Source organism: Crotalus tigris, unplaced genomic scaffold (genome assembly GCF_016545835.1).
Source record: "Crotalus tigris isolate CLP2741 ecotype Arizona unplaced genomic scaffold, ASM1654583v1 scf7180000023829.5930981, whole genome shotgun sequence".
In the NCBI taxonomy this organism is placed as follows: domain Eukaryota; kingdom Metazoa; phylum Chordata; class Lepidosauria; order Squamata; family Viperidae; genus Crotalus; species Crotalus tigris.
The window spans coordinates 3,930,608-4,002,696 of NW_024100213.1; positions in this window are offsets into that span (position 1 = coordinate 3,930,608).

Below are 72,089 nucleotides of genomic sequence, written 5' to 3' on the forward strand. Positions count from 1 at the left end.
ATAAGGATCTGAAGCAGGACAATAGGCTTTGACTCAAGCCTTGTAAGACTGAGTGTCTGGGAGTTTTAGGGGCTTCCAAATTCCAGAGATTTTCCATCTCTATCTATCCCTGGGGCTATCTTTCTCCAATTAGAATCAGTGTGCAACTTGGGGGTCTTCCTGGAAATCATGGCTCCCATTTGAAGAGCAAGTGGGAGCCATGGGGTGGAATGCTTTGCACAGGTTTAGCTTGTCCTCCAATTGTGTCTGTTTCTGGAGTGATAGGCTTTACTTATGCTGACTCATGTCTTAGTCACCTCCTGTTTGTGTGACTGAAAATCAGTCTACATGGGGCTGCCCTTGAAGATCATTCAGAAGCTGCAATTGGTCCTGACATAGGTAGATTTTAGCATCTCTTGCTACACCTATACAATACACTACTGCTCTGTGAGCTGAACTGGTTCCAGTAGTCTTCTGGGTGCAATTCAAGGTGCTGTTTGTAACTACAAAGCTCTGCATGGCATAGGGATAGCAATAGCAATAGCAATAGCACTTAGACTTATATACCACTTCAGAGTGCTTTACAGCCCTCTCTAAGAGGTTTACAGAATCAACATATTGCCCCCAACAATCTGGGTCCTCACTTTACTGACCTCGGAAGGATGGAAGGCTGAGTCAACTTTGAGCCAGTCAGGATCGAACTCCTGACAGTGAGCTGAATTAGCCTGCAATACTGCATTCTAACCACTGTCCCACCACAACCTGGTTATTTCTGTGTTTACTATGCTTTTCTCCAATTGTTTCTGATCAACCCACAGATCTAGCACAGAGGTAGACTTCAGAACTCCTCTACTAGACCATGTTTTCTTCTTGAATCCAGGAGCTTTGCCTTCTCTGTGTCAGCACTGTTCTTGTGGAACAGTATCCCTGCAGAAATCCAGAGAACCTCAATCTTATTGGTCTTTGGGCTAAGCGGTTAGGCTTACCCTTTTGTTGATGTGGTTTTTATGACTGGTAAGTGTAATTTACCTGGGGCACCGTGAGTTCTTGTTTTTAATTGTTGGATTTAAATCTTTGTATGCTGCCCAGAATCACTATTGTGATATGGATGAGCTCATAAGTAAACAAACAAATAAAGGAGCCCTGGTGGCACAGTGGTTAAAATGCAGTATTGCAGGCAAACTCTGTCCACAGCCTGGAATTCAGTCCTGATGGGGCTCAAGATTGACTTAATCTTCCATCTTCCAAGGCTGGTAAAATGAGATCCCAGATTGTTGGGGGAAATATCCAGATAATGCTTCTACCTTATAAGGTGCTATGAGGTGATATACAAGTCTAAATGCTATTGCTATTGCTAAAGCAAGCTGAATAGCTTTTCCCTTTAACATTCTTGAAAAAACAGGTTTATAGTCTGGCATGTGCCCCATTGCAAAGGACTATTTCAGATGTTAATGCAGACATGGGCATTTTAATGCTCATAGGCCACATCCAGCCTGCAGGCTGTCCCTGTCCAGCCTGAAAAATTGGAGAGGATAGGATGTCAGACATGTTTGGGGCAGGACATCGGCAACAGGTGGCAGGGTGTCAGTTCGATGTCACAGGTGGGAGCAGACCAATAGCAGTTCACTACAACAATCCCAGTTTCTCATATGGCTCCTTGGGAAAGTTAATTGCCCTGTATTAATGGGTAGAGACAGTTTCCAGGAAAGGCATTTCTCTACAGCAAGCCTGATTTTCATATCCATCCAATATGGGGTTGTAAAAACAATGTGCTAAACCTCACAATAAGTTAATAATGATTAAATATGTAACATAATATGGAAATTACAATCAAAATTGACTGTAACTTTGAGGTTTTGATGGTCTATCTCCCTCCCTCTGATATCAATAACATTTATAAAATTTTTCATATCTATAGTGACTGGTAACCCTGATGGTAAATAGGAGAATGATCTCAGACAGATCAGTAAACAGGAGTTACTTGAATTCTTCTAATAGATTTTCTATAATGAAATGCATGTAATGTGTAAATGTGTTCAGGTAAACATGCTTTGGTTACTGTTTTATAAATGGCTGCAAGGAATGAGGATGGTCCTTAAAATACCTTAAGAAAGGAGGACATGGAAAAAAAAAGGCAGTGATGAAGAGACTAATGTTATATTTAGGTCAGAATCCCTGGATTTTTCTGATGGAAATTATTCACTATGACCCAGTCTTCGAGAGGATTCATGATGTTCACCTCACAGATATCTGAAGCTTTTATTTCAGCTTTGAAGATTCTGGATTGTCCTGCGGTTCTGAGGCTCAATATAGTAAAATTAACCACATCAGTGTCCTCTAATGTTAGCAAGGCCTGAGTTCAAGCAAATGTTCTTCCACTGACAAAATTCCATTACCCCCAAATGCAGAACAAAGGAGGAATCCAGGTATATGACCTCGTTTATATAGTAAGGCCCAGATGGAGCAACACGTTAAGTCTTCTGCCTTGTTGCTGCTGTTGCTGTTGAAACTAAGGACGGCTGTCTTGCCATGTACAATGCAGATTTCTGTGAGAGGGCTTGTTTTCAGCAAAAGACATAGAAGCCTGGGGAATCTGTGAGGCCAATTTAAGGGGGCTGTTAAGTGGTACTAAATCCTGTGAGTCAACACATTAGCACTACCTCAATTTCATTGACTATTTTTATATGTTTTGTTTCAGACGATTTTCCCCCCATCAACAAGACATCATAAAGAAAGTTGAATCTCACAATAACATGAAGATAACTGAGAAAAGGAATGGGGAGACAGAAAGAAAGAGAGAGAGAGAGAGAGAGAGAGAGAGAGAGAGAGAGAGAGAGAGAGAGAGAGAGAGAAGATATTTTTTGTTTCAAAATAATTTCCAGTTCACTTATCTAACATTGTATATCTTAGCTACTCTGATCCATTGGTATGTCATTTATCACTATTTTAACTCACCTACCTATAGCATACATGACAAATGCCAGGAAATTAGGCTGCAATATACAAATTCCATGGCATAATCATTTAATCATTTATAGGATTTCCATGGCCATTTCTACCAATGCTAGCAGATTGTCAACTGATTCATTTTGGCAAGTGTGATGCCATTTTCATTGTTCAAATGCTATTATTTCATTCTAATGATGATGATGTACCTGTGATGGGAGTTAGTTAGACATACAATATTGTAATAACAGCTGATAAGGCATGACGGGAAAGAACTCTACAGAAAGCCAGCATTTTAAACTAATTAGAGAATGTGATTTATGACTGTTAATTAGAGGAGGGAATTGTGCTTTGATCTATGTGTTAAAGGGAGGGGAATTCAGATTTTGGCTTCAACTATGTACGTTTGGAAGCTATGCTGCTCAAATAAAGGTTCTTTAAGGTAAACAATGCCTCAAACGTCTTTGAAGAGTTTCATCTTTCGGAACCATGACAGTACCCTTTGTTTGCCGTCACTTTGGTTTGTTAAATAAAATAACTTGTTGTTGTTGTTAATTGCAAAGTCATGTCTGACCCATCGCGACCCCATGGACAATGTTCCTCCAGGTCTTCCTGTCCTCTACCATCTTCTGGAGTCCATTTAAGTTCACACCTACTGCTTCAGTGACTCCATCCAGCCATCTCATTCTCTGTCGTCCCCTTCTTCTATTGCTCTCAATCTTTCCCAGCATTAGGCTCTTCTCCAGTGAGTCCTTCCTTCTAATTAGGTGGCCAAAGTATTTGAGTTTCAACTTCAGGATCTGGCCTTCTAAAGAGCAGTCGGGGTTGATCTCTTCTAGTGTTGTGGAAAAACCACGATACTTACATCAGAAGACAAGACCACCAAGGGTTTATTTGTGCACAATGGTTTAGAGCATTAGCATGACAGATTCTGAACCCTGAGTTACTCCCAGGGTGTCATTTTTATACAGCTTGCCGCCCACGCTTAACCTAATGGATGACTTCTTATCTACCTTTAACACACTAAAAGAGAGAAGTTCATATCTTGAGACCACACACATAGGAAAAAGGGAAGTTTATACAATGTGCAGAGAACCACACTCCCCTACACATGTAATATCTTATACCATTTGTGACTTTTGGTTGGCACTTCTTGTAAAAATGTTTCTTCATAGAATTGCACACAGGTCATCACACTCAGCCAGTTTATAGTATTAGTTAATGCTTTCAAAACATCACCTCTGTTAATTAAAATATAATTCAAAAGTACTTTATCATTTCTCTTAATGGCAATTTTTCATCTACCTCACTAGGACTGACCGGTTTGAACATCTTGCAGTCCAAGGGACTCGCAGGAATCTTCTCCAGCACCATAGTTCAAAGGCCTCAATTCTTTGGCGCTCAGCCTTTCTTATGGTCCAACTTTCATAGCCATACATTGCAACTGGGAAAACCATGGCCTGGACTATACGCACTTTTGTTGGCAGGGTGATATCTCTGCTTTTTAGTATGCTGTCTAGATTTGCCATAGCTTTCCTCCCCAGGAGCAAGCGTCTTTTAATTTCTTGGCTGCAGTCCCCATCTGAGGTGATCTTGGAGCCCAGAAAAATAAAATCTGTCACTACCTCCATTTCTTCCCCATCTATTTGCCAGGAATTGAGAGGGCCGGATGCCATGATTTTGGTTTTCTTAATGTTGAGTTTCAAGCCAACCTTTGCACTCTCCTTCTTCACCCGCATCAAGAGGCTCTTTAGTTCCTCTTCACTTTCAATTAAGTAACTAATAATGATTATAAAGCTGTGTAAGTGATAGAAAATGCCATATAGACGCTCTACTTATAAAGCCTACCCCACTGACAGTGAACACAAAGACTCTAAATAATATCTACAAAAAACTAAGGCAATTAAATGAGAGACTAAAGTTGCCATCAAATGAACATTTTTTCAGTAGAGAATTCCACAGCAAGGGAACCACTAAGGCAAAGATAATCCTCAGAAAAAGTTTACAAAAGTTGGGTTATTTTATTCAGCAGCTGACAGAGCACTGATTGCAAAGGAGAGAAATGTGGAATTTTTGACCCATGGACTAGCTTGATGGCAGATTTTAGATTTTCCCAAATCACAGCTTATTTTCCATTCTTTCCCCTGAGCATTCTGAATGCAACTAACTTCCAATTGGCTTGTTTGAAAGTAAGATCATTCCAAGCTGTTTCTTAGAATCCTTGTTAGCTGTCAGAATTTCTGACTGCAAGTCTGCTCAAAAGTCTTCTATTTGCTTTTGAAGCCAAATGTGCCAATGCACTGGAGACTCAGCTGTCTGGCTTCTACTCATTGGATTGTCTGTCTATTGGGGTCATTGCTTTGCCCTCTCTCCATTCATCACTTCTAATCTGTTTCTGACTTGACAGGCAAAAGCATGGGAAGTGAAATTAAAACCGTAAGCATGAATGAATATCTTAGCAGCAAAGAACCAGCCACCTTGTTTTTTTTGTGCAAAGATTGAGAAATGAGCAATCACCTCCTTGTGAGCATCTCAAAGACAGTCACCAACATTACGCTGATTCAAAATTTAAAACAAAAATAATTCTGATTTTAGTTATGCAGAAGAAAAGCTTGATACGGTAGATTCTTATCAGCTGTTTTATTCTCAAAAAAGTTCTTTTGATTGTGTATTTAATTGCCATCTGATTATAGCAAGTGTATAATTGTACAAGAGTATCTGAGGTACTTTACAGAGCTATGCACATACAGTACTTCCTTGAGCATTTGGAGAAAAGTCATAATGTAAATTCAACAAATACTTAAATAAAGCTATGAATGAAAGCGCAGAAAAAGCATTAGTCCATTTTTGGCAAAAGCAGATAAAGGAGCCACTTTTTAACACTCCATCAAAAGAATACTGCCAAACGATCACATTGTACATTCATATTGCCATTTTATATGTTATATAGTTCCATTGTAATGATGATGTAATTTATTGCTTTCAATTGGGTGCAACATTTTTTAAATATGCCTTTATTCCCTGGGAATTTATTTATTTATTTATTTATTTATGAGACTTATATACTGCGAGCACTCTCTAAGCGGTGTACACCAGTAAGCAATGTATATATATATTTACATTGCCCCCAACAATCTGGGTCCTCATTTTACCTACCTCGGAAGGATGGAAGGCTGAGTCAACCTTGAGCCGGTGAGATTTGAACCGCTGACCTGCTGAACACAGTGAGCTAAAGTGGCCTGCTTGCAAGTAATACAAAGAAAGCCTCAAATGGCATAGTTTTATGTTAGATAGAAACAAAATGAACAGTAACTTAAACTCTATTTTTTGACATAGATGATGTAGCAAAACACTTTATAAATGCTTTCACTTTCCATGACATGGGAGACCATATAAATGTGATTAATAAATGATAAGAATACAAATCCTGCCACTATTCCACCTCAATGTTTCTCCATCTTATCAGCCACCATCTCTATTTTACTAAAACTCTGTATATGTTAGTCTGTTTGTACTTTCAAATTAGCTCAAACAGTGCATTATACCACAACAGTTTTTGAATTAAGATATCTAAAATCCAATCATTTAATGCATAAAAAACCGGGATCTATTACTCCTGTGAAACTGAAATTTCCATGATGTTTAGACCACTTTTATTCACAAAGTCATGGCTGTTGCAACATCCCAGTGATAACTTGGTCGCAATTTTTGATGCTCCGTGTCAGATTCCCATAAGTGAAGGCAATGGGGAAGCCAGCAGGAAGTTAGAAGTCGCTTCTGCTATCACTGCTTTTTGCACACCCATAGTCATCCATTCTGTTTATTTGTTTGGGTAAGTAAATATTGATTTATTTTTTTGTAGTTCATTTGCCACTATATTATTTTTCTATTTGTAATGATGTATACACATTGGAGATGATCACAGGACTATCCAGCAATGGGCTAAAAAAAAAAAAAATATGGTCAGCTTACAATGTATTGTTAATTCTGGCCACACCAAACTCAGTGGGGTCACAGAATTGCCTAATATACTAAAAAAAAGTCTTACAATGTAATTACTTGAAGATGAGGTTCTTTGAATGAAAAGTATAGCAAAGAGGATGGAAGAAAATGAGAAGTTGGGAGAAGGAAATCATTATCAGATTTGGATGGCTTGCATCCCATTTAGGTTGCTAGAACATTAAGTTTTGAATTAAAATTAGCCTTTGGTAAGGCAAGACTAACATCTTCTGCATATTCAGTTCTTTAGTCTAACCACTTAATTAACCTTCCCTTGCTCTGGCAGTCAATTTTCAAACACTTATGTTTGGCTTTAACATTAAAATAAATTCCTTTGATTTGAGGAATAATTTATATCTTAAAGCAGCGTTTTTGTGCTTCAGTTTCTGCTCTTCTTTTCAGTGGCTGGGTTTACATATCTTACTAAGCCATAATGACGGACTTTGCATGACATACTAGACAGGGCTAAGTTGGGAGGGAAGTTTGTGATTCAAGCTCTTGTGGGAATTTAGCCATTGCTATTGCTTGTTGGGTAAAGCAAGTTAGTTTGAGCATAATAGCCTGAAATGAAGAAGAGAGCTTAGTTCTTCTATTCTGTCTCTGTGATAAAGGTTGGTCAATTTATCTGTAAATGTAAGTGGATCTAGCAATGGTTTAGGTCTCAGTTGTTACCCACACATGAATGGAAGCAGGAGGCTACTCCATGCTCAGAGATTTATTTTGAAATTCCCTCTTGACTTCAAAATTCCATAATACTCACAATGATTTGGGTGGCTAATAAAATACACAAGATTTATTTATCTCATTTAATTTCAGCAAAAGCACCAAGAACCAGTCTCTTGGTGGTTATATGTAACATTATGGCCATGTGGAATTTCCTGTTTTAGAAGCACAAAGCTATCAGATTTGCTGAGGTTTGAGGGTAATGTAAGGCAGACCATGTTCTAAGATCTGCTTTATGTCAAAACCACTACAAACCTAATACAATTATATTTTTTTTATTCATAGTCTTTTAAAATGCTTTATGTTGATAATTGAGTTACTTCAGTCTTTCCCAAACTAGCACTTTCCAAATAGGCTGAGAATTCCAAATCAGCAAAGGGGTAGGACTTCAGGGAATTGCAATTTTAATACATCTGGAGGGCACCAAATAGGTGATTTTTCTTTTTTAGATGGAACAAATGCCAATATTTTTTTTTTTAATCCTTCTATATTTACTAGTTATTGATAACCCCTGTCCTGTCTTGAATAACATTTTATCTAGTATTTCATAGCAATTATAATTTTCCTGCTTCCCTATAAATCCTGCCATGATTCATTTCACTCCTCTTTAATCTCTCCTGCTCTTGACAGTGACTGACAGATCTCAACATAGCCATTGAGCAGTTGCTAACCTCTGTGCTTCTTCTCCCATTATTTGATCCAAGACAAACATTTGATTTCATTATTTCTTTGGTAGGTGACAACTCCTGCAGAGTAGATGTGGAGATGCTTTGGCAATTTTGATTCGGCATTAAGAAACACACACACACACACACACACACACACACACACACACACACACACACACACAAACCCCCCCTTATTTCCATGCATTTCCCATAGCAGCTCTTTTTCTTTCCCCCTTCCTTATCATTCTATAATTCTTCTGGAAATAGAGTTGAACAGATAGGTCATGGATCATTGACATTAATGGCTGTTTAAACTGTAGTATTTGTGACAAGAGAAATACATGTTTATGGCTCTTTCATTTTAGGTTGGTTCTCCATAACTCGGATATCCAAGGCCTGTTGGAATAAAAGTGGGAAGATTTGGGGATAGTACTATATGATAATGTAAACATTTCCAAGCTTCTAAAATAATATAAACACAAACATGATTTTCCCTGTTACTGATGTGCCTGAATACATGATACCTTGATACTGCTGCATTAGTAATTAGTTTTGAAAGAAATCAAATCATACTGAATCTTAATTATATTTTCGAACATTTGGGAATAGAATTAGATAGGTATATTAAAAATCAGTATTACGTAGTTGTAAGGTTTCAGCATGTCCTCTTCTAGGTGAAGCAGGCCATGTTCTAAGATCTGCTTTTAAGCAGTGTTGCCTTTCAGCAGTCCAGCTGAGTTCCAAGTCAAGTTCCAAGCAGGATATGCTGCTTACCATAGTTTGTGGTCCTGGCAGTTGACTGATAGTCATCCAATCTGCCTATAATACCTGTTAATCTTCAGATGCAACCTCTGGATTCCTCACCTGTATGCCATTTGCTATCTTTGTTTCCCCTACACATTCACACCTACTCTGTTTTAGCCTACTGACTTTGTAAGATAAGACTCTGTGTGACATGTCCTTGAAAACACCAGTGTGTGAATCAATTAGACAGGGAGCTGAACTTCTGGCTTGGATGCCTGTGAGTATGAAGGAATGGTTGAATGCTTGAGACAAGGGGAGGCTGACTTGTTTGAATGTCTGCAACTACTTTTGAAATGAGCAGGCAGAAACCCCAACTTCACCTCTCCCCTTTTAGAAGGTCAGTGTAACTTTTTAACAATTTTTCACTGGCATAGTTGACAAACTATCTTCACTATATCAGGACAAAAAGTCACATGATGATCAATAACACTAGGCAAAGGTTTCTATAGCCCTGAAGCTAATAAAATTGTGAATTTCTTCTCTGTATGATACTCCAGTGTACCAAGATCCTTATATATAATTAGGAGAAGGGTAATGTTATCACCTCTGCAAATCCTGGGATTCTCCTACTTTTTAAAATCACCTAGTTTGACTGTATCATGATCTCTGGGAACCAAAGATGCAGACCCATTAATGACTTTGATTGGGCACCTGCCATTTAATGCAATATAACTGATAAGACAACTCCCCAATGGCTACCTTCATATTTTGTGTGTGATTGTTACTGAATATATTTACTTGGAAAGTTGAATTATTTAGATTTAAAGAAAATATGATCTTATGGCTCAGATATTTAATTTGGTCAACTATTTTTCTCTTTCTCCTCAAATGGGATAGTATCTCATCCTTGTAACAAAACTTATTTTTAGGTCTTTAAATATGTGATATTTAAATCAATTAAGCAATAAAATTTAAGTATACTGTAGGAATGTGCCAGATTGTACTGAATAAAAATCTAGGACAGTTGATTTCCCCTGTTGTTGGAGATTTGTATTATTGATTCCCAGTGAATGGGCATTAAGAAACTGATTATGAAACTGATACAGCTATAAATCCTCTAGGCTGAGACAAAGAAGAGGCTCTCATCCCAAATTAGTGACAGAATAAGAAAAAAATTGCTTGATGGCCATTTGAAAATATAATTTTTCAAAATTATGAAAATGGTGATTTCAGTGGCAGAGTAGAAAGCCTCCATCTCAATTTCCATTTTTTTAAATATAGCTTAATCAGTCTGCTCTATTAGAAGACTTGGTCCTGAGGATCTCCAATTACATAGTGCTGCATAAAGCAAAAAAATCTTTAGGGTAGAATGCAAAATGTGGGATTGAATACATACTATTACAAATGGTGTGATCTCTCAGGTGGAATGGCCATCCAACCAAATTTTTACAATCTCATCTTTGCAGATCACTAATGGAGTGTGAAAAAAGGACACATTCTGTACACTGAATTAAATGCTTCACATCATATATGATTATCTCCATTAGTTCTTTTTATAGAAAGCAGCATAGGAAACTGTGATCTCAAGCAAATACTTGAGGGAGAAGTGAGGAGAAGATAAATGCTCTTGTAGGAAGGTTGCTTTTATTCCTTTATCTGAAAAATTTTCTGAACCTGAATCTTAGTGTGTTGTCTATCATGGTAAAAAATATGTGTCTAATCTATTTGCTTCTTACTTTTTCAAAACTTTACACAAGGAAGCATTACTTTGTCATATTAGCCAGGCTTGAAAGGAGAGAGATGTAAAATAGGTGCAATATGAAGAACTTGAGCAGTTATAATGGGGTACAGTGTACATGGTACAGAACTAATTACGTATAACATAATATGCATTATGAAAATGCCTGAACCTGGGACCATTTGATTGGCAAACATGCATCCTAACATCCTAACCTATAAACATTATGGAATTTAAAAAGCTGCCTCATATTAAGCCAGATCATTGATCTACCTGCCTAAGTAGTGTCTTGTCCATGGTATCAAACAGCGAATATTTTTCCCTTGCCCTTTTAAAGGAGATACTCAATATTGAAGTTGAGAGTATAAGTTGTACACAGTATTTAATTTTTCAACCTGCTGTCATCTTTTATGGGAGTTCTAGGAGTTGCAATCCCAGAATATTGGAAGCTACTAGGTTGGGGAAAGATTTAGGGGTCAGAGAGCAAATGCTTTGCCAATAAACCTGAAAAGAAACTTGTTTTTTAGACAGTCCTACTGAAGCAATAATTAAAAATGCTTTCAGAAGAGAGACTTGGACAGTACAGTAGTGGAGATGCCTATTGTAAATTTGAGTCCTCTTGAATTACAGATCAAAGCATATGAGCAGCAATAATTACACCAAAATAATTCATTTAATGTCAGAAAAAAATCAGATCAAGGCACAGGTAATATCCAGACTTTATTTATGATCACATATTGCCATAACTCCGAAATGTCAGTGAATGAGTGAATAATGCAGAGAGCAAGGTGGTCTATTAAATTTAGCTTAACCTTTTTTTCAGTGGGACTATAGGAGACAAGCACTGTAATTGACTTAATAAAGTTTAATCTTAGAAAATGTATGGTCATCATGATTTTTTTCAATATAAATGAGGCAAAATTCCAGAATAAATCACTCTTTCCTACTGAGCAGGGTTTCTATTAGCATAAAAGATTTGGTTTATTACACATTTAAGAATAATGCAACATTCGGGTTGGATTGTATGACTTAGTTTGCACTTATTTTCTAAAAAAAAGTATTAGGGGTGGGGAGAAAACTATTTTGTGATCTAGAACTCTATAAGTACAAAAATGTCCCTTTCAGTGGTAGCCAAAGGCTTTTAAGAGTGTTTCTTACCATCTGAGAACTCCAAGAAGGATATTAATCTTTGATATAAGATAAATCTGAAGTTCAGGGTTGAACCATAAGGTCCTTGATGCTGTTTGAGCTTAGTGGTTTTTTTTTTAAACAGACGTTTCATTACCAAGCTAAGAAACTTGTATATTGTATATTGATGATGTTACCTAGTTTGGTAATTAAATGTCTGTAGGAAAACCACTAAGCTCAGAGAGTACCAAGGATCCTATATTAACCTTTTCCAGAATGCTTTTGATGAATTCAGCTTATATTTTGACATGATTGACTTCTGTTAAAACATTATTTTTTTAGTGTTAGAAATACCATGTTTCCCCGAAAATAAGACCCACTCAGAAAATAAGCCATAACCTGATTTTTAGTGCACTCCTAATATAAGCCCTACCCCAAAAATAAACCCAGAAGGTGGGCATGGCCAGCACAGGAGGTGGCAAGTGTGCGGGAGCCGATGGTGTCTGGCAGCAACCACAGCCTGCATAACACAGGTAAGTCCAAATTCAGGGGCAGAGGCGGGTGGGGGGAGGCAAGCAATCTGGATGCACTGCATGGCCAACTGGCTTATGGGAGCCTGACATGTGGCACTGTCAACAGATGGAGGCAGAGGCATGGGGGGGGGGAAAGCAGGCAATCTGGATGCACTGTACGGCCACCTGGCTCAAGGGAGGCTCACACGAGCCAGGCAGCTATACAACGCATGCGTCCCCCATGCCTCTGCGCTTGGACTTACCTGCATTGTGCCAAGGGGTCAGCAGGCTGCGGCTGCTGTCAGACACCATTGGCCCCCGTGTGCTCGCTGCCTCTTGTGCATGCACTGGGTGGGTGGGGCATCCAGCCAGGCTGATCACCCTGAAACTGCATTTCCCTGAAAATAAGCCCCAATGAGTCTTTTGGTGCCAAAATTATATATCATCACGAGATGATACCTCCCGCCTACCAGCCATTTGGAAACCTGCCCTTATTGACAAACGACTCCCTAACCCCAAAACCTTAAACCCCTCTGCAACTCAGATTAACCTGAGCACAACCAAACAGAACACTCCCCCAGCCAATCAGAGCACAGCCAAGCCCCTAACCATTCAGAACACACCTCCACCCAATCAGAACACAGCCAAGCTCCCATCCAATCAGTTCATACCCCACTGGCAGTTAAAAGGAAGAAACAGCTAAAACCACACATTGCTGCTCAAAGCAAGAAGCTAAAAACACCAGCCTGAAGATGACGAATGTGACTTCGTCGAAACGTTGCCAAGACACTTCCAATTTTACGCGGGAGAAAACCCGAACAACCAAAGACCTATATATATATATGTATGTATGTATGTATGTATGTATGTATGTATGTATGTATGTATGTATGTATATATATATATGTGTGTGTGTGTGTGTGTGTGTGTGTGTGCATATATATATTTCTATATATGTATGTGTGTGTGTGTGTGTGTGTGTGTGTGTGTGTGTATATATGAGATTTTATGTAGGGATGAACTTGACTGTCTTTTTTCAGACCCTTCTTATGTCATGTCCCCAGAGGAGTTTACATCTTCCAGAAGATGATCCTCCCCCCACCACCGCTTTTTAAGGAAGCAAAGTTGTGAATGATCCTTCTTTCTTTTTCTCCTTCTCCTTCTTCTTGATAAGAAAAATGCACATGGTTCAACTCAATTCTGTTGCAGTAAGAATATTTGGAAACCAGAACTACATAAAGCAAATAGTATCAATGAACAAAATAGCTAGCTACTTAAAACAAAGCCAAACACTATTTCTCGCCTTTAAAAAGAAAATCCATGATGGTTGGTTCAACTTCTGACTATATATTAATATATATTGTATATTTAGGCATGGCATAATCTCCATGGCAGTTTTAATTTAGTTAAAATGGTTAATAATCCTTTAGGCTCTATTCTGAAAGGCCTTATAAAGTGTGTCCATGAAGCTTCAGTTTAGGAGGGTTAAATAATAAGAATGGAGAAGTATAACCTTTTTCCTAATTTGAGTTTTGGCTTAAGACCTTTGAAATTTTGAGGTTGGTTTTTTATTATTTTTTGGATGCAAAACCAATTCAAAATGGACTGAACAAAAGCCTTCTGTTATGTATGTGGAAAGGCAATATCAACATTGTTGTGTATATATAAAAACATTACTTTCATTTGCATTACCAATCTGGGCATACTTCAAAATTTGCTCATAATAATGATGAAAACATGCCATTACTATGCAGAAAATCTGATTGATACTCCTTTCCATTTCTGTTAAGCAAAACTAAGCTAGATAAATTATGTATAATAAGTTGTACATGCCTCAGTGAGAATGGCCAATTTATACATTGCCAAGAAAGAAAAAAAATTGTCACCAAAAACATGAAAGAGTGGCAATCAATTTGTATATGTTGATGTATGTGCAGATGATGTTACAGAAATACTTGCCATAATTTGCCATAATTTTATTTTAAAAATCCCCAGCACATCTCACCGTAGTGGATAATATGTGCTCAGTTTCTCAACCATGCTTGCAGTGAACAACATATGAAGAATTCTGTTTATCTTCTTATGAATTCTTGTTATGGAGACATAGCAAACTGAAGCAAGCTTGATGGTATAAGTTTTTTCCTTTATCTATCTCTTCTCTTTCTCTCTCTCACACACATCATCATCATCATCTATTATCTATCATCTATTTTCATCATCAAACTTAAAGCATTCATATTCTGCAGATTGCATTAATGCAGAACATTTCTGCATTTCCCATGAAACTCACATCTGATTTTTTCCATTATTACTATACACGAGAATGCAGAATTTAGCTACTACCAAGATGTAAATGGTTGCTTTCATACTCAGCTACAACAACTTAAGTTCATAACATTGAGGAACATTTAAGTCCTTTCATTTGTAATTAATGCACTCCACATGGGGCTACCCTTGAAAACCATTCAGAAGCTTCAGCTGGTACAAAGTGCAAAGAGAACAGTCTTTGTGGCCTCAGGTATGGACCATATTATCTCTCTCCTCTGAAAACTTCACTGGCTATTGGTGTGCTTCCAAGGGCAGTTCAAGGTGTTGGACTTTCAAGTTGTTATGACTTTTTAATGCGCTTAATGACAGAGGTCCAGGCTATCTGATGAACCACCTCATCCCACTAGGAAAAACCTGTCCTAATCATGCCAGCAGAGAAGGCCTACTTCAGATTCCCAACCATTCAAAGAATTTCATCTGCCTGGATCCAGAAGACCCTTTTCTGCTGCAGCACTTTGGAATATCCTATCTTCCAAGGTGAGATTTGCCACCACTCTCCTATCCTTCCACAAGAGCCAATAGACCTGGCTCTGTCGCTTAGCCTGGGGTCCAAATGGGAGAGTTTCATTCTGGAAGTGGTAGAATGGATTGATGGCAGACTCCACCTTCCCTCCTCTCCCGAGCTCTGCTTTCTACCTGTTCATCTTTCTATTCTGGTTATCATATAATTGTATTTCTTGTTGTGTTCTTTTTCATTGTTTATTTTATTGCAATAGAAGAAGGGGATGATAGAGAATGAGGTGGCTGGCTGGAGTCACTAAAGCAGTAAGCATGAGCCTAAATGGACTCCAGAAGATATGTAGAGGACAGGAAGGCCTGGAGGAACGTTGTCCATGGGGTCGCGATGGATTGGGCACGACTTTGCAACCAACAACAATATCTTACTTCAATATTCTTACTTTAAAAACAACAACAACAACAACATCTTACTTCTGTTCTGCTCACATTCTTTTCATTTCTTCCTTTTTATTGTTGTAAGCTACCTAGAGTAGCTCTGTAGTAAGATAGCTGGCAAATAAGTTTAACAAATAATAAAATAAACAAACAAATTAAGCCTACATCTTCACATCCCTGTATCTATTCATTTATTCTTTTTCATTGTATGTTTTATTGATCCATTATCTTACTTCTGTTCTGCTCTGTTCACACTCTTTTCATTTTTCCTTTTTATTATTGTAAGCTACCTAGAGTTGCCCTGTAGTGAGATAGGCATCAAATAAATTTAACAAATACATTAAATAAATAAATAAATAAATCTTCACTTCCCTGCATTTATTCAACATCTGCACTTCTTAAGATCAGAGCATCTTTATCCAGATGTACTACCTGTACTTACAGACTCTGTAAGTACATATTTCTTTTTGTTTCATTTAATTTCATTCATCAGTTCCTGCTATCTACCATTTACTCCTTGCATTCCAAGGTGGATCCAAAGATGTAAAGTCTTTAGTGCACAGAACATGAAAAGTGAGGAGCATTTGTCTAGGGGGTATAGCTGGTTTCATGATTGATTAGTGCTATAAATTATTGTTTATTATGAACTTTTATTATACAAGTTTATGACAATGGAGGATTGGGATTTGGGGTTTTATAGTTATTGGTTTTGACCTCTGCAGAGCTATGATTTTGCTAAACAGCATTCATATTTATTTATATTTGGCTCCTTGATAACTAACAGAAATTAAAGCAAATTATATGGGCATAGCCTCTTTCAATGGGGAATTATGATAGAGTGACTATCTCAAATAGCGCTGAGGGACACTGCATCTGAGAATGCCTGCTAGAAAGCAGATTCTAGCCAGCACAATCTTACTGGATCAAAGGGAGATTGTGAGAGAAACTGCATAAGTTTGGGATGATGGTTCCTTATGGATAAAATGTGGAAATAGAAAAAGCTTTCACAATTACCTCAAGAATTGAGCTGTTGGAATCATCAAATTCCATGTATGCTGCAGTGAAAATAATATGTTTTTCCCATTTCTTAATCACTCTGAGAAGTAATTAATTTACAGATAAAGACAGATTTCCTCTGTGACAAAGATAAGACTCCTTGCAATGTGTTAAACCTTCCTTTGAGATTATAGAAAAAAAATAGAGACTTTGATTTAAAGATCCAAGAACTCTTTACAAAAAGCTTATTTAAGAAAAGTTGTAAGAAAGTTTTAAAACAGACATGGGGATAGTGGGTTTTCCCTCCCTATTTTTTTCTTTCATTTTTACTCTTGACAAAATTGCCTTGGTAAATTTGCACTGAGTCTGTTAAAGAGATCATTCCTGCATTAATTCTTAAAAGATGCATTCAATTGGAAGAATCTATACATCAAAATATAAGGTAAAGATTCAGACTGTGATGTTTAGTTGTCATGGAGATGTGTTGTATGCTGTGGCTGAAGCTATCGAGAGCTACAAAAACAAAACGGTCAAAACAGCAAAAAAGATAATAAAAATAAAAGAAGTGGCTTGTCTTTTTGCCTGTTTGAAACAGCTTCACTTTGGATTACTATTAAGAAAACAGCTACTAGAAAAATGGCAGAGAGAGCAGGAGGGGCTTATTAGAGCAAGCTGCTGAAAAGATAGTTACACAAGATGCACTTCAGAAATTATTTGAACAAATGGGACATTAATATCTAAACGAGAATGAGATTTGACTTTAGGAAGAAAATACGAACCTATATCATTATTAAATAATAATTGTAAGATGTTTACAACTGTTTTTGCAAGAATTTATTCAGGAGGATCAATGTGGATTTTTAACTGAAAGATAGTTTGGTTTAGTGGTTAAGGCACAAGGCTACAAAACGGGAGGCCATGAGTTCAAGTCCTGCCTTAGCCATGAAAGCTAGCTGGATGATGTTAGACCAGTCACTCTCTCCCAGCCCAATCCACCTCACTATTATTATGACAAATATGAATTGCATGGTATTTCAAAATAACTACATTAAGACATAGAATGAAGTTGAAAAGATATTTTAAGATGGGATAAAGTTGCAAAGATATAGTAATTGGAAAAGTTTGAAATAAATGAACAATATTTTTCAAAAAATGCAAAAATGAGTTTGTAATAGAAACATGTCCAAATGATGAACATATTATAGCTAAAATGCATAAACCTTTGTTGAAATATGAGAGAGAAGAAGAACAGGTTCATAAAATGTACAATAAAATGGTTTAAAATGTTGGCTGCAATATACAATGGCTCAATATGTGGTTGTAGAGTTTGAAATTCTTAATATATAATGTAATGTTCTGTCCTTAAAGAGAATTTTTATACAATGCAGCATTGTTGATATTTTTCACCAGAAAAATTGTCTAATATGTATAAAGATACTTCAAACTTTTGCTGGAAATGTGAACAACATGAATGGGTATTTTATCACGTATGGTGAATGCGTAAAAAAGCCAAAAGAATTGAATACAAGTAACCACACTATTTCATAAGATTTTAAAGATTAATATACAGTTGGAACCAGCAACATTTCTTTGGGGATTACAATGGATAGACAGCTAGAAAAAAGGCATGGGAATTTGCAATTTCTATTTATGTAGGACAACTGCAGCAAAACTACTATATGCTCAAAAGTGGAAAAATTTGACATTACCAACAAGAGAGGAATGATTGATGAAGATGATGGAATTTGTAAAGATGGCTACTTTCATGATTAGAGAACAAACAATAACTACATTTATAGCTGATTGGAAACTCCTTATAAGGCTTTTTACATTGAACAGATGACTTGTGCTTTTGATGGTTCCAAAAGAATTAGATAATAGAAAAAAGTGAGTGTTTTTTGTAATCACAGAGTAGGAGATAACTTTAAAATTATACTTATGTATGCTGCAAAGGAAGCATCTTTTATTTCTTTTCACCTTTTCTTTCTGCAGTCTCACCTTTTTTCTTTCACATTTTCTTTGTTTTCTTTATTTTGTATTAGTTTGTGTTAGACTTTATGTTCTCTTTAAAACTTTTAATACATTTATGTAAGTTATTGCTTCAGGTATGCGAACCTAAGCTTATTTATTAAATTTGGAAAGGCTGCACCTTTGTTTTTTTAATATATATTTTATTAATTTGTATAGGATTAGGAATAAGGTAGGGTTGGGGTTAAGATTGGGGTTAGGGCTAGGATTTTTTAAAATAAAGGCTGCACCTTTGTTGATGTCTAGGAAAGATATGTATGCATTTACTTACTAATACAATTGATAACCTGCTTCATTCCACTACACAATAAAATATTGCAGCCCATATAGTTATTGCTGATTATGCCAATAGGAAATAAACTTTAAATATTTCTTGACAAGCAAGAACAAAGCAACAGTGGGGTGTGCATTCACAGAACAATGACATCTAATTAAGATCAGTTTATGTCCATGGACCACTTTGCCAAAGAGAGCAAATGTTTTTATTGATCAGTTCTGTTCATTCAATATTCTAGAAAGTTGGCTCCCTCCTACAGGTCTCTTTCTGATGGTATAAATCTGTCATGCAAATTGGCTATGGACCAGTTAATTACAGCTAGCCCAGTTACCTTGCTTCTATCAGCATCCAATTTTGCGACAGCAAGTAGGGCACCTTAACATGAGGATTTTTCATCACTTTGGAACCAGCTCTGGAGTGGCATCACTTGGCTTTGTGAGCTGTATGTTCCTGACATTCTACTTGTTTATTTGATCAAAGCTGGTAGTTCCTTCTCCCCAGCCCTTTGTCTCTGCAGAACATCTGGGAAAAGATCTGATTTCCAGGTGGCAGCTACTGGGAATTCTTGGTTCAGCCTACCTCCTCACTCCTGGCTTCAAATCAATCTTTCCCCCTTGGCCTAAAGCAGTGTTTCTCAACCTTGGCAACTTGAAGAGGTATGGAGTTCAACTCCCAGAATTCCCCAGCCAACTGTGCTGGTTGGGGAATTCTGGGAGTTGAACTCCATACCTCTTCAAGTTGCCAAGGTTGAGAAACATTGGCTTAAAGCTTCTTTGTCCTGATCCTAGCATCAGTTTTCTAAAATGTATTTTCCCCTGCCCCATGCTACACCTGTGTTTTCATCTATTGGACACAGCTCTTTGTTGCAAAAGTTGCTGACTTGTGTTTATTATCATCACAGTAGATTTTATATGCAACTGAGAATGATACCAGCTTTACGTCTTCCTGTCAGCTTCTCAATATTTTCGGTAAACTGACAAACACATGCACACAACTTGTACCCCAGATGTTCATAGTGGGTGGGAGGGAACCTAATAATTTATTGAGCAAAATATTATCTTAGGGTTTCTACCATGGAACCCATGCTACTGGTGGGGAGATATTGTTTGTGCTCTTCCAGGTTACAATGCTCTGGCTTTATAGTCTGGGGTCTATTCTGAGTGTCACAACTATGAAAATGTAATTCTAAAGTAGTCTAATGGTAAAGCCAGTTTGATGTAGTGGTTAAGGCATTGAAAACCAGGAGACTGTGAGTTCATAGTCCTGTCTTGGGACAGAGCCAGCTGGGAGACTCATAGCCAGTTCCTCTCTCTCAGTTTTAGGAAGGAGACAAGGGCAAACTACTTTGGAAATCTTGCCAAGAGAACTGCTAGGGACTTGTCCAGCAGTTGTCAGGAGTCAATGCTGACTCGAAGGCGAAATAGAAAAAGAAAGAAAGAAAGAAAGAAAGAAAGAAAGAAAGAAAGAAAGAAAGAAAGAAAGAAAATGTCCAGTTTAATGTAATTTACAACAGACATTTTCTTCCTGGATAGCACCCCAAAATTAAGACCAAGTCTCTTGCATGTGAAATACTCAGAAGAATGTGTGTACCTAAGTCAGTTTACATCATTTGTGCAATGACTTAATTATGCAAATGATATTATGTATCATTTGTACAATGATGTCATTACACAAATGACAAATTGGCAGAAAGGATGGTGATTTGCCTTATTTGTGTAATTAGGGAAATTGAGGCAAATGATGTAATTATGCATTGATTTAACAGGCATTCATGTTTAATGTACACCCTGCCTCCCCAAAATGTTCCATTAAACGGGTGTTTACTGCATTTTTTTTCCTAAACAAGCTGCAGTTTCTAATAAATTACAATTTCTTTCTCTTAAATTAATTTCAACATAATTAATGACACACTGGGGTTGAAATGGATCATCTCTTGCAGACTCACATAGTAATAACCAATAAAGGACTCTCATCGTAATTGCCAAACATGTTTAGGTTATATAAGCTATCCAACCAACACACAGAATGTAGGTTGTTATGTAACTTGAAATGTTTGCTGAAAAGGGAAACTAAGGAGGGAAGACAGAAACTGGGAGAAAATGAGGACTGCTGTGTTGGAGAATGTTGGACATGTAATTGACTTGCTTTTCTGGCAAGTACTCATTTAGGATCCATTAGAGGAATAAATACAATATGGAATGGAGGTTGCCATTTAAGCAGCTCCTGAAAAGGCTGTCTCAGATGGAACTACTTTTCTGAGTGTGATCTATACATAGCCATCTGATATTTGTTTTAGCACTTGGGCCGTTTTTATTACATTCCCCAGTTTTATAAATGGCCAATGGTGGATGGGGGAAGTGTCAGCAAAATATGATTAATATCTTCCAGCCTGAAACAAACTAGGTTCAAAGTAGGAACAATTACAATGAAAGCCACTGAAAGTCCTTTCAATGAAGCTGCCACTCCTCATGGCTAGACGGGATCTCTTATTTTTGCCTAGTCAACTCCCCCTCCTTTAATTTCATTCTATTTGCCAGAGCTTCTGGCAGCAGGAGAGGCAAAGAAAATATAAATGTCCAGGGAGCTCCAATTTTCTAAGCCATTTATCAAGGATCTGATTTATTTGTTGCACCTTATGTTTGTTCTCATCTAATCTGTGGTAGAAATTAGAAAAAAAAAGTTGTGATGCCCCTTTAAGTATGAGAATGACTCAACAGAATATGTGATATTTTTCACTAATCTCTGAAGTGGTACATTCATCTCCTTAATCTTCTTGCCTACTTATCCAAAAGTTGAGCAGTAGACTTTCAGCATCTAAGGTTGTCCTTCTACATCTCTAGAGTCTGCTTCTAACTACATCGTTGCAACTTAACCTATGCAATTTTATGAAATGAAACATTATTCCTTGATTTTTAAAAAGTATTTATCATCAGGTTGAGATTTTTAATTTTATTTTTTTGGGAAATTGTTCAAAATTTATAGCATTGCCCTTATTCAGACAAGTTAAAAATTAGCATCTGGCCACTTCAAGGAAGCTTACTCTTATTATTAAAGCTCTGGGGACAAATTTCCTGACTGCTTTAAGCCAGAAATAATCTGTTTATGCTTTTGTTTCACTCTTCTTGTTAGGAACTGGCTCTGACTCCTACTGATAATAATATGGATGCTCCCTTAAAGTTCAATTAAAGTGCAATTCACCAGTCCTTGAGCTGACATAGAAGTATGTTGACAAAAGTGATGCTGCTTCCATTGCCAATACTCATTTTACCATAGAAATTGGGCCAATGAATGATCCTGTTCTTACTGTAGACCAAGTGAAGAAAAGGGTGGATTTCTCCAGCTTTGTTTCTTTTCCTATCATGTATCAGTTGCTGGCAGGAAAATAGCCACCAGTCACTCTCCTTAATGTGTAATGAATTAAATGCTTAAAATGGTACATGTCTATGAAGATTCCCAGTCATCCAGGCAACTGGACTTTCTTAAAATGGTACCTTTATCTACCAATCAATTTTCCCTACTCATTGTTAGCAGGCACTAACTGAGATGTGCAGTGGAGGGAGTGATGCTCCTTGCAACTTTTCATCCATGCCTGTTATCTGTTTCACTAGCTTTTTCTGAATACATGAATCATGCTTTTTAAATAAGTGTTCAGAGATAGACCATCAGGGCAGTGAAGGAAAGGGATGATTGACAAGAGAGCTCCACCCTAACTAGGTCTAAAAGTATGACCAGGGAATTCACTTCTGACCTCATGGCCAGCAGAACTTGAAAGTAGCTGAAAGATTTCAAGAACAATTGTGCAATTGTGATTGGCTCCTGTAGAATAACAGTAGTGATTATGTAGGACAGACAGTGAGAAAGCTAACCACCAGATTGCAAGAACACAAATGAGCAGTCAGATGAAGAGACCTGAACTCATTGGTAGCCTCACACTGCAATGAACAAGGACACACATTCAACTTTGCAGATACTAAGATTGTTGGATGAGCAGGCACAAAAACAGCCAGGGAAGTGATAGAAGTCTGGAAAATGGACCCCCTCATCAATCAACAGGAGTGCTGATTTACTACCAGTCTATCAAGTACTTAGAAGGCAAAGGCTGGGCAGCATGACAGCTAATGATGTAAAAGCCATCCATTAACATACCCCAATCAACATCTAAAAGGCATTATAAACACCACACACAGAATAGCCCACACTCTGCTAGAGAGAAGTTCCCTGAAGAAGGGGTCCAGCATGAGTCTGAAAGCTCGGAAGACAGAACCTCTGGTCCCAGTGACCAACCTAGATTGGAACCTGCATGCTATAGAAAGCCCCAGACATTATATAGGCAGATGCCTGAGAAGGCAGGCATCAAGTCTTTCCTGCAACTCAGTTGAAAATGGCCACTGAAGAGAGCACTCTCCAGTGACTGGCATATAAGAGCTATATTTATGGTAGCCTAGACTGGCCAATAGGAGATGGATAGACCCACCCTTTATTAAGTCAGTAATAAAATAGTTAATGAAGAGAGTTTGATTGTACCTTAAACTGTGTTTCCCGAAAAGAAGAAAATTGTTTATTTGCTGCCCATCTCGTCACAGGTGACTTTTTGTTACTTTGTAAACAGAATAACAGTCAACTTTAAGTAAATAGTAAATACCATGAAATGCAACTTATATTTTGCCTTCTACAGCTTTCAGCTGCAGTAATTTTAGGGGGGGAAATATCAATTCTTCAGCTAATCAAGGTTATTTTGATTCCTACTTTGCTTCCCACTCCAAAGTAGTTGCTCTTTGTTATCCTGATGAGGGCAAGGCCACCTTTGCTGATGTTAATTTGAATGAATGGTGTACTTGGCACAAATAAGATGATGGCTTCTGAACAATTGGTGCTAATTAGAAATAGATTGCATTTGTCAATGTTACTATTTTGGCTTTCTTATTCCAGAAAATGAACTTCAAAATCTATGGCTTACATGGGCTTCACATAAGGCACAGAGTAATTTCTGAAAGATCACAAGGTTTCTTGTGCTTTGGTTTTCAGGCTTTAAAACAGTGGACAGCAACCATGTAGACCTTCTTGATGTGCTGGAACTACAACTTCCAACTTTCCAATCACAATGAAAATTCTAGATTCTAGCAATGCCATGGGGTTTCAGTGTGATTTTGTTTCTGAGGATGATAGTAGGAAAAAGTGGAATTTCTTTTGGAAGTATAACTTAGTGGATGGGTTTGCATAACATTTCAAATAAAACTAAATGGGGTTGGATAGTCTCACAGTATATTGTGAGAATGTAACTATTGTCTCAGCATGACCTTTTAATTACTCTGGGGGAGTAATATGAAGATAGTAATTGCATTTTCTTGTCTTGATAATATCTTGTGTGAACCTACACAAATCAAACTTAAAGTGCTAGCAGAACATTTTTTGCTGTTAGTGGACAATTATTTAAAGGTAACACAGGTTGATTTTTGAGACTTGCTTAAATTCAGGGTTGCTTTTGGTGAAATGGGCAGCTATACAAATTAGACAAATGAATAAATAAATCACACACTGACAAAAAACATGGGAGGGAAAATTAGGAAATCTATGTCTCATGAGCTTCTGAGTGAGATTATCAGTTCGGAGTGCTGCCAAAATATTTGTGTAAATGCCTACTTCCATGGGAAGCTTAGGGATACAACTCAAATGCCAATGTTCAAAGCTTTTTTCCAAAAAGGGTCTAAATGCTTTCTAAATACACTTAAACTATGGCAGGAGCTTTGATGCCTTGTCTTGTTATGCAGACCCACAAAAACTGGAACATTTTGGAAGAAATGCAAAATCAATTCCGAAGGATGGCAGAGATTTCTGATTAGTAATATTTTTTTAATTTGCTGTATCGACTGCAGTGTTGAAAATAAGAACTAAAGTTCTTATTAACCTTCCAAATAAAGGAACACTTGTGCATAGAATGGTTATTCCAATATAATACATTCATTACATTCCTTTATTAAAATTTGAATAAGCAGATGAGGTGAAGTGTTGGGGAAATATTGAAAATAAGCAACTGATAATGTCTCCCCTATTTTACATAACTTTTCTATAGACCAAGGTGACTATAGAATTTGGCACTGCATTCACACTCCATAACTAGTACAACATGTCTTCAAATGGTAGGCTTTTCCAGAGAAGGAGCACCAGCTCTAAAAGGGGAATATTCTCATGTTTCTTGCTTACATAGCAACAGAGTTTCAATTTAACTTCATTACTAGACTTAGTGTGAAACTTTCAGAGAGTAATATTACAATTGCATACTTTGGTGCCTTGAGTGCTTTGAGATGGATTTTATGTTTTCACTTTTCACCTATATTAAAACAATGTCCCAATTTGCTTGCTAGGAAAGTATGCACTTTTATATAAAAGCTCTGTGGTTTAGTTTAATAAGGATTATTAGGTGGAAGTGCTGAAAAAGATCTCGGAGGAAAAGACAAAAGAACTATTATCAACCAAAATAAATAACAGAGAAGATGGGGGTGGGAATCCATAGACAATTCAGAAGTAATGGAAATCAGTGATGTGGGAGCACTTTACCTTGGTACCCACCCAACCCTTTTGTATTTTTCCCCCCATGAATGGGGGGGGGGGAAATCTACTACTTTGGTGGATTTAACATATAGTTTGAGTACAAAAGCAGGATTTTGCAATCTAGCTTTGTGTAGCAGATCATTTTTGACAAAATGGGGCAAAAGTTTACTAGTTGGAGAACTTTAAACTCAACAATGGCCAAAAGGTTTCCCCTCCACATGTTTTTGCTATATACTACCAACCTGACCTCAGTAAATATGATCAATGATCCAGGATGATGAAAGCTGTGGTCCAATAACATCTGAAGGAACTCAGATTCCCCCCAACAGTGCAACTGGGGTAGAAGATGATTGAGCAAATGACCTAAGTTGGGGAAAAAAAGAGAAAAAAAATAGGTATGAGTTGTGGCACAGAGGAGAAAAATGGAGAGAAGATAAAAACTGTCAAACCAAGAATCATAAAGATCTTTACTGCTAGTAAGGTAACACAATAAAATCTTGAGAGCTTTTACCCAAGGAGTTTTCCTCCCCAACTTATACTTAATGAAATGAAAATGGAGTTATTCTGAGTCTTTTTCTCATGTGCCCCTTCCCCGGGCCCAAACTCAAGAATGTCTTCTGTAATGGCTTTGTATCTCCTCTGTGTCCCCAAGTCTCTTGGTTTTATTCAGAATTATTTCTATCATTCAGAACTCATGGCGTGCTTTGTTTGCTGGCAGTTGTCCGTCCTGGGGTTTCATGCTTCTTTCTTTAACTCACTTGGATAAAGAAGAGAATAAGTGAAATTCCACAGGTAAAATTATCAAAGTGATGCAAATGGGAGATGTTCTTCCATTATTGGCTTCATGCCAAATATTTTCAGCTGAACTGACATAGTAATAAACAGAGTCCCCTCTTCAAAGAGTGGAGGTGTATGTGTGAAGGATTAGTAGAAGGGACACAATTTTCAGAGGCTGTTCTGTAATTTAACAAGATAAATCAGTTAAACATTTCTTTAAAAGCTATTTCTGTATAATAGCCAATTTTCTTTATTGCTTTCAAAGTGACTTTAAAAATCTTAGAGTTGTAAATAGAGGACTAATTATAAGGGCAAAGTTATAGCTACAGCTGAAACTTAGTTCTAGGGGAGTAAAGGGAAGGAGCTAAGTAGAGCACCATTGCTCTTTTTATTTTAATCAACAATTTAAGCTCAAAGGGAAATTAACAAGTTTGCTTGACAGGGTGGAGTGCATTAAATATTATCAGGATTAAAGCTCTCAGAGATATAGACTTGGCAGATTTTTATTAGGAAGGAAAGAATTGAATAGTTTTAAACTGGATGATCATGCACGTCATTTCAATAAAAAGAGCATTAGGAATAGAAACAAGCATAATTAAAAGCTAAATAATAGCGATATATTTGAACATAAATATTTTAGTGGTGGGGAGATTGCTAATGGGAAAATTATATGTTGTGTGTATGCATGTATATAACAAATTGAAACATGCAAAAGTGATTAAGGTATCCGAGAAAAGAGGAAAAAAAGTATATAGCAGTGATGGCAAACCTTTTAGAGACTGAGTGCCCAAAACCCACCCCCTGCCCCTGCTCTGCCTCCCGCCCTGCCTGCTCCACCCCTGCCTGCCCCTTGCCCCGCCCACCCTCCCACAGAGCCATGCACTGCCTCAATGGCCCACCGTAGCAGATCACCCAGGCAGCCCTGCAGCACCATGGCAGCCATGCCCTCTGCCCACACCCCGCAGCATCATCTGCACGCTATGGAGCATGAGGGCAGAGTCTTGTCCCTGTTGCCCGGCTATATCCTTGGCTGCGCTGCTCCATGCAGGATGTGCCTGGGGGGTGACTCTCCTCCAGGGGGGCTGCTGGAGAGGAGGGGGTTGTAGGGGGAGGCAGGGCTTGGACGATGGCACATGTGCCCACAGAGAGGGTATATAGAGTTCACAAGGTAGCAAGCCACAAGTGTCTTGAACCTTATGATGAAGGCAATGCAAGGAGGGATGATGTTTTTATGATATAATTGGGAAGCATGAAATGTTAGGTCTGTTGGAATTAAACCTTATACTGTAGACCCAATGGGACAGATCAATACTTATTCTGGAACTGAATAAGTTGTCTTAGGAACATCTGGATCTACTGTTACAGTTGCAGAGTTTAGATAGATAGAAATAAAGTTGATACTGGGATGAGTTCACTTAGAAAATGTGCATACCCCTCACCATTGCTGGACTTCCAAATTAATGTATGTATACTGAACAACAGGGAAAATGAGGTAATTGATACAGAACATTCCTGTTCCTGGCACGCTAAAAGTTATAGGATTAGCAGTGCATGTAACATAGATGTTTGTGTGTGGACAAGAATATCAACCTTGCTGTCAAGCAAAATCAAGCTTTTAACAGTGACTCCTGGGAGAGTTGCTCCAACAGATCCCACTAACAAAATCAGAGCTCTCTATTCAAAAGAGAGCAGTACTAGAACCCTCAAACTCTCAAGCAGTGATGGGATTCAAATATGTTCTCTGTGTAGATGCCAGAAGTCCATTCTGGGCCTGGGCAACAAAAAATTAGCTACCAGTTCTACCGAATTGCTGCAACTGGCTGAATCCCACCACTGCTCCCAAGCCTCTAGAAACAGGACACAAGACTGAGGAAGATATATACCACTAATAAGGTGAGAATAAATTTCTAATGCAATCTGCTATCTGACTTTGTATCAGGAGTTTATGTATAGATACCAAATTGCCAAATGAATTCCAACCACGAAGAGATGTGGGCACGTACATAGAAGACAAATGCCTACCGTTTTTCGAGCTTGCACATGCTGTACATGCCTGAGGCCTATGGAAGCCAGTCCAAAGTAGTTCCTGGAACAGTTTTTGAAGACTTAGTTAAAGACAGCCCAGATAAACTCTAATAACTATAAGATACATTTAAAGGCCTTTGGGACTGAATCTGCTTAGCACTTTGGACTTGGGCAAAATTGTTCTTTTTCTTTTACTTTTATGGGCTATAGAAGGATAACTGCAGCTCAGGAGTGGAATAAATGAGGACAGATGGCCTTAGGGTAAAAATGAATGCATTTTAAGTTAAATGCTGAAAAACATAAAGGTGTGCAGTCCAGCAGAGTAAAGGCTATAAAGTTGACATTTTGAGTGCTGCTTGCTAAAATAAAAACTGTGTTCACAACCTGGTAACTTTCCTTTCATTAGACGTATGACCCAAGTGGCAAACGTTTGAAAATAATCAAAAATATCTATACAGAATTATGAACATTTAAACCTTAAACTGGTACTTTTTGTGACTCCAATCATTCTGCTAATAGAAAGCTTGTTTTAAAATATTTAAATATCCTGAAATGTTTCTATCTGCTATGTTTCTTTAAGGCTTTTAGCCTTATTGTCACTCACAATCTAATGTTTCCAAGTGCTAAGAGATATTAAGAAATTCAGAGTTTAAATGGATTTCATCTTCTTTGGAAGGAGCTCACTAAAGAATTACTTGGTAAATTTGGAATTTACAAATGTACTGGCTGAGCTGAGGAGAGGCTCTCCAAACAGCTATGCTTAGTTTCCTTACTTATCCTTTCTCATAGTATCTCCAATGTACTGATTTTAATCTTAGAATGGCAGTTTATTTTCCATTATACATAAAATATTGGGTGACATCTTTTCAAGAGAATAGAGGGGCTCTTGTGGCTACTGGAATCAGAAGTGTTATGAGCTTCTTAGCACAATATTATACTGAACAGATTACACCTTGTAAAAGATGAATCCAGACTGGCTGGGAGTTTTCTTGCCAACCTTCTCTTAGAAGAAAGAATCAGTAAATTGAAGGAGATCCTGAGAGATTATTCAGCTGAACTCTAGTCCTATCTCAATATATTTTGGTAAATCTGTTGCTGCCATGATATATTCACTTGTTTCTCAGGGCTGCCATTTCATTCTGGTTGACTAGATTTACTACATGAAGAATTGTAAAGCCCTAATATTTTCTACATTCTATATTTAAAGGTTTTGTGTGGTATTTTAAGGTTGTGTCCAAAGGCTCAGTATATTTTAGTTTGGTCATTTTTAATTTATGATTAGGTTTTAGAATTGCAAGATGCAGTTTACTGTTGAATTTATTTCTTTATTAATTATAGCATTACAAGAAAATTATTTTATTTATTCATTCAATTTCTATAGCCACCCAACAACCACCATAGTCATAATTGGTCCTGTCCTGGTCTACGGTAACCACAGACACACAGATAAATCTTATATCTTTATTAAAATGATTTTGAAGAAGAATTCAAATGGCATAAATATTTGAACAAAATATCACTGTCCCTTAGGCTCAAAATACCCAGCACACACAAAAAACTTGGAATACTGCATCCAGTTTTGGTCACCACGATGTAAAAAAGATGTTGAGACTCTAGAAAGAGTACAGAGAAGAGCAACAAAGATGATTAGGGGACTGGAGGCTAAAACATATAAGGAACGGTTGCGAGAATTGGGTATGTCTAGTTTAACGAAGAGAAGGACAAGGGGGGACATGATAGCAGTATTCCAATATCTCAGGGGCTGCCATAAAGAAGAGGGAATTAAGCTATTTTCCAAAGCACCTGAAGGCAGGACAAGAAGCAACGGGTGGAAACTCATCAAGGAGAGAAGCAACCTAGAACTAAGGAGAAACTTCCTGACAGTGAGAACAATTAATCAGTGGAACAGCTTGCCTCCAGAAGCAGTAAATGCTCCAACACTGGAAGTTTTTAAGAAGAGACTGGACAGCCATTTGTCCGAAATGGTTTAGGGTTTCCTGCCCGAGCAGGGGGTTGGACTAGATGACCTCCAAGGTCCCTTCCAACTTTACTACTATTACTATTACTAGAGGCAAGAGAGAGTTAAAATTGTAAACAAGGTACAAAAGTGTCAAACAAATGTGCTATGAAGATCCAGGATTACTATTCGAGAAGGCAGGCTAAGGTGTTAGGGAACACAGTGGGGAGGTAAACTGAGTTGTCGCCATTGGATGTATGAAGTGCACAGCTCCCTTTATATAGGGGCAGCACGGCCCTGATTTGTTCTTTTGGAGGAGAGGGTTTTTTTCTGGCCAATAAGCTTGTTGAGTGTTTTTTTTCTCTTCTCTTCTCTCCTCAATGCAGTCCTAAGCATTGGAGGGAGGGTGTTAGCTTTATCTGAGTCAATTAGCATAGGATGCAACTGCTCATTTTTTATTTTTATTTTTAAAAACTATTTTTTTATGAGGAGGAGGGAAACAGTTTATAGCATGTCCACTATTTATACACATACTATATGTCTTTATATCTGAATTTATAAAAAAACAGATAGGGCAGGAAATTATGCAAGTGCCATGGGGAGCAGACCTGGGGCAAACAAAAAAGGTGGTTTTATATAATAAATAAATAAATAGGAACATATTAATTTCTGCTATGACACTCTTGTGGAAAGCAGCTGTCTGTTGAATATGCAGACACATGTCTTTGCTGTATCTGATGTCCACCAGATACTTTGAACTTTTACTTTAATCTTGTCATATAGATAGGGAATTTCTTGTAGTTCACTAAACTTGGATGTGGAGTGGAGCATTTCCCCTGGTCTTTGTTCTGGATACCTCTATTATAATCTTTTATATCTCTGGCTGGTTGGATTAGCATTAACACAATTCCTTCAGGAGATTTCATCTGTCAAGCCAACTTTGGCAATGCCTTGAGAATCTAAACCAGTATTTCTCAGCAATGTCAAGATGTACAGAACCTAAGTGAGGAATTCTGGGAGTTGAAGTCCATAGATGTTAAAGTTGCCAAGGCTGAGAAATAGTAGTCTAAACTATCTCAGCATACAGTAGCCTTGCTCCTGACTTCTTATTAACAACAACAACAACAACGATAATAATAATAATAATAATAATAATAATAATAATAATAATAATAATAATAATAATAAAGTTGGAAGGGACCTTGGAGGTCATCGAGTCCAATCCCCTGCTCAGGCAGGAACCCCTACACCATTTTGGACAGATGGCTGTCCAATCTCTTCTTAAAAACTTCCAGTGTTGGAGCATTCACCGCTTCTGGAGGCAGGTTGTTCCATTGGTTAATTGTTCTAACTGTCAGGAAGTTTCTCCTTAGTTCTAGGTTGCTTCTCTCCTTGATTAGTTTCCATCTGTTGCTTCTTGTCCTGCCTTCAGGCACTTTGGAGAATAGCTTGACTCCCTCTTCTTTGTGGCAGCCCCTGAGATATTGGAACACTGCTATCTTGTCCCACCTCGTCCTTCTCTTTGTTAAACTAGACATACCCAATTCCAGCAACTGTTCCTCATATGTTTTAGCCTCCAGTCCCCTAATCATCTTTGTTGCTCTTCTCTGTACGCTTTCTAGAGTCTCAGCATCTTTTTTACATCGTTGTGATCAAAACTGGATGCAGTATTCCAAGTGTGGCCTTACCAAGGCATTGTAAAGTGGTATTAATACTTCACGTGATCTTGATTCTATCCCTCTGTTAATGCAGCCCAGCACTGAGTTGGCTTTTTTGGCAGCTGCAGCACACTGCTGGCTCATATTTAAGTGATTGTCCACTAGGACTCATGTTAGTTTCTCTTACTCCAAATGAGAACTGCAATTGCAATCACAGTTTGGAATTGACTGTAATGGGATTTCAATGAAGATTTTATTTTCCCAGTTTGGATTAACACAGCTTGCCCTGACTAAAATTGTTGACCATATTGCAGGACAGGTTAAAGGGCAATGATTTAAAGTAATTCATTTTAACTGGTATAATACACTTGCCAGAATGATTTCCCTTATCATTATAGTCATGGTCTTAAAACGACAGTACATCAAGACCTGGCTCAAATTAACTTGGCTGAAATGCTCACTATAGCCAGCACTTGTAATAAATAGCTGATGCAGTGCCAAGGGGAAATTAGTTTCCAAGTGACACGTATCTCAGGTGCAGCAGGTATAATTTGCTGGCCAGTATTTGAGAACATTATTTTTGTTAGTTAAGAGAATGGCAGCCAGCAATAATTCTTGATATTCCCTTGCTCTCCTTGAATGTTGTATAAGGATCTTCGATAAACAAAATTCAGTATCTAAAATATAACGCTCCAAATGTTTTACTACTGAAACTATAGAACAATAGCTATATTCACAAACGATTATTCCACATATTTATTTTTGGATTAACTGGCAGTGAAAATCCAGTTATTACAGGTTGAAAATACTTTGTAGCTTAGCACTATATAAATGCAATTTGCTGTGGGTAGTTTACATAGAACATAGAATAACAGAGTTGCAAGGGAGTTGGAGATCTTCTAGTCCAACCTCCTGCTTGAGCAGGAGACCCTATGCCATCTCAGACAAGTAGCTGTCTCATCTCTTCTTAAAAGCTCCAGTGATGGAGCTCCCACAACTTCTGAAGGCAAGGTATTCCACTGGTCAATTGTTCTCACTGTTGGGAAATTTGTCCTTAGTTTTAGGTTGCTTCTCTTCTTGTTTACTTTCCATCCATTGTTTCTTGTCTTGACCTTTGGTGCTTTGGAAAATAGGTCAATCCCCTCTTCTTTGTGGCATATATCCCCTCAAATATTGAAACCCTTGTCTCCCCCAGTCCTTTCTTTACTGGTCTAGTCAAACTAACCACGACTTAGCAAGATTGTTGTTGTTGTTGTTGTTAATTGCGAAGTCGTGTCCGACCCATCGCGACCCCATGGACAACGTTCCTCCAGGTCTTCCTGTCCTCTACCATCTTCTGGAGTCCATTTAAGCTCATGCCTCCTGCTTCAGTGACTCCATCCAGCCATCTCATTCTCTGTCGTCCCCTTCTTCTATTGCCCTCAATCTTTCCCAGCATTAGGCTCTTCTCCAGTGAGTCCTTCCTTCTCATTAGGTGGCCAAAGTACTTGAGTTTCAACTTCAGGATCTGGCCTTCTAAAGAGCAGTCGGGTTTGATCTCTTCTAGGACTGACCGGTTTGAACGCCTTGCAGTCCAAGGGACTCGCAGGAGTCTTCTCCAGCACCATAGTTCAAAGGCCTCAATTCTTTGGCGCTCAGCCTTTCTTATGGTCCAACTTTCACAGCCATACATTGCAACTGGGAAAACCATGGCCTGGACTATACGCACTTTTGTTGGCAGGGTGATGTCTCTGCTTTTTAGAATGCTGTCTAGATTTGCCATAGCTTTCCTCCCCAGGAGCAAGCGTCTTTTAATTTCTTGGCTGCAGTCCCCATCTGAGGTGATCTTGGAGCCCAGAAAAATAAAATCTGTCACTACCTCCATTTCTTCCCCATCTATTTGCCAGGAATTGAGAGGGCCGGATGCCATGATTTTGGTTTTCTTAATGTTGTTTCAAGCTAACTTTTGCACTCTCCTTCTTCACCCGCATCAAGAGGCTCTTTAGTTCCTCTTCACTTTCTGCCATTAGAGTGGTATCATCTGCATATCTTAGGTTGTTGATATTTCTTCCGGCAATCTTAATTCCAACTTTTGATTCATCTAGCCCTGCCTTTCTCATGATCTTAGCAAGATACAGTCTATCAAATCAGTTAACAAATATGAACCATTGAACCATGAACTTTATCTGTGGGCAGCTATTTTTATGAATGAATTATTGAATTATTTTGTACATATTTTACAACATATCTATAATCAAGAATGGCAGATAAAGAATTACCAGTGTGATGTGGTATCAAAAATCACATGAAATGTGCACACCATAATAAAGATTTTGTTAAGGGTTGTCTTAATTCCACCAATTTTCTGGCATACTTGGGGGAGCAAAGGATTCAATTTATTTGGAGGTTGCAACAAATAAATATGAAAAGGTATCTACAGATTTCCATAGGCATCATAAACAATGATATGCTCTTGTATAAAAAGTCTCAGAAGACTAAACAGGAAATAAGTGATAGTGATAGCAAAGGGTTTATGTTTCTCTCTTGTAGCTACAGTATGATTGGACTTGAGACTATTATAACAGATATGGCAGAAAATGTTTTTTTATTTTATTAAGACACACAATATCATCATCTTTTTTATGTAGTATTTGATATGACTTGCTTTCAGAAACCTCAAGGGACAAATGGCTTTTTTCCTGGTCCCCCAAATTTGTATTTTATTCTCCCCCCAAATTTGTATTTTATTCTCCCCAAATTTAAAATGGCAAGCACTCCAATCAAACAATAGCAAGTATCGTTATTGGAAATGATTTTAAGACCTTCAGTCTATTTTTTTCTTCCTTTCTCACTGTCAGCCTTACTAGATAGATCAGCAGTGTTAAACTGCCGGCCTGTGGGCCAGATGCGTCATCCAGAAGCCATGTCCACCCAATTGCCAGCAATGGCAAAACTGTCCCAATACATTGTGTTGCGAGTTTGACATGTCTGAGATAGATAAAACAGGCAATCTGACTAGATGAGCTGATTCTACTTTATTGTAAACCTACATTAACAGACCCCTTTATGGATTATTGCCTTGTCGTGGCGAAGGGGCTTGCGTAACTCAATGAAGCTATAAGCTATGCCGTGCAGGGCCACCCAAGACGGACAGGTTATAGCAGAGAGTTCTGACAAAATGTGATCCACTGGAGAAGGAAATGGCAAACCACTCCAGTATCTTTGCCATGAAAACCCCATGGACAGTACTAAAAGGAAAAAAGATATGACGCGCTGGAAGATGAGCCCCTCAGGTCGGAAGGTGTCCAATATGCTACTGGGGAAGAGCAGAGGGCTAGTACTAGTAGCGCCAGAAAGAATGAAGCGACTGGGCCAAAGCCGAAAGGACGCTCAGCTGTGGATATATCTGGTGGTGAAAGGAAAGTCCGATGCTGTAAAGATTTTTTCTCCATAGGAACCTGGAATGTAAGATCCATGAATCAAGGCAAGCTAGACGTAGTCAAAAAAGAGATGACAAGACTGAACATCGACATCTTAGGAATCAGCGAACTAAAATGGACAGGAATGGGTGAATTTAACTCAGATGACCATCAGGTATACTACTGTGGGCAAGAATCCCTCAGAAGAAATGGAGTAGCCTTCATAGTCAATAAAAGAATAGGAAAAGCAATACTGGGATACAATCCCCAAAATGACAGAATGATCTCAATTCGAATCCAAGGCAAACCATTCAATATCACAGTAGTCCAAATCTATGCCCCAACCACTGGTGCTGAAGAGGATGAAATTGACCGGTTCTATGAAGCCCTACAGCACCTTATAGAATTAACACCAAAAAATGATGTCCTTATCATCATGGGGGATTGGAATGCTAAGGTAGGAAGCCAAAAGATAACCGGAATAACAGGCAAGTTTGGCCTTGGAGACAAAATGAAGCAGGGCACAGGCTAATAGAATTTTGTCAAGAGAATACGATGGTCATAACAAACACTCTTTTCCAACAACCCAAGAGACGGCTCTACACATGGACATCACCAGACAGTCAACATAGAAATCAGATTGACTGATGGAGAAGCTCTATACAGTCAGTAAAAACAAGACCAGGAGCTGACTGTGGCTCAGATCATGAGCTTCTCGTTGCAAAATTTAGGCTTAAATTGAAAAAAGTAGGGAAAAGCACTAGGCCACTCAGGTATGAACTAAATCATATTCCTGATGAATATACAGTAGAGGTGACAAATAGATTTAAGGAACTGGATCTGATAGACAGAGTGCCTGAAGAACTATGGATGGAAGTTCGCAACATTGTACAAGAGGTAGCAACTAAAACCATCCCAAAGAAAAAGAAATGCAAGAAAGCAAAATGGCTGTCTCAGGAAGCTTTGCAAATAGCTGAGGAAAGAAGGGAAGCGAAAGGCAAAGGAGAAAGAGAAAGATACACCCAATTGAATGCAGAATTCCAGAGAGTAGCTAGAAGAGATAAGAATGCCTTCTTAAATGAACAGTGCAAAGAAATAGAAGAAAACAACAGAATAGGGAGGACCAGAGATCTCTTCAAGAAAATTGGAGATATGAAGGGAACGTTTCATGCAAAGATGGGCATGATAAAGGACCAAAATGGCAGAGACCTAACAGAGGCAGAAGAGATTAAGAAGAGATGGCAAAATTACACAGAAGAACTATACAAGAATGAGCTTAACATCCCAGATAACCACAATGAGATGGTCACTGACCTCGAACCAGACATCCTAGAATGTGAAGTGAAATGGGCCTTAGAAAATCTGAGCAACAACAAAGCTAGTGGAGGTGACAGTATTCCAGCTGAGCTATTCAAAATCTTAAAAGACGATGCAGTAAAAGTGCTACACTCAATTTGCCAGCAAATTTGGAAAACTCAACAGTGGCCACAGGATTGGAAAAGGTCAGTTTACATTCCAATTCCAAAGAAAGGCAATGCCAAAGAATGTTCAAACTATCGCACCATTGCACTCATTTCACATGCTAGTAAAGTTATGCTTAAAATCCTACAAGCTAGACTCCAGCAGTATGTGGATCGAGAACTACCAGAAGTACAGGCAGGATTTCGAAGAGGCAGAGGAACTAGAGATCAAATTGCCAACATACGCTGGATCATGGAGAAAGCTAGGGAGTTCCAGAAAAACATCTACTTCTGCTTCATTGACTATGCAAAAGCCTTTGATTGTGTGGATCACAACAAATTGTGGCAAGTTCTTAAAGAGATGGGAGTACCAGACCATCTCATTTGTCTCTTGAGAAACCTATATGCGGGTCAAGAAGCAACAGTGAGAACTGGACACGGAACCACTGATTGGTTCAAAATTGGAAAAGGAGTCCGGCAAGGCTGTATACTGTCGCCCTGCCTATTTAACTTATATGCAGAGCACATCATGAGAAAGGCAGGGCTAGATGAATCAAAAGTTGGAATTAAGATTGCCGGGAGAAATATCAACAACCTAAGATATGCAGATGATACCACTCTAATGGCAGAAAGTGAAGAGGAACTAAAGAGCCTCTTGATGCGGGTGAAGAAGGAGAGTGCAAAAGTTGGCTTGAAACTCAACATTAAGAAAACCAAAATCATGGCATCCGGCCCTCTCAATTCCTGGCAAATAGATGGGGAAGAAATGGAGGTAGTGACAGATTTTATTTTTCTGGGCTCCAAGATCACTCAGATGGGGACTGCAGCCAAGAAATTAAAAGACGCTTGCTCCTGGGGAGGAAAGCTATGGCAAATCTAGACAGCATTCTAAAAAGCAGAGACATCACCCTGCCAACAAAAGTGCGTATAGTCCAGGCCATGGTTTTCCCAGTTGCAATGTATGGCTGTGAAAGTTGGACCATAAGAAAGGCTGAGCGCCAAAGAATTGAGGCCTTTGAACTATGGTGCTGGAGAAGACTCCTGCGAGTCCCTGGACTGCAAGGCGTTCAAACCGGTCAGTCCTAGAAGAGATCAACCCCGACTGCTCTTTAGAAGGCCAGATCCTGAAGTTGAAACTCAAGTACTTTGGCCACCTAATGAGAAGGAAGGATTCACTGGAGAAGAGCCTAATGCTGGGAAAGATTGAGGGCAATAGAAGAAGGGGACGACAGAGAATGAGATGGCTGGATGGAGTCACTGAAGCAGTAGGTGTGAATTTAAATGGACTCCAGAAGATGGTAGAGGACAGGAAGACCTGGAGGAATGTTGTCCATGGGGTCGCGATGGGTCGGACACGACTTCGCAATTAACAACATAACAACACATTAACAGAAACTTGCAGGTCTGAACATACATTTCTTCCACTGTCTCCTTTGCAGCCTAAGAAACTAGGAAGGGTCCCTTTTCAGTCTCTTGCTCCACCCACTGTTCAGCTGTGACCTCCCCTATTATCTGATCATTCCCTAGGCAGTGTTTCTTGACCCAGTCTCCCAAGGTCTTTCTCACAAACAGTTACTCTGAGAGATCTCAGGCAAGAGAGACTTGATTTGTATACCAGAAATCTAAATGTCCAGCACACCGTCCCTTGTAGTAATTGTACTAGGCACCTATACATCCATGTGTGCACACATATATGACTCTTGACTTTTAGGGACAGTCTGGACAAGTCACAGCAGGGTTTTTTTTTTTTGCAAGAATTCCGAGGTGGTTTGCCATTATTTTCTTCAAATAGCTGAAAGAGTAACTTTTGCCCCTAAAGCAGGACTAGAACTCACATTCTCCCAGTTTATATAGGCTTAACCAAAGGCTAGAACACCAAACTGGCTTTACACAAGCTGTAGTTGTTAGTAACTGTATGGTCTTAGATATTAAGACATAATTCCTGTGCTGTAACTATTGGGCTTAAAAAAAAAGCATGTTGATAAAAATGACTAAAATGTTAGTAGTGGTTTAGGTGTTGAAGGTTGGGGAGACCCAGGTTCAGATCCACGTTTAGCTACGTATGTTGCTTTGAGCCAAAATAGATATATTATTTCAGGAAAGAAAGAAAGGAACAGCAGGAACTCTTCACTAAATACCCACTTCCTTAACAAAAGTGGAAAAGCTGTTTAGACTCTGGCTTTACAGAATGCCCTTTTGGAAAATGAATTTCAGGTCAAAGTAAAGTGCTGCTGAGCTGCATGATGTCAGCTGATTTTAGTTTTGGAAAAATTGCTCCGAAAGGCAGCAATTGACTCTTGCGGTTAGAGTGCCTTAGGTAGCTTGTGGCATGTACTGTATTAATGCTGTAAATGAGAATGATAGCACATGAGTAACTTTACTAACTCTGGCTAAGAACAAAATGCATGGGTGAATCCTTGTTTAGTGACTACCTTGTTTAGTGATCATTCACACATGGTGGTAAGTTTTTTTTTCTCAATGCAGTTAATGTCCCATATTAAAACAACAGCATATATAGTTACAAGCAACTTTTCGAAGGTTAGAATATGAAGGTTTGGATTCAGTGGATTAGGAATCCTTCTATTAGAATTTGGGCCATTAAGTTTTTAATCATTCTTTTAGGATCACTCTTTTTAGTTTAATGTAACACAGTAATACACTGTGGTAATATCTATTTCCCAAGTTCCTGTCTTTTTCTTTACAGAGTGTGTCAGCAGAATGGTAAGTTGTCTTCTCTATACTTGAAAAGAAGTAAAATAAGTTGTAATGTTTTCCGAACGCCGTTTGTTTTTTGACCAAAGAGATGTCTGCTCATAGTAAATTGTTGCTTTGCTTTCTTCCCTGCAGGAGGGGTACATTGTAGTACATTTATTCATTTTAATGACCAGGCTTGGGGTAATCAGAAGTTCAAGACATCTATTTATGTAGCTAAAGGTGAATTTGCCAGAAAAGGAGAAAGAGGACAGACTTGTGTGTTTGGGGAAAAGGAGGGAAAGAAGGAGAGAGAGATGACAAAGATGGGACACTGTTTGAGATTCCTGAACCTTTCCATTGCTAAAGAAAGCTGAATGTATGATAAGAGTTATATTCCACATTAGATCACTCATCCATTTAGACTTCTCTATTCTAGTTGGGAGTAGCTAACTAGAATTGTGAAGAAGATATATTGAGTGTTCCTTGTCAAGGGTCATGTTGCACAGAGGTATATTTTATATTTTAAGCAGTGTAGCTGGTATAAAACAGTCCTCAATTTCCTCAAGATACATGCTTTTTAGACACAAAATTAATATAAGAAGGAAAATATCTCCCCAAATTCTGTCTATTTATCAACAAGGATTACGTGAAATCCTTTATGGTAGAAACAATGTAAATTATTTTAAAAAGATTAGTTTGGCCCTATAAAACAAAATTAAGATTTATGTGAAAATTCTGCTCCAATGCTTTTCACTATTTGAATGGAAACCTTCCCTATGGAAGGCAAGCAAGCATGTGGTGATTGGCTGTCCTAATTAGAAAATGCAAATATTTCATTTCAAATAGTAGGAAAGCATATTATTCCCACTGCTTATACAGAGCTTAGTTATGGGGGCCTGTCTCACTTCAGCAATTTAAACAGCTGGTTAAAAATTCATGGTTCTAGAGACAAAACTGCTGACAATATATACCCACATTTGTGTATGTGTAAGTAATATAATTAATTATCTTACTGGGATTAGCTTTAACTTTGCTGATGCAAAAAGGAATTAGTTCATTTAACATTAGCAAGCAGGCTACCGTAAGTGATTTTAATTCCACCCCATTTCTGAGATATATTAAGATATTTTCTGCTTTCAGCTGTGCCTTCCTAAGAGACTTACTACCCTTTTTTCCTGTTTTAACAAACCAACATACCATACCATACCATACAGCATGCTGGCTGAGGAATTCTGGGAGTTGAAGTCCACAAGTCATAAAAGGGCCAAGTTTGAAAACCCCTGCTGTAAGGTTATCACTTGACATTATAAATATGTAATGAAGGCAGGATCACATGCAGAAGACCACCATGTTCTATATACCTCCACTGCAAAACTGGGCAAATTTCATGCTCAAGAATAACACTATACTGCCCTACAATTCTTGAATGCTCGATCTTGGGATAAGAAAGAGATTTTAAAGCCAAAGAAAGAAGTAGCATATATTATAGGATATCACCTCCCATACAGGTTGATTAATTTTTATATAGTAATAGTAGTAAAGTTGGAAGGGACCTTGGAGGTCATCTAGTCCAGCCCCCTGCTCAGGCAGGAAACCCTACACCATTTCGGAAAAATGGCTGTCCAGTCTCTTCTTCTTCTTCTTTTTTTTAATTGAAAATTTTTAAAATTTTTACAAATAGGAAAAAGAAAAAAGAAAAAACAAAAAACAACCCTACCCAACCACCCCAACCCTCCCACTCCATCCCCCCAACCTTCCCAGAGCTGAATATAGGCTTAATTAAAATTTCTAAAAATCTTAAAAAAAGATTAAAAAAGTATAAACCATAAATATATCTAAATACATTACATAAACTTATAAGATAATTAACAATAATATATATGTAAAAAAAGCATAAATATTAAAAAAGAAAAATGCTTAAAAAGAAAAAGAATAAAAAAGAAAAGAAAGAAGAAAAGATGTATATATATATAAAAAAGAAGTAAAATAAGATAAAATAAAAATAAGAAATATAAGGAAAGAGAAGAAAAAAAATACAATCTATAAAATATTAAAATTTATATATAAGTTATTGAAAAACTAAGTAATATTTTTTTATATCCAACTTATGTTGTATAAAATCTATCCATTTTTCCCATACCGCAAAAAACTTCTCTTGCGATTGATCCTTTAAAAAAGCCGAAATCTTTGCCATTTCCACCAAATAAGAAACTTTAAAAAACCATTCTTGCAAGGCAGGCAAAGATTCCTTCTTCCAGTATTGCCCTACTAACAACCTTGCGGCTGTGATTAAATTTAACATCAGTATAACCTCCTTAGCATCACAATCAGTAACGATACCCAACAAAAACAATTGTGGGGTAAATTTTACCCTCCTTCTAAAAATTCTTTGAATATTCCACCATATCTTAATCCAAAAAACTTTTATATTTTTACACGACCACCAAATATGATAATAAGTAGCATCCAAACAACCACATCTCCAACATTTAGGCTGTAAGTCAGGATACATACGAGACATTTTTTGTGGACCAAGGTGCCATCTATAAAACATTTTGTAAAAATTCTCCCTTAAATTCTGGGCTTGTGTAAATTTAACATTCCTCACCCAGATGGTTTCCCAGGTATCTAGTAGAACTGGTTCACCAAAATTTTCTGCCCATTTAATCATACATTCTTTAATTAGTTCCGGTTCTGAATCCAGTTCTACTAGCACCCCATAAATTCTCTTAATATGAGTTCGCCTTTGGTCTTTTATTTGTTTAAAAAGATTTTCATCTTCTCTAAGCAAACCCATATTGCGATCTATCTTCCATCTATCCACTATTTGTCTATACTGAAACCATGAATATGTAATATTTTCATGTGCTAAATCTTCCAAAGATTTTAACTGCCAATTTTTACCATCCCATCTGAGTAATTGTGCATAAGAAACACTATCCATCTTAACTCCTCTCCTTATCCCCTCTATCGCATGCCAAGGTATAGCCCATAATGGTATTTTAAAATCACTTTTATAATATTTCCTCCAAACCCGAAGTAAAGAAATCCTTATAATATGAGATTTAAAAACCCGGTCAACTTTTTTATTAAAAATTAAATAGGCATACCATCCAAAAAGTAAATCCCAACCCTCCAAGTGGAGTATTTCTACATTTGTTAAATTAATCCAGTCACTAAGTAATGTTAAAGCCACAGCATCATAATACAATTTCAAATTCGGTACCTTGAGTCCACTTCTCTCACGAATATCTTGCATAATTTTAAGCTTTACTCTTGGTTTTTCCCTGCCCAAATAAATTTATTGATACCTTTCTGCCATTCATTTAAGTTAACCTCATTCTTTAAGATAGGTATCATTTGAAATAAAAAGAGAAACTTTGGCAGGACATTCATTTTAATCACCGCAATTCTTCCCATAAGGGATAATTGCAACTTCTCCCAATTTTTCAAATCTCTTTGTACCCTGACCCACAACCTTTCATAATTATTTTTATACAATTTTACATTAGAAACAGATAAAGTGACCCCCAAATATTTTATCTTATCAACAACTTCAAAATCTGTCAAGTTAACCAAAGTCTGCTTATCCAAATTAGTCATATTTTTAGGTAATATTTTAGTCTTATTATTATTAATTTTAAAACCCGAAACCCGTTCATATTGGTAAATCAATTGTACCAACTCTACTACAGAATAGGTAGGTTGAGACAAGGTAACCACCAAGTCATCTGCAAAAGCTCTTAGTTTATATTCTTTTTTATTAACTTCTATTCCTTTTATTTCCTGGGATTCTCGAATTTTAATCAGCAGAATTTCCAAAGTTAAAACAAACAGTAGTGGTGACAATGGACATCCCTGTCTTGTCCCTTTTTCTATTGTGAAAACTTCTGACAAACCCCCATTAACTATAAGTTGTGCCGTTTGTTTTTGATATATAGCACCAAGAGCTTGTAAAATTTTTTCTCCAAAACTCATATCCTCAATTAATCTTAATATAAACTGCCAATTCAATTGGTCAAAAGCTTTTTCAGCATCTAAAAATATCAGTCCTGCAGAAACTTGGTTATTCTTATCTAAATATTCTAGTAAGTTAATAATTTGTCTAACGTTATTCTTCATATACCTACCAGTTATAAAACCCGTTTGGTCCTTATGTATAAGCTGGTGCAAAACCCTCATAAGCCTATTGGCTAAGATTTTTGCAAAAATCTTATAATCTACATTTAAAAGAGATATAGGTCTATAATTCTTTGGTAAAGTAAGATCTTGATCTTCTTTTGGAATTAAAGATATAAAGGCTCTGACCCATGACGGAGGAGTCTCTAAACCCTGTAATATATTATTAAAAAGCTCACATAAAGGTTGAATCATCTCCTCTAGCAAAGTTTTATAATAAATAGATGTCAGGCCATCCATACCCGGTGCTTTACCTAATTTTAATTCCTTAATCACTATCACAATTTCCTCACTAGTAATTAAACCATTAATTTCTTATTTCTGATCTTCTGTTAATTTGGGGAAGTTGGCTTCACTTAAATAATTATTTATATCTAAAGTTTGTACGTTAATACTCTTATATAATTTTTGATAATAATCTAAAAAAGATTTCTTAATCAACTCCTTCTGATACACCAATATACCATTATAATTTATTTTATCTATAATTCTCTGTCTCTGTTTCTTTCTCAATTGGTAAGCCAACCATCTCCCTGGTTTATTGGCATTACAAAATGTATTTTGTTTCATATACAATAAGTTAGTTGCGGTTTGATCAGCCATCAACATATTAAATTGTGTTTTGAGCAATTTTATAGATTCTTTAACCTTTTCATCTGTGGGATTTAGAATCAGAGATTTTTCTTTTAATTTAATCTCGTCTTCCAAATCCTTACGTTTCTGAATTTGCTTTTGTCTCTGAGCACTATTCATTTGTATCAAAATCCCACGCATGAAGGCTTTACTTGCATCCCATACCATTGACATTGAAGTTCCTTTATGCATATTTAAAACAAAATAGTCCTTTAGATGTTCCTTTAATTTTTGAATATTCTTTTCTTGTCTAAATAAATTCTCATTCAGCCTCCATGATCTCCTCTCCTCTTTTTCATCAACCAACTCCATCCAAACTGGACTGTGATCCGTCAAAGTCCTAGGAAAAAATTTTTACATTCTTTACCCTAAAATATAAATCAGTTGTAATAAAAAAAGTCAATTCTTGAAAAGGATTGATGTCTATCTGAAAAGAAAGTAAAGTCTCTCTCCTCCTGATTACGTTCACGCCAGTAGTCTCGCAGCTCCCAGTCCTCTTTCAAGTCAAAAAAAGCTTTGGGTAATTTAGCCTGTTTAAAAAAAGTGGAAGATCCTTTTTTATCTCTTTGTATATCTAACACACCATTCCAATCTCCCATTAATATCACAGATCTATAATCCAACAAAGTTAATTTCTGATGCAACAATCTATAAAATTGTTCCTGTTGTTGGTTTGGTGCATACAGTCCCACTATAAGTATTTTCTTACCATATAAACCAACTTCAATCATAACATATCTCCCTTGAGGATCAGATTCTACCAAGCAGGCTGATAAGTTTTGCTTAACATAAATGACTACACCCCCTTTTTTCCCAGAGCAGAAGATACAAAATGAGATCCCAAACGAGAATTGACTAAATATTTTTGATCTTTAAGTAAAATATGTGTTTCCTGCAAACAGATAATATCATTATTATGTTGCTTTAAGTAATGAAAGATTTTCTTTCTCTTTTGTGGGGAATTGAGGCCATTAGCATTCCAAGTCAGAAGCTTTACCATCTCCCTTAACCAGAAGCCTGGAGAAGACTGCCTGAAGGTCTGCCATTGAAGAATGTGTTGCAGAACTCTTGGGTCTTGCTCCTCCCGCCAGCAATGAAACACTTTCTTGAAGAGATTCTTTAACTTCTTTCTTTTGTTGTTCCTTTTCCTTGCGTCTATGTGCTGCACGGGTCATTCTTTGCTCTTTGATCTCTGTTTGTCGCAACCATTCCATCTGTAACTTTCCAGCAACCATCACACCTAATCCTTCAGACTGCTGTTCCACCTCTTTAGCATCCGGAACTTTCTGCATCATAGATGACGATGAGCCTGCTCCCAGGACCGAAGTATAAAACTCCTTTGCTTTCGTGACTGTGTTAAGTCTATAACGCGTCCCCGCATGGCTCAAAACAATACCCATCAGAATCTCCCATCTGAATGGCATCATTCTTGTTTTAAGTTCATTAGCTAAAAAAGCAAAGTCTTTTCTATTTCTTAAAATTTTAGATGGGATCTCCTTTAAAATGATAACATCTTGAGCAGCAATCTGGAATCTCTTATTATAAAAAGCTTGTATAATTTCATTGCACAGAGATCTCTTTGCAAAATAAATCACCACATCTCTTAGTAGATTCTTCTGTTTTGCGACCCAGGAGTTAACTCTGTAAATTTTTTCCACTTCTCTACGTAATCCATCTTTCTCCCTATTCAAAATGACAGCAAGGTCATTAACCACAATCTCTATCAAATCTTGATTCATATCCTCTTTCAAACCCCTGATTCTTAGGGCATAATCCATTTCCCTGTACTGAGACATAGCAATATCATCTTGTGAAATTTCCATCTTTTTTTCCATACCTTCAAATTTATCTTCCAGGATATCAACTTTGTCTGCGACCTCTTCCACTCTAGAATCAAGCTTCTCAACAACAGAGGCCAATCCTGATAGAGCCATAACTATAACTTGCCTCAAAATAGTGTTATTCTGCTCTAAAAGGTTCTTCATTTCTCCTCTAATTTGAGTTTTGTTCTGATCTAAAAGCTCCTTCATTTCCCCTCTAATTTCAGATTTGTTCTGATCTAGAAGCTCCTTCATTTCCTCTCTGATTTGGGATACAGCATTTCCCATTATATCTTTCATATCTTGTACAGATAATACTGGCAAAGGAGGAGAAGATGGTGGTGTAGCTTTAGGTTGTTGTACTGGTAAGATTGCAGGAGAAGAAGCCACCTTAGGAACTGTAGGAACTGCTTGCCTCTTTGAAGCCATTTTTTAAAAAAGATCTTGCTCCCTCTTTCTTCCTTCTTAAAAAAAAATACTAAAATCCTCAAAAATTAAAAATGAACAAAGGAGAGTCCAAAAGAAACTTTAAAACCACAAAACCACTTTCAGAAAAAGATTTAGAAAGTTTAAAAAAGAAAGAACTATATAGTCCATTACATTCCGTTTAACTCGCTTCTTTCCGGAAAAAAAAAAGCACTTTCAAATCGCCATTTTACTTTCACTCTCCACACCAACAAAAAAACAAAAGAAAAAGAAATCAACATAGACTGAAAAGCAAATAAGGCTCAATAAGTAAAATCCTTTATCCGGTTCTGTCCGCTTTAAAAATCACTCACCCGATCATTTTAGGCGTGGAGTTGGTAGCGGCGTTTCACTTTGTTTCCGAAGAAACAAAAACAGCTGGGAGGCGGAGGCAACACGAACTCCGAGGGAGCTCTCTTTTCACCCCCAAAAAGAAAAGTCCTAGGGGGTTTAAGAGGCTCTACCTCTATTCATGTACTTCTCTACCCCCTCCCTTCGCCTGGGAGGGGATTTCGAGCTGCGGGACAGCTGGTATCCGCTGTGCTCCACAGTTCTGACGCCGTCCCAGGAGGACGGCTACAATGTAGCCGCCATCATCGACGCTTACCACCGGAAGTCCTGTCCAGTCTCTTCTTAAAAACTTCCAGTGTTGGAGCATTTACTGCTTCTGGAGGCAGGCTGTTCCACTGATTAATTGTTCTCAGTGTCAGGAAGTTTCTCCTTAATTCTAGGTTGCTTCTCTCCTTGATTAGTTTCCACCCGTTGCTTCTTGTCCTGCCTTCAGGTGCTTTGGAAAATAGCTTAACTCCTTCTTCTTTATGGCAGCCCCTGAGATATTGGAATACTGCTATCATGTCCCCCCTTGTCCTTCTCTTCGTTAAACTAGACATACCCAATTCCATCAACCTTTTCTTATATGTTTTAGCCTCCAGTCCCCTAATCATCTTTGTTGCTCTTCTCTGTACTCTTTCTAGAGTCTCAAAATCTTTTTTACATCGTGGTGACCAAAACTGGATGCAGTATTCCAAGTGTGACCTTACCAAGGCATTGAAGAGTGGTATTAATAGTTCACATGATCTTGATTCTATCCCTCTGTTAATGCAGCCTAGCACTGTGTTGGCCTTTTTGGCAGCTGCAGCACATTGCTGGCTCATATTTAGGTGATTGTCTACTAGGACTCCGAGGTCCCTCTCACAGTTACTACTATTGAGCATGGTGCCACCTATGCTGTACTTGTACATTTGGTTTTTCTTGCCTAAATGTAGAACCTTGTTTTTTTCACCATTGAATTTCATTTTGTTAGTGCCCAGTGTTCAAGTCTGTCCAGATCCTTCTGTATTTTAAGCCTGTCTTCTGGAGTGTTGGCTATTCCTGCCAGCTTGGTGTCGTCTGCAAATTTGATGAGTTCCCCATCTATCCCTTCATCCAAATCATTGATGAAGATGTTGAAGAGTACTGGGCAAGTACTGGGCAAGTATATAGGCTTCTAACATAAGGTGAAAATGACATAGAAACTGCTACTAACTTGTTTTATTCCAACATTTTACTGGTTTTAGCCTAACAATTTAGTATAGGAAGTCTCATATTCCCTACCCAAACCAAGATGGTGTTAATTACCTTAAATCAACATACTGGTCTAGTCAAGAGCCCCTGCCTCCTAAGTAGGTCTTTCATTCATAGTGCTCATTCTGAAGTTTGTTGTTTCTAACTTATTCTGTTATAACTCTCAGCCATGCTGCTTGTATGTTCTTGACAAGACAAGTGTTCCATCAAAATTATAGTCAGTAGAAACAAATTGTGGATGGTGGAAGTTGGTTGGTTCTTCCATGATTCTTTGGGTTCAGGCACTATGACATGGGTGTCAAACTCACTGCGTCACGTGATGTGTCACGACATATAGTGACTTTTTTCACATTGCTGGAGCTGGGGTGGGCATGGCCTCCACATGATGCAACTGGCCTGCGGGCCGGCAGTTTGACACCCCTGCTCTGTAAGATCCTTTTCCATTATTCCCATTGCTCAAGTGAGAATTTATCTGAGGTAGTCATTAAATAATGTAACTCCTCCCTTTCACATTTATAGTGATCACTAATCAATTAACAAACTTTGGGGTTATTATGTATAGTGCAGTGAAACCATCATTGTGTTTTAGCAAATTACATTGCTAAAAAGAAACTGAATTCAAGACAGTCACTAATAATATGCCTGCTTATACAGATCTATTTAATGAAATGTTGGGTACGATGATGCTTAAACTCACTTGTTGAGATGGGTGGCTATAGAAATCAAATAAATAAATTTATATAACACTATTGGCTCCATCTCAAAATAATCATAGGCAGGGGGTTGTAATATCTTCTCTATCAAGCTTATTGATGCATCCATAGGTTACTGAGAGCAAAGGGACAGGGAAATAGATGCATAGGACATTATTATCCCAACAGCTATCGCTCTCTGAGCTTTAGTTCTACTGCATACAAAACTGAAGCAGACAAAAAACAAGCAGCCATTTACTCCATCTGCTTTTCGCAAGCAATTCTTATCATTACATGCCTAATTGGCCTTGCTTCTCCAAAATCAAATCATGGACACTTATAGTCCTGTTATTAAACCTTACTGTAAGTTCAGGGGATAGAGCACATGACTGCTAAACTCTGAAAGGTGAAGATGACAACAAATAGCTCGGTTCCACTGCCCTAGATCCTTCTGAAAATTGCACTGCAAATGGTAGTATCCAAATTACCTTTATTATTGCCTTTTCATCAAAAACATTCTTGTTTGGATCAGTGACCATACTAATGTTAAGAAGGGAAAATAATCTACAGAGACAACAAATGCAGTTGCAGCAAACAATACACCTCTCACAGAGCCGTGCTACAAAAGTAGATTATAATAAACAACCTAAATTATAAAACAAATAAAATATGGCATCAAGAAGTTAGTTGAAGAATTGTTCCATGGTTTCATTTAGCTGCCATTGACATCTGTGAAAAATGGTATCTGAAAAATACAGCAGAATCTCAATGTGACAAGGTTTTGAAAATAACGTTCTCTCTTAAAAATGAAAGGACCTCACCAACATAAATATCCTTAATTATCACAGATGAAAGGCATTGTCAATTATTTGCCCCAAATGGCTCTTAATACAATTAGCCTCTAATTATAAATTTGCCTTAAATGCAGAAGATATCCTTTAAAGTGGGTTGGCAGAGATTATCAATAAATTCAAATGTTTTGAAGTGTTAATATTTTTTTCCTTCATTAGCAAGTTCAAAACTGCATTTTATTTCCATCTTGATGAGGCTTTTATGAGTTTAAGAGATGAAATTGAACCCTATAAGCTTAATGGACCTACAGTAGAAAAGATCTTGAGATGCAGGATTGAATTCAATGAACCCTGTGTTTATAAATTAATTAAATTTAACAAAATAATGGATTTTTTTCCTTCTGGTGAATTAAAATTGCTAAAAGTTTCTTGAAATTTTTGTTTAATTCTGCCCCCCCCCAATTTTTCCCCACCATTCTTATACAATAACTGTTTTGGCAAAAGATAAACAAGTCTAAAGTACACTGCCCATCTTGCATTTATTTTTAGTCATTATAAGGGCCAGTGAAAAAGATGTTAATTGTTCTTAATATATTCATGGCTCTTGGAAGGAACAAAACATTTTCAGAGAATAGTTTTACATTATTGTGTACAGTTGAAAAAGGTGAACCTCTTGAAAGTTCAGGCGTGCCTAATTATCATTAGGTTACGCTACACGTACTATCTCTGTTAGTGGATAAATTGCATAAATAAATAAATAAATAATCTCAACAGTGTGAATGAATTCTATTGAATCAGGGTTGTACTTGTTTCTATTCACACATATGGGTCTTGATGATGAAAATGGTTTGTATTTCTGGTTTTGGGCAAAACTGCACCCATAATGAACCATTGGTTTGTCTAATGACTACAGCAAGCTCTTTACGACTCCCATGCCAGAAAAAAAAGATGGTGGATCATATGATGGACTGGATTTTATGACTGTCACGACTCAGAACTTTCTTGGGCAAGGTCCAATTAAGGACTAAATAAGGTAGTCTTCATCTTACTTTATTAGGTAAGATGAGGCCTACCTGTATAATGGAAATTGGCTTAGTTCCATCCAGCTGTCAGAGCTACTTGACCTCTGAGCTATTTCGGGCTATTTCTTCAGCCAACATCTGAAATTCAAGTTTGAATTTCAGTGATGTTCAGTTTGGACTGTGGCCAGCATAGGACCTGGTTGGTTTGCTTTGCTACTTCTTGAGTTTCCAAACTATTGCAGGCTAGCTGATTCAGGTGGACTTTTCTTTTTAGGGTTTGTTCCCACATGACAAATTCAGCTTCATACTGTAGAAACAAAGTAACAACATCCTTACATTGCAATTTATGATTATTATTTTTTCTTTTAAAGGAAAAGGAAGCTTCACAGTGCTGTAGGCAGGGGATAGGAAAGTAAAGAGTATATAATTTAACAAGGCTGGGCAGAAACTGAAAGGGTGGCACAAGGAGATTTAAAGGCTGAATGGAGTCTAATCAGCTGGGAGTGGGGAAAGTTGGTTGACTTAATGGGCCATTCAACCACACAGGCATGCACACACACACACTAGTGGAGAGCATAGGAGTCCAGCTTCAAAGGACAGTGAACATTTTCTGGAGGAGAGGGGGCCATGCCATGCATTGCAGCCAATTGGTGCCACCACTGGAGCACTGGGCATCAGATGGCTCAGGCTGGAAAACAGCAATTTTAAAGTGAAATGGGAAAACATGAATATTGGATGAAGCTATACTGGGCTGAGAGTAAAAGTGGGATAGTCTCCTACTGGCCATAGGCTGGGCAGAAATGTAGATTTGCCTCCAATTGATTATTTAGTAAGCAGGATTTTATAAAAACTTAGCCTTGAACATGTAAGAAATTGGGCAAACGGAACTGGCAGTCCTTCACATTTCCAGCTAAAATAGATCACATTTGAAAGGCTTGTAGGATGAATAATAAGCTTACACCAGGAGTTTGCTGCAAGACAGAATAGATGGTACCGTGTTTCATTAATAAATAGCTGATATATATATGAATTTTCCTAGTTTCCTTCTATTATGATTTCTCTTAATATGTTTGACTTTGCTTAAATACATTATCACAATTAATGAGAGGGAGGTACACATTTTCAATACCAGCAGACTGTAACATCTGAATTGCTAAGATAATAGAAACAGACATATGGTAGTAAAACATACAGACATAAAGAAAGAGAAAAATAAAATAAGACTCTATATGAAAATACATTATCTTAAACAAACAAAAGCCCTCAGTGAGTTATAGTAGATCTACCACTAGGATACACACACACAAACACACACACATACACATACATACACAGGTGGCCAGCATGACATCACACCACAGTGCAGAGCATGTGGTGAAATATAGACTGTTAACTTCCCTCCAAAGTGGTACCTATTTATCCACTCACATTTTCATGCTTTTGAACTGCTAGGTGGGCAGGACTTGGGACAGGAATAGAAACTGGCCCCATCACATGGCATTTGAGGCTTGAATTCAGTTGACAAGCTCAGTTTCTTAACTGCTGAGTCATTGCATGCATATACTTTCTCTCTCCTGAGATCAAAGCTCTATCCTTTCCTTTATGCATGGTGATGGCTGCCATCAAGACACCCTTAACTTCTCTGAGATGTCCTGATAGGGAAGGAATTTGCAGGCAAAAACTGGTGCTTTCTATTTTTTAAAATCTCTCTTTCTCTCTCTCTCTCTCTCTCTCTCTCTCTCTCTCTCTCTCTCTCTCTCTCTCTCTCTCTCTCTCTCTCTCTCTCTCTCCTCTCCCTCCCTCCCTCCATCCATCTCCCTCCCTCTCTCTCTCTCTCTCTCTCCCTCCCTCCCTCTCTCTCTCTCTCTCTCTCTCTGTGTGTGTGTGTGTGTGTGTGTGTGTGTGTTTGTATATGTGTATCAGCAGCTGTACATTTCTCTTTCTCAGTGTAATTAAATACTGGGTTAATATGCCTCAATTGGCCACTTTGCTTCAGTGGAAATGGTTTTTGCAAAGCACTGCTATTGATGCTTAAGAATGGTCTACTATTTGCTGCAGCCCTTCAACCAAATATACTGAAGGCATGTTTGAGCTAAACCTTCAGTGAAGGTTGGAAACAGAGGGCTCCTTTGATGTTCCGCAAAGCCAAGAAAAACAGCTGGAAAAAACAAGACACCACCTTACTAAAGGTGATGGTGGTTGTGTGATGCTAATAAAATTATACATCATATGGAAGGGTTTTTGATTTGGAATAGCCTGCAAGTCACAAATAAAACACGCACACACAGATGCACTGCTAAAAAGTGATTGATGGCCCAAAAGATAAAGTTTGGGTGGTGGTGGTAACGGAGGTATGACATACAATATGCATAATCCTTATTCAAATTAGTATTGACACCAATGAAAACTTGTAGTTGCATACAGACCTCCAGAGCATTTCTTATAATCTGCAATGCTTGGAAGGTAATAGGTCAGAGAGGCATGTTGGAAAATTGATATGGGAGCAGTAGTTTTCTGATTTCAACTGAGCATTCTGCACGTTTCCTTAGTCTTGAAGAAGGATATGGCAGGCTAGTCACATGGTGGCTGCATTCCTGCCCTTCTCTTGCAGCTCAGTCCCATTTCTTTGTCATTGATCCTTCTTGTTTAGGCCTTGAGGTAGTGGAGCAGGCTGATGCTTGGAAAGGAGTGCCATGGATGGTATGGGTTGGGAACCAGCCCATATACTTGGCTCTTTATCAGAGTGCGATCATGAGAAAGGGCCTTCAGCTTTCCACTGCAGATATGGGGAGCAGGCAGATTGTACAGTTGTCAGAATCAGATAGGTTTGGTGGGTAGAATTTTTCTGGAGATGCTGGGGAACTTGGAGTGTTACTTGCATCTCTGTTTTGCAGTAAAGCTTTTAAAAAATGGAAGAAAAACCTTCTGTTTGCAAAGTATCATGCTCATTCTGTTAGATTGGGTTGGATTGGTAAAGACTCTTGGAAAAAGGTGATTCCCTCAGGTAACCTGGTCCCATGCTATGCAAGGTTTAAAGGTGACAACTAGCATCTTGAATTGCATCTGGAAATACACTGGTAACCAAGGCAGCTCATGCAGAAATGGAGTTATATCTGACACCATTTACTATTTATGTAGCAGCATTCTGACCAGTTGAAGTTTCCAAATGCTCTTCATGGGCAGCCCAATGTAAAGTGTGTTACATTAGTCTAAATGACAGATTATAAGGGCATGAGTTACTGTGCAAGATCTCCCAGGCTTTTGCACACTTTTGGGTGGTGTATGGGTTGCCCGTGCACCACCCAAAAGTGTGCAAAAGCCTCCTAGCTATAGCTGTCCCCTATTCTTTGAGAAGGAGCTGCAAGTATAGGACCCCCCCCAAAAAAAATGTGTGCCAGCTTTGTCTGGGATAGTGCAACTTCATCCAGAACTAAAGATGGAAGAACCTTGTCTCCAGAGGATCCAAATATCCATAGACACTCCTTCTTTCTAGGGTTGAGTGAGAGTCTGTTTCACCCCATTCAATCTTCACAGCCTCCAAATACTGGGATAGGACATCCACAGCATCACTCAAAGGGCCTAGAGTAGAGATGTAAAGCTGGGTATCATCTGTGTATTGATGAGATCTCACCCCAAACTGATGGATCACCTCACCCAGCAGCCTTATGTAAATGTTAAATAAAAGGGGAAAAAGAACAGAACCTGAGGGAATCCACAAAATAAGGGGTCTGAGGCTGGATTGCTTTCCCATTTTCAACACCGACTAGAACTGGCCCTAGAGGAAGGAGGAGAACCAGTACAATACAGTGCCACCTGCTCCCAATTCCCAAAGCCAGCCCAGAAGAATACCATGACCAATGGTATTGAACCCCGCTGAGAGGTCAAGAAGAGCCATGATGGATGCATTACTTCTATCCCGTTCCTGCCAGAAGTCATCCTAAGTGTGATCAATGCCTTCTCAGTCCCAAACCCTAGACTGAAAGGAGGTCTAGGTAATCTGCTTCATTCCAGGCTTCTCTAGAGCTATCATGTAACCACTTACTTCACCACCTGCCCTAGAAAGGGGAGATGAGAGATTTGGCAAAAGCTGTCCAGACTATCTGGGTCAAGCGATGGTCCTTGGAGGAGGGGGTGCACCACTTCCTTTTTAAGAACTGGTAGGACCACTCCCTTCCTCAAGGAGGAACTAGCTACCTCCCAGGCCCACTCATATATCCTCTCCTATGCACCTTAATAAGACATGAGGGGCACTGTTTTAACACACAGAGGCTAAAGTAGCAGCTGAGGGGGCCCTATCCACTTCCTCAAGTTCCATGGACTCAAACTCTTCCCAAATAACCTTACAGGATGGAAATACTTTAAAACATGCATACTGTTTAAAATAGTATTGTGACAATCTAGGTGGTCATTTAGGCACAATACTCCTTAATTTTTAGTTTTAATAAAATGGAGGCAAGGATAGAAGAACAATGATTCAGAAAAAGATAAATATAGAGATAAAGATTGAAATGAATGAAGAAAATAGAAGAGAAACTGAAAGACCGAAGACTGTATATCCTTCAAAGAAAAATAATAATTTAGGACACACTAGTAATTTTAACTAAAGCAGCTGGGCTGTAATGAAATGAATTGTACTTCTCTTTAACTTGCAGCAGAGCTGACCTTTCATAAGCAGTTCAACTTTGATTTAACAGCTCAATTCTTGCAAATCTTTTCTACAATCCTATGCACAGCTTGGCTTCTTAAATACCATTGAAGTTAACCATCAAGGTAATTGAATCCAGTAGTAAAACCAATGAAGAGTCTTCTGGGATCTTAAAAACTAATAAATGATTATGGGATAAATGCAAATTTTAGCTCACTTCTTCAAATTCAGGGAATAAACTCTTGGGATGAAAGGGTGTCAATGTGTATATGTATATACACACATCCACATACATGCATGTATACACTGGAGCTGAGTGGCCAATAAATTGAAATAAATCAAATAATAGTAATAATCATAATATAGTATGAGTGAGAGAAATTATAAATACCAAGATCAGATAGTAAAGAAATGTAGAAAGTGTATGATTATTACTAATAACAGTTATTGGGTGGTATCAAATATATATTTGATATATATATCACATTGCTGCTCAAAGCAAGAAGCTAAAAACACCAGCCTGAAGATGACGAATGTGACTTCGTCGAAACGTTGCCAAGACACTTCCAATTTTACGCGGGAGAAAACCCGAACAACCAAAGACCTATATATATATATATATATATATATATATCACAAATATATAATATATAAATATATATTATTGATACCATCCAATATATATAATGCCATAGGGCTACAAGTTGTAGAACATTTACATTTTTATGGTCTTTTAAGTTCTTTTATTCAAGAATATTAATTTAAACAGAGACAGAATAGCTTTGATGGTTAAACTGTTCTGTATCTTTTAAAGTTTCCAATAGATTCTAAATATGGAAGATTCTATATTAAATCAGATGACCTTTTAAAGATTTTTTTCTCCATGGTTTATCTCAAATATGTGTTTATTTTATGGTCAACTAATTGAGCATTAGTGTTGCAACGGTAGTCTTTGTTTTAAGAAAAATAGTTATAACCTGTTTGAGCCCTGATTAACTAGAAGACTGAGATTTTAAAGCATGATATTTTAAATGAAAATAGTTGAAGGAATGTTGGAGATCAAGTTCCAGTTCAAGTTGTAGATCATTAGAATGTTTTTAATCAATAGAACGTAAGTAAGAGTGGTAGATGAAATAAAGAAATGAAAAGGGTATAATAGAACTGGAAAAAATGCAGAAGTGGGCAACTAAAAATGATAAGAAGGTTTAAATATCTTCCTTATAAGAAATGTTACATTCTTTGGGGATTTTTTTTATTTGTTTGAAGAAAGACATCTGAAAGTGGACATGATCGTGTTGTATGTGTAGCTGGAAATAAATTACTCTGAACACCCTGGTCTAGCCTCTCTGCTTCCTGAGAACTAGTCACTGATTTTCCCCCTCTAAGATTAGATGCCTCTCTATTCACCCTTTGATGGGACACATCAAGCAATATGTTCACAAGAGCAAAGGACACAAGCATTGAATAAATCAGATATCATGTAATAAATTGTCAAATAACATTTTGATCTCAGTTCAATAATGGTAAACATAGCAAAACATGTAATTCTCCTAGAAGTCATGTTGTCACTGATTGTAAGAATGAGTGAAACATCAAAGAAGGCTAAACAAGTATGAAAAATTAAATGTGTATGCATGGAAATGGGTGTATGTGAAATGTTCCAACTATAATGGATTAGTTTGAGCACCCGTACAGCTGTAAAAAAAGAGAATATTCATTAAGCTTCTTTTACTTTCCAGACTTTTAAGATATACTATAGCCCAGCATGTTTTTTTAATGTGAAATATTTAATTGGACAGCAAAATTTATCAATTTCATGGCTAGTAGCTCACCTGAAGAGCATGTGCTTTCCATACAGAAGGTTTGCATTTCAATCCCTGGGGTCTACGGATAGGACAAAAGATAACTCACAAATGAAACTCATAGATAAGCTTTGTTAGAGTAGATGACATAGGGAATAGCTTTGAAGGACAGCAGGAGGAGCCACTACCAAAGCAATGATCAGACAAGCATGGTTTGAACCCAGTCCAAAAAACTAATTTGAGTAAATGTCTCAGACAGGCACCTCCCCAGTTCACATGAAAATAAACTGAGGGAGAGGAAGCACATTCAGACTTGCAAGATTCTGTTACTATATTTGCTACAATAAAAGAGAACCTGATCTATATGATATTAATTTATTAGCTTGGTCTATCTTATAGAATTGACACTTAGTCAGTATGACCTAGAAATGGACAACTCTAAGTGGCCCCCAGAACCCTCTTGGAGTGAACAAGATCAAAAATTTTGAACAACATTTTGCAGGGAGAAGGGAATTTAAATAAAGAGATACAGTATAAGGTTACAATCCCATAAAAGACTTGGGAATCCTCACTCAAAATCAGGTTGATTTTTTCTTTGAAGATTTAAGCCAGTTATGGGCCCTATGTCTCTAGAACAAAACCAACATGGGCCAAGACACTGTTCTGCAATGAACGTGGAAGTCCAAGAACTAAAATGTACAGTCTATGGCTGAAGAAACTTGTACATCCTTAGTTCAGCCAATATTTAGCCTTATTAACAAATATTTTCTTTTAATGTAAGACATTGGATTGGATTCCAAGTTGCTCTTCTGCTTTTCAAATAGGAGTGGCTATTACAACTTTCTCTCCATTTGAAGGAATCTCAAGCATAAATCACTCTGTTCCATTTATCTGGTACAGATTTTGGAATCTACTTAAATCTACAAAGAAAAACTTTATTTTGTGAATTGAATTCTATTCCGTTCAAAGAAACAGTTAGGATTCTGTCAATTTGATGGCTTCTAATCCCAACAACATTTTTACTTTCATCTTGTTAATAGCTTTCATTAAGTCTACAGTTTTAGACTTTGTGCTAGGAGACATTGGATAGATTAGATTTCTCTCTCTAAGAAAAACAGACAGACACAGAGAGAGATTACTTTGGATATGGCAGCTTAGAGCCTTTAAAGCATTGGATAAATTGATCCTATGTGAAGGTGCCTGAAGAGATAGAATTTTTATTTTACAGAAGAGTCTCTCTCCTGTATTCTGATTTAAATAAAGCAGGAGTTGGAAAATGCACTTTTCTAATTCCATCAAGAGTTTTAGAAAACTGAGTTAAAAACCTAGCTAGTTTCTGATTTGCCATTTATGTCTAGAACGTCATCAATGAAGAATTACCTCTCCGAAAGGAATGAGAGGTTGGCTTTCACTGATCATCTAGAATGTACAAACCTGAGAAGTGCTCAGGGGACATAGCAAAAGAAGGCCTTGCCTATGAACATTTAAACATGAAGTCCAAAAGATGTCTCTCCAGTCACTCTCTCTGCAATGAACCTTATTCAAAATGAAAATAATTTGCTTAACTCTTTTATTTTACCTGGAATTCTCTCTCTCTCTCTCTCTCTCTCTCTCTCTCTCTCTCTCTCTCTCTCTCTCTCTCTCTCTGATTATAATCTTTCCTTGTTTTCCTTCTATTTTCCTTTTCTCAATTCATTTCTTTTTATAGTACTATCTATGGATTTGATTTCATTGTTTTTATAAGGTTTTATATAAACCTTCCCCATTTGCAAGAATAAATGGTAACCTAGTTCCCTTTGTTTTTCAGGACTGGCATCAGCTTTGCTAAACTAAAGGTTTGCTATTTCTTGGCTTTAGATAGGAAGATTCAAAGCACTTTCTTTTCTGTTTTCCTAGAGTGGCTGAAGGGAAAAGACCTGGGTGGAAAAAATAATAATTCCCCACCTGGATGGACTAGAGTGCATCAGGAAAACAGCCTGTCTCATAAGAACTTATCATAATGATTTTTGTTTACTAGGAAGACAAATGGTTTTATCCCCACTCCAAGTTTACAACAAAGAGAAAAGTCCAACATGGGTCTTCTGCTGGCTCCTATGAAAAAATCAGAAGTGACTCCTTCTGATGCTTTGGAATTGTGCCATGAGATGAAGGAAACAATTTATTCAAAGGCTTTTGTATTTAGATTAGTCCCCAAACTCTCCAAAAGCATTTACTTTCCATTATTTATTTTTAAGTACCATTATGAAAAGCATACGAGAGAAACATTCCTTCCTCTTTAACTTGTTGACTCTTTAACATCAAAATTCTTGACATGGCTAGTAGCATTATCTAACCAATAAATAGTGTCTACTTTGCCTTGTATACATTTTGTAAATTCACTGAGAAAGTGCTCCTACATATTCAGAGTAGTTCTGATTAGGAGTTATATAGAAGCTATGCAATGAGAAGTCGATATCAACAAAAAATCTTCAGTAGCTAATAAGAGTTAATGGTGGCTGTTGCTATTCAGAGGAAGCTTTTATTCTGCAATTCCAGTTCTTTCTCCTGCTTTTATCACCATAATCACTATTATTACAAAAGAGGAAGCCACATTAACATAGTGCTAAGAACTATCTATTCAGAACTCCGATAACTGTATTATTAATATCAGTTTGTAACATAATTTAGTGGGAACATTCTTTAAGAAAACAAAACAAAGTTTGTAACCTTTATCCTTCTGCTGAAACTTACTTAAAGTTTCAAACTTAATTATTATTTACTATGGGGACTTATGTTTGAATGGACATTTATTGGGCTGCAAATTTTAAAAGCAAGCCAAAAACAATAAAACATCAATGTTCGCTACAAACCACGATATTGCAAAAATGATATGTGCTTAGTGACATCATGATGTAAATCCTCTTTAATGCACTTATCTCCAAATGTCTGAGAGAAATATTTAATTTGTGTATTTGCATCAAAGTATCATTTGACCTCCAGCCCTTGTTCTTGCTCATATATATCCATACAGAATACCATGTAATCAATTGAAGCATTCAAATAGTTGATTGAAACACATATGATTTTAATTTGTCAATGAAATAGATACACAAAACAAAGCAAAGCTATCTACACGCGATTATCAGGTTGAAGAAAATAAAGACAAAATTAAATAAATTCAAACTATTCACTGTACATTTCAGTCTCCTTTCCCACATTGATAGTTTGCAAAAAAACAAAGAAAATGGTTGCAAATTCCACCTCACTAAAAATTTAGTGGCAGGATAAATAGGGGGTTATTAAGGCTTCATATTCTGGAATGTCGTGTTTTTTTTGAGAAATGCGTGTAATACAGGATGTTTAGATGATGCCATAATAATACATGATTATTAATGCTTTCAGAAACCTCTCTTGGCAGCTTTAACCTTGCCATTCTTAAATGCACCACACAACAGATTATTTGTGTACTGTTTTTTGCAACCATGTCCCCATTAGAGAAACTGTACTTTTTTCTCTCTCTGTTAGGATCAATGGCTTATACAGTGGGCTTGAAGCTGGAGAGGTGATGACGTCATGACATTCAGAAAGCCATGAAGTTGCAAAGCTTTTTACATTTACTCTGGGAAATGTGTGTGTGTGTGTGTGTGTGTGTGTGTGTGTGTGTGTGTGTGTGTGTAGAAAAGAGGAAGGACATAACTGCATAACGTTCAGATGTGATTTTTACTGCTTATTCTTCCTCTAGTAGCTTATCTGGTTTTTCTTCCATAGCCAGCAAACCATAACTGGCAAAAACAAATTAGATCGTGCTTGACACAGACATTCCTGCATTCATCTTTATTTAAAGGGGTAAATTTCAGACTATAAATGGCTCCAGTGTCACATACTTTCTTCAAGTACTCCAAAGCATTCTACATAGTGCTCTTCTACCCCATGAACTTGTAAGGTTGGTTGCATTGATGATTATAACTATCCAGTCACCCAGTGAAGTGTGACTATGGGTGAATTTGAATCTGTGTCTCCTTGGTCTCAATCTGACACTTGAGTTACTTCTTTATTTATTTGTTCGATATGCTACAAATAAATAAATATTAATTAGGTATCAGATTTCTATCTTTCTTCTCATGGCATTTTACAAAGGGAATTTATCTTCATTTTATCTCTACAACAGCAACTCTGTTGGTAAATTGGGCTGAGAAAGACTGACTGCACCAATGTCACCTCTTAGTTCTGCTGCATTGGCCAACGGAGATATTATGGGAGTTGAAATTTAATGTAGCTGAAGAACATCAGATAGGGAAAGGCTAAAGCAAATAATGGTTGCTAGATGAATGACCTAAAATGTTTTGCTATGTTTAATTGGGAATTCTTTTGAAGAATCAAGCAAATGAAGATGTTTAGTTTAATTCCCTTTCCCCAAAACAAAGAATCGATCACAGAAATTTGGCTTCCATTATGTGAATATAGTATATAGGAATTTATAAGATTAATTTAGATTTAGAAGAACTAAATGATTCCTGGGAATTATAAGAATTATAAAAATGTGGGAAAGCTGAAATCAGTGCCAACATTAGACAGAAAATGAAACCGTTCATATGCACATATCAACAAATAGATTAGTGTTATTTATAAACACGTATGAGTGTGTATACATAAGATCTCCTAAAATGCATTGAGTTTGGGGCTCTGGAATTATTATTTTTTAAAATGTGACCTATGGATTTAATTCAATTCCTTCCTTCTGGATAATTTAAAATAGCTCTTTCAGGAATGTGCAGTGAATCGTTTTAATTAAGCCATCAATAAGATCAGCTTTAGAAGGGGAAACATGCAGTAAAATTAGAATTGATTAAAGGGCATAATTAATACAACTATACTAGAAAGTTCCTGCAGGGAAGTTTTGACATTTCATGCTTAATTGGGGAAAACAAAAATTGTCTCACCAGATTTTCATACAAGAGAGAAACTTGCCTTGAAGTAGAATGGGGGGAGGTATTTGTGTCTGGAATCAATGTGTTTACTCATGTTGACATGCAGAGAAGTGAGATTAGTACAGACCATGAGATCAACCTGCTCAGCTTCCTGTAAAATTGCAACTTTTCAACATTAAGAACTGCTTGACAGCAAAACAATATGCCTCCCTTTTACTGGATTAGCCAGCAGAGAGAATTCATGCTATTGTTAGTTTTATGCCTACTGGATTTTATTTTAATGTTCCTATTTCAAATGCAGTGTTATTGCTTAATATATTTTGTGGTTTGTTGTTTAACATATGTGCAAACATTTTAATTACTTTTATAAAAAGGTGGACATAAACTACTCTATGTAAACAAATAAAGTGAAGATGGATGTAGGTACGCTTTTGAAAGGGAGGAAAGTTCTTTCTGTGAACCTGACACCTGTACATTTCATTTAGTCTAAATGGTTAGAAATGGTGAACGAAGCATTTATGCTGTTGGTAGCCCTAATTTACTGAGCAAGAAAGCATGATGGATGACTTAGATAAAATACAGTATTGCAAACATGGGCAATTTATGGTAACGGTTATTTGTAATTTTTTTTAATACAGATTTATAACAAAGGTGATGTATTTGTCTTTTGTTTGAACAAATAACAAAACATGTGCTAAACTTTGGGTTGTATTAAAAAGCAGGATGGAAGGTGGAAGGAAGACTTTTTTCAAACTACTTTCCCCTTATTGGCATTGGTCTATTTTAGTTCAGAATAACTCTAGTTGTTCCACAAATATGCGAGGGAAAAAAAAAAAAGACTGATGCTAAATCAAATGAAAGTGCTCTGAGACCTCTTCCTCTACCATGGATTATTCAAAATCAATAATTGATCCAGATCAGCCCCCTGAGTTAGTGACTCTGGAACTCCTCTAATACTAAGTGACTTATTATTACACAGAGAGGATTTAGTTATCTCTATTCAATAGAATCCACATAACTGTAATTCATTAGTAACTGGGGAGACAGCAAAGGCATATACTTGAGGAATATATTATTAAGAAACTCTCAGGATTGTATTTAACTCTATTAATATTTGACCTAAGAATTTGCAGTTATTAGAATACATACATAAGAAGATTTATCATTCTGGGGAGCAAACTAGAAATAGAGAAGCATAACTAGCATGTGAATATCAGAAATGTGAGGATTAATTGCAAAGTTACTTCCTCCTCCCTGTCATAAATGCAAATGGTCATTAAAGAAGAGAATTTTTAGATGAGGATCACCTGTATTTATTTGATTTTGATAACTACCCATTTCACAAAAATGTCTCTGGGCAGCTTAAAATAAAGTAGATAAAAATCAAAACACATAAGCAAACAAGCATCACAAAGTCAATAACCATCAACAAAATCAAGAGACAGGCTTTATCACACTTCCAGACCCCATGCCCAGGCACAAAACCAAGTGTGAAAGGCAGTCTGTAGACTGGAGAGCCCAACCTGTGAAATATAGTGTGAGCATGGTCGGTAGAAGATTAAACTTTGGTTATTACTGGACCTCACTGGCTCATATTGTGTTTACCATTAGTAGGGAATGTTGTATGTGTCAGAAATAGCCTGGTAATCTGGACTATTCTTTTTATGTCCTACTAAGGGTTTATCCAAACTGTTAAATTGATGTGCTGTGTATGTTGATGGAAGAAACACTGTGCTCAGATGTAAGAAAATGTCTCTCATTTGTGGGACTTTGAATAGACAGAAGGGCAGGGACACAGCCGCATTCTAAGTATTTTATTTAGTTTACAGCTTATATAGGCTTCCCAACTTAAAATGTGTTGGACAAGTTACAAGTGCAAACTTTAGATGCCTCAATAAAATAATGATATTATTTTTATATATTATTTTATTACACACGCACACATACATACACACACACACATATAACAGTATATATATTAAAAGAATTTCAAGGCAAGTATTTCTTCCTCAAAGAACATTTTATTCAGGAAACAAAGTATCGGCACTTACATAGTTGAACCCAAAACTGAGATTCCCTCCCCCCCAGATACAAAGTAACAAGTTGCAATTCCCACCCCCTAAAAGCTGTTATAAATCATATTCCCCAATTAGCGCAAAATGCGGGCTTTTCTCTCCAGCTCCTCAGCCTGCCAAAAGTTTATCAGACAATGTCCTTGAGTTCCCACACTTCTGCACTGTAATGGCTAGCTAAACCCTCAAACATTTACCCCATCCCCCCTTCTACATCTGAACTCTAAAAGAACAAAAAAGGCAGATTAAAAACAAAGGTAAAATGGCTGCTGAATCTCAGTTGTCAGAGCGTGGACAACACACACACACACACACACACACACACACACACACACACACAAAACCCCAAGTGACAACAATAAATTAATGCCCCAATTGCCATCCAGGCATTTTTAACAGTCACTATTAGAGCCATCTCCCCATCTCTTCTCAAATTAAAGGAAGAGAAAGAAAATTAGGGAGAGAGGGAGGGAGGAAGAAGAGGAAACATGCCTTCTGTCTTTAGAGTACGGTAATAAAGTGTGAACATTTTCCCAAAGGATGAAAGAAGGAAGGGCTGATGAGCGGACATGAGCATGCATGTGTATTTCCAAAATTAGATTTGCCCATAAGCCAGTGCAGCTGTTCTACTCTGCTGAGATTTCAAATACTGGCAAGGATGATGAGAAGAGGTGGCAGCTGTAGGCTGCTTTGCTGGAAAAGATTTGTGGCCACATCTCCCAATGATAAATACATACAGGGAAGTGAAGGTATAGGTTTAATTTTGAATCAAAGAGCAACAATATATGCCATAAAGTATGAATGGGTGTCATTACCTAGGTTTCAAGGTTGGTATGGATCTCAAGCAGGATGTGCACACATCAATTCTGGCTTGAAAGTATTTTATTTAAAAAAAAAGCTTTTTCATTGCAAAGAAAAACCACCTATTTTTTTTTCTAATTTACAATCAGTGTCTCTATCCTTTGTCTACTATTTCTACAGGCTATATATTTTTTCTAAGCTATATTCTTTATTCATCTCTACTCTAACTTCTATTTTACTATTTTTCTTATAGGTTCCTAAGTTCTAACTATCTGGTTCCTATCCTTAACTTTCTATTTATAGCCTTCTACTATTCCTACTTTGTAGTCTACAGTCTCTGCCAGATTCAGTTCTGCCTTAACTCTCCTATAGACCAATTTTACATCCTATCAACTACCTCTCCCTTGGCTACCCTGTTTATTTGGATTGGTTCACGCTACAAGTATTGAAAAATTAGAATTGCTGTTAGTGTTGTTTGATGCTATCACTAATGTCACACTTTCTAACACTGGCTCTGCCTCTTCCTCCCATAGGCATTAGGTCCAGTTTCACCTTTTTTGAAAATCCATTTTGGTTTGTTTGACTGGGGACTTTCCTGCAGCTATTGGTGTTATGGCAGACACTTCCTGGTTGCCTTAAGCTGCCTTTCATTGCTGCTGTCCAATCATCTCTCAGCATTCTTGGTCTTGTCCCTTCTGTCTACCAGCCATCTTTAACTCTCCCACTGCACTCTGTTGAACTCGCCTGCATTTGTCTCTCTTTTGTGGGTGGCTATTGCTGGTATGGTGAACTGTTAACACAGGCTGACCTTGGTTGACTATAATCAACTCAGCATACTTCTTGAGGATTTCACACTAAACCTGCTAAGTCTTCATTATACTGGTCTCCAAAAAAGTGAAGATTAATCAAATTCCCTTGCCTTTTTTTTTTTTTAATGAGCTTGATCCGTTCTCTAGGAACATAGCCCATGGTTACTTGGTTTTTCTGCTGACCTGTAACTTGCATGGGATTTTTTTCCATTTGCGCTTACTTTGGTACCACCTAAGCTGAGCTGTTGCTTCTCCCTCCCATACCTAGGCAGGATATGTCTGATACAGCTAAGATCCTCTTGAAGCTCCTCTTGGGCTACCAAAGACTTCCTTTTTTTCTACTCCTCTGCTGCAGACATGTTTTTCAGCAGACCTGTGTAGAGCACACACAGATACATTGGTGGCTAGAGCAAAACTCTGTGGCCTCCCACAATCTATTTCTCTTCCCTTCCTTTATTTCTCTTGCTGTCCATCATCATTTTAACTTTCTCTCCCCTCCCTCTCCCCAGCTTCTGACACTTAGAAATTTTGCCCCATTCCTTCCACAAGCAAACCAGCTCCTGTTTTTGTTTTTGTTTTGTTTTTTACAACCAGTATTCCTTTTAAAGAGAATCACCCTTCTCAAGCTTTCAGGAGACAGGAAGTGACAAGAAATAGCATGGCAGTTTTGTTTCCATAGCCATCCTCTCACAGTCAGCTAGGTAGGTTGTGGGTCCATGTGAAAACAAAATGATAGGTTGACAAGATCTGCTTTTCACATTCCAGTGATGGTGATAATGGAACAACCAGGGATGCCTTTAGGGAAAAAGTCTGAATAATCCAGGGGAGGAAGACTATGCTAGATAATATGAATGGATGGGCAGCAATGAAAGAAGAGAGTATTTGGAGATCCAAGAATTAATGAAAATGGCTACTGTTTGCTATTTGTTTACCTAAATGTCAATATATGGATTAAATATGCATGGATCAATTTATGCAATCTGTTCAAGTATACAAATGGAAAGGGAATGAAAGCAAAGCGTGACTGATTTGATTGATTGTTTCTGATGAAAACCTTATAACGAAGGGTACAATACACATTCTATATGCAGGTCAAAGCAATTTTTGGTAGTTTCTATGGAAGAACTAAGTCATTCATAGGTCATGGTTGTCCCAAAAGTGCTTTCAAATAATCATCTGGACTTTCTATGTTAAAACTGGATAGCCCTCTCTAAGCAGAAGGGGAAGGATACAACACCACTTACCTCCTGTTTACAATGCAGCCCTTTCAGCAGGTCCCAATATGGTTCCACACTTTTTTGCATTGTTATTCAGGTGATTCTGAGGACACAGATTAATCCCCAGGTACGTAGTTCCAACCACCCTCAGAATGTTAACAACAGGCTGACTACAAATGGTATAAATGCCTTTCCATTTACTCACCAGTTAGTTAGGACTGATGAAGCTTCTTGGGTGAGAAGTGAAATGTCTTCAAGTAAAAACAAGGAAGTCCATTTGCCTTTTTGAAATCACTTTTGGGACATTTTTTTGATAGTATCAAAAGGGGATCTTTGGAAAAAAAGATCATGCATGAAAAGGAAAGAAATGAAAAGAACAAGTGAAAATAAAGTGATTACAGAAAGAGAAAGTATAAATCTTGTACAAAAAAGTATTGGAAGAAGGATTTATTTTGCAATGGAATGAATGGAAGGAAGATGGTAAGGGTTGGATCAGAGTAAAAAGAATTATGCTACAAGATTTCAGAAATGTGTACAAAGATACACCAACTGGAAACATGAACAGCTTGTTTGATGCCACCAAGAAGTATAAAAGAAAAAAAAAGAGAAAAAAATGCAAACCGCATTGAGGCCATTTGATCAGAAAGAAAGAATGAGAATCAAATGGCAACACAAATGTAAAAAAAGGAAGAGTGAGTGGATTGAGAGAAATGGAAAGATGGAGAGTCTTGTTTGGCTGAAGCTGAGGAGATCCTCAAAAAGAAAGAAGTGAAAAGAACAAAAGGCAATGTATGAACTGATGTATGGACATAGTGAAAGCAAAGATGATTATCAAGAATGGAATGATAAGGAAAATGTAAATATGCTGCCTGCCGACTCCATTCTATCTTTTCTCTGTTTCTAATCTAGAGATTCTTTAATCTATCTGAAAAAGTTTCATAGAAGTGCAGGGCCCTCAAAGAATAAGGTGAATCTGCAAGTGAGGTTTTTCTCTTCCTGTAGCTCTGGAGATATTCTAGCAGATCAGTTTAACAGAAGGTTAAACTGGGAGGTTTTCTAGTCCAACCCCCTGCACAAGCACAATATCCTATCATTTCAGACAGCTTTTGTCAAAGGAACTTGACCCAAGCCATAAATGTGGTCAAATGCAAAAAACCCTGCCCTTTCTAATATAATCTTGATTGTGGCTAGATTTATATGTAGAAAATGGAGTTAATAAGTAGCAGTAGTCATTAATTGCAACATGGCACAAAGAAATATATTTTAAAACAGGCTTGGTTATTAATTCTAGGAAGAAGAGACCTAATGAAGTGTAGGCAAGTAATTTCTTATATTCTCATAACTTTACATTAAATATTTTTTTTAAAAAAAATCTGTTTTGGCTTGTTTTCTGTTTTAAGAAAGATTAATATAGCTTTATGTTAAATGATAAATACAATTTAAAATTTTATAACATTCAATAGAAAATATGAAAGAGATAAAGTGATCAAAATGAGCTTTTCACTCTACTAATTAAATTAAGGATCCTGCACAATCTTTCACATTCTCTATGGGGGTGTGTGAGCTATATAATCTAGAAGTAAATATAAATATAGATATATATAATCTAGAAGTGATTCAATAAATGAGAATAGGTATCATGTTTTGAGAAGGAGAATAAATTACATTCAAATTATAGCTGAAGTTAAGATAGTATTCTTATTTCCTGGAATGGAAGTAAGTAAATATGTATATTAACAAAGTTCATGCTTGCTTTTTTTCAGTGAAGACCTCAAAGTAAGGGCATACTTATTACAGATTGCAGCAATGTAACCCTAACCCTAATCTTGATCTTGCCCCTGATCCTAATGTATTGGCTATAGATCATACAGAATGTTTATAAAAAACATAATTTCCTTTTCCATGAGGATCATTCTCTTCAGAGGAACTAGGTTGTTGGTTTTTTTTGTTTAAATCAAAGCATGATTTGAGGAGTCCAAAGAACAGGACCCAGACATTTTATTAACTGTGTCAAAGGACAGAGACAAACGTTCCCCTTTTAATGAAGAAAAAGAGACAGTACAAAGTCGTTTACTAAATTTCAGTCTGGCATTTAAGCCTACTCATGTGATGCAAACTCATTTACTTCTCCTGAAGTTTTCTGACAAGAACATATATTTCCCTGGAAAATATAGCGTGCTACCGCCATTGTAAATACAACCCATGAAAAATAGTCCTTTTATTTACATTATGATTTATCCAATCCAGCACCTTATCAATCTGAGTTCATCATGGAGTCCTATAAAACTGACAATGAATCAGTTCTTTCTTTTCCCTGTGGTCTCTTAGCTTCTTGGTGAGAGCTACATTCTTAGCAAGGCAACTGCTGTGAAACTCCAACTTTTCCTATATTAGTTCCTGCCACTCAAAAGTAGTGTATCCTATAAATGAAACACAAAAACAGTCCTACCTCATAAAGCTCCCTTTGGTAGCAAAATAAGAGTTCTTGGGAATGGGATAGCAATAGCAATGGCACTTACATTTATATACTGTTCATAGTGCTTTACAGCATTCTCTAAGTGGTTTACAATATCAGCATATTGCCTCCAACAATCTGGGTCCTCATTTTACCAACCTCAGAAGGATGGAAGGCTGAGTCAACCGTGAGCAGGTCAGGATTGAACTCCTGACAGTGGGCAGAGTCAGCCTGCAATACTGCATGGTAACCACTGTGCCACCAAGGTAACAGCTTTTGGTGGATTACATGCTAGTATGCACTACATGTGGCTGTCTGGATTATGAGAGCTGGAATGTCCATCTGCAAGTTCATCTACATATTGCTTTATGCATGACAGGTAGTGTCCTGTAAAACAGAATTATTTCCTCAACTGTTAACAAGGTTTCCATAAAACAACTGCAGTACAAGCTGGTCAAATTAAAAAAGCCAGCACAAATATTTAGAGTTGCAGACCCAGGACAACTATTTATAAAATCCCACCACTAAATTGATTTTAGCACAATTTTTCCTTTACCCCCTTTCACAATCCATTTCAAATACTGGATTTCCTCCTTAATAACAAAGGCAAAGATGACTCCTAATAAACCACTGAAAGATAAAATTCAAAATAGCATATGGCAAGGAATTAGAAGCCACAATATCATAGAAAGGGGAAATAAAAGATATCATCTCCAAGAGGCAAATAATAGTTGAGAGACATTATCTTTTTTTATTAAAAGTTTTAAACATTTTATACAATATATATCCCAAATCTTAATCCAAAAAGCTTTTATATTTCTACAAGTCCACCAAATATGAAAATAAGTTGCATCTAAGCTTCCACATCTCCAACATTTGGGCTGTAAATTAGGATACATACAGGACAGCTTTTGAGGATCCAAATGCCACCTATAAAACATTTAATAAAAATTTTATCTTTAACTGGAACCAGCTTGGAAAAAGTATGCAAGATTTGGGACTAGGGTCAACTCTTCTCCAAACTGAGATGAAAGATAATAAAATGTAGCAAGGCTGCTGAAAGGCAAAAAGTACATTTCTCAAAAAATTGGTGAGCCCACTGATCTAAAATAGTGAGTTGATCCTATCAAGAAATACAATCCTCAGTTAAGGAGGATATGAGGGGACCAAATTAGATATGAATGGGGTCCAAAGTTTTAAATGGAAGTGCACTGACTGCTCTGTGACTGAAATGAGCAGTAGGTGAAAGATAGATAGATAGATAGATAGATAGATAGATAGATAGATAGATAGATAGATAGATAGATAGATAGATTCTTTACCTCCATTAAGAAGAGGGGGGAATCTTTCCTTTTTATCTTTCTGTGAAACTGATTTAGACAGGGGCTGTTTATCATCAGGCTTCCATGTTAATATTGCATTAGTATCCACATGGAGGGGAACATGACTTTTGTAGAGATGATGTTCACATATTTTTCTATCCATGTCCACACATCCAATTGTGTGATTCCCTTTGCCATGAGCAGGCTGTTGGAAAGGAAAGCCTTTTCTGTAACTAGATGGCTTATCAGGGAATTACTATCTGAGGAATCATAGCCGCATGTGATAAAACATTGATGAATTCCATATGTCTGAGCTTTTGAGGGATGAGGATGCTGTTGTAATTCTTTTATCTATAGAATGTGATGGATGCTGGCCCATTCACAAGGCACCATCTGAAGCTGCACTATCCAAGACGTGTACATGTAGCTATGAATTAGTCCTTAGGGCCAATTCAAACTTTAGTAACCATATGTGGAAAATTTAGATTTAGAATGAAGGCAACAGATTGAATGCTTGCAGCAGATTAGTAGGATTCAGGCGTCTTCCTGGACAGAAAACTAGAATGCCACAGGAAAAAAAAAGGTTGTATCCTAGCTTGATGTTAACAGCCAAACATATGAACATTATGTTCATCATAATTCTGAGGCAGGCCATAAAGTCATGAAAGTTGCCACTGCTCTCTTTGCAAGAGATATCTGTCCTTGGCACCAGGGATGCTAGGATATAAAAAAAGGCCCTTTCCTGCCAAATTGTCCAGAGAGGCACTGCCAGTTACAAGGAACAATGCTAGGCTAAGTGGGCAAGAAGTCAGATTTTACAAAGAGCCCCTTGCCACCCACTCAGGCATTTGTGAATAAAAATAGTTATTATCTCAATTTGAATGTCTAACTTTAGTTTGGAGGTTAGCAGTTTAGGTAGTATGAACATTGGACAATAGTTTCTTTTCAAAGGACCTCTGTGGAAACCTCCATGAGACATGGAAAGAAAGAAAAAAGAACGAAGTCTACAAAACAATTTTCTCTGATGGATAATAGAGATAGATTCCTTTCAGCAGAGTAATTTCCATTGAAACCTCAAGGTTATTTTTTAAAATATATTTAAAAACGGAGGCTTCTTTTATGTTGCTTTGCTTATGTTATAAAATATGCAATATGAAGTTGGATCATGTTCATAGGGTGCCTTTATTAAAACATAACATTTTCAGCATGGGAGGAGGATACCCATGTACCATTAGGATGAAGGGATTTTCTGTTTTTGTTTTTTCATGATTTTTCTGTTTTTGTATTTTCATGATGCTAGTAATTAAATATGTATTTCAACTACTTTGTTAAAATGATAACATAGTTCCTGGGTGTTTGTTATGAAATTTGCTATGAACTTGCTCTGAAAAACAATATATGATGTATAAGAATTCC